At 36.5% G+C, this 72089-nt stretch overlaps 1 protein-coding gene and 1 long non-coding RNA gene across 2 annotated transcripts; both read right to left on the minus strand.

Moving 5' to 3' along the window:
- Positions 1–12130: 12130 nt before the first annotated feature.
- LOC145721442 (uncharacterized) lies at positions 12131–41615 on the minus strand. Its single transcript, XR_014145118.1, has 6 exons — positions 41494–41615; positions 40172–40405; positions 25293–25442; positions 25009–25077; positions 14925–15108; positions 12131–12438 (listed from the first exon to the last, which is right to left on the minus strand). It is a non-coding gene; the product is annotated as an uncharacterized LOC145721442 (long non-coding RNA).
- On the minus strand, positions 35973–36329 carry LOC102735331 (large ribosomal subunit protein eL38). The gene has a single exon (XM_081822084.1). The coding sequence runs from the start codon at positions 36247–36249 to the stop codon at positions 36037–36039; it is 213 nt and encodes a 70-aa protein (XP_081678210.1). The 5' UTR covers positions 36250–36329; the 3' UTR covers positions 35973–36036.
- Positions 41616–72089: the final 30474 nt, after the last annotated feature.

The following is a 72089-nucleotide window of genomic DNA, read 5'->3' on the forward strand; positions in this document are numbered from 1 at the left end:
GAGTTTGGAGAAGGACAGTGACAAGGAAAGACTTCCCTTCCTAGTATGCCCAGACTGCTAGGGGTAGAATTTTGGGGAATGATATGCCATTAAGTGCATTGGTTTAATATTCCAGGAGATTCTCTCTCTCTCTCTGTCTAATATATTGCAGAGAAGGTCAGTGTGGAAGTAGAACGAGGGAAGCACGTAAAGAGATGCAGCTGGAGCAGTCATCAGGTTCCAGATCACAAAGGCCTCATAAACCCAGGTTAAGTGATCTTAGTCAATGAAATGGAAACAATTAAAGGAGGAAAAGAAAATGCTATAGCTGTAAACAACAACAAAAAGGGTTGTAAAATCCAAATCCAGTGGCTTGTACTTACAAGTGTTTTTAGAAAATGATTTTAGGGAAGCAGAAAAAGATAAAAAAAAAAAAAGATAAAGTAAAAAAGCACAACAAGGAGAGATCACTATTTTTGCCTTAGATTTTGAAATTAGATTCTCCCCCAGCTTAGCCTAACTTTGTTAAGCTCCTAGCTAGTTCCGTGGACTATCTCTAGCTGTAGAAGATTTGGAAACCCAAGGGATGACTCTTGGGACCCCTTTAAGCTCCAGACCCTCTAAGATGATTTTCAGGTGGATTGCAAGAGGAAGCACCCCAAGTATTGTAGGACTGAGGTCATTAGTTTAATGGAGTGAAGCACGCTGGGATGGGAATAAACCGGATCAGTGTGAGCCATTAAGGGGAGAAGGAGCTACTCAATTGTTGCTCTGCAGCAACCATGCCGTGGTGTTCATTGCCACATCTTCTGTTTTGTAAAGTACTGATGACTAATTAAAATTTCCTCTGGTCTTTGCCTCTGTTTATAGCACAGCTACCTCCGATCATTTGTGTGGTTTGAATCCTAAAACCATGTAAGCTATAGGCTGATAGTTGATAAAGTTTCTATTTTTAATAACTCCAGAACACTAGTTTATTAATTCTGAATTGAGAATATAAAATGTTAAGTGGAGCAGATATTTGCATTGACCTCAACAGTTTGCCTTTCTCTGCAAGCAACCTAAATGGGAAGCCAACTAATCATGATGGTTGCTGAAATCAGATTTGGAATTTAATTTGCCTCTATCCCCATGGTAGGCCTAGGCCTTGGATGCTCTGCTTGTTTCTTTGCTGCTAAGACTCTTCTCTTTCTGTCAGTGTGATGCCTTGTCCTCTGATTAACTGTTGGCTCTGGCCAATGGGGAGCTTTGACAGGAGTTCTGAAGGAAGAAGGGAAGTAGGGTCATGGTATTTATTCCCTTGGTTTCCCCAGGGAGTATCTATATCATACAGTTGTTGAGAATTTAAATAATGTAAACTCAGTACAGTCCCTGGAACATGTAAGCTCTCAACAACACTTCTTTTAGTTTTCTTTATAAGAATGGTTAATGCAGTTTAAGTCAAACTTTCTTGTCTCTTCTGTGGGATGTGGGTCTTTTCAAGGCAATCTGCTTTCCTCAGCTCCCTTTTTGAATTTTGGTGCTCTATCCTTCCCATCTTCCTTTAAGTCTAAGGGGAAGGTTGATTTCAGTTTTACTGCTTCTAATTCCTGATTTCTGCACTATCCCTTGAGGTTCCCTATCCCCACTCAGATCATGAAATTGAATTTCTTTTTAAATAAACTCTCTTAGAATTATCTTAATGTGAGTGTGCCATCCACTTCCTGTTGGAACCCTGACTGTTCACTGTTTGAAGCCATTGATGTCTCTGGCTTAGACTACTGCCTTTATTCAGTCCCATTTCAGGCAAAGCCAGCTTCATATGTAGTTCTGAATATTCCCTGTCCCTTCGGAATATCTCGCACAATCCACTACCATCAGTTTAGCTTCTGTTTATATCTTCTATTTAACTCTTTTTCAATGAAAACTTTATCTATATCTTCACCTGTCCTTGTCTTTCTCCAGTCACAGGTGGAGCTGGAACCCTACTCTTTTTTTTTTCTTGTTCTTTTTTTTTTATTTACTTAAAAAAATTTTTTATTAACATATAATGTATTATTTGTTTCAGGGGTACAGATCTATGATTCATCAGTCTTACACAATTCACAGCACTCACCATAGCACATACCCTCCCCAGTGTCCATCATGCAACCACCCTATCCCTCCCACCCCCCTCCCCTCTAGCAACCCTCAGTTTGTTTCCTGAGATTAAGAGTCTCTTATGGTTTGTCTCCCTCTCTGGTTTCATCTTGTTTCATTTTTCCCTCCCTTCCCCTATGATCCTCCATCTTGTTTCTCAAATTCCTCATATCAGTGAGATCATATGATAATTGTCTTTCTCTGATTGACTTATTTCGCTTAGCATAATATCCTCTAGTTCCATCCATGTCGTTGCAAATGGCAAGATTTCATTTTTTATGACTGCATAATATTCCATTGTATATATATACACCACATCTTCTTTATCCATTCATCTGTTTTTTTTTTTAAAGATTTTATTTATTTATTCATGAGAGACAGAGAGAGAGAAAGAGAGAGAGGCAGAGGCAGAGGGAGAAGCAGGCTCCCTGCTAAGCAGGGAGCCTGACGCGGGACTCGATCCCAGGACCCCAGGATCATGACCTGAGCCGAAGGCAGACGCTTAACCATCTGAGCCACCCAGGTGCCCCATTCATCTGTTGATGGACATCTTGGCTCTTTCCATAGCTTGGCTATTGTGGACATTGCTGCTATAAACATTGAGATGCACGTAACCCTTCGGATCACTACATTTGTATCTTTGGGGTACATACCCAGTAGTGCAATTGCTGGGTCATAGGGTAGCTCTATTTTCAACTTTTTGAGGAACTTCCATACCGTCATCCAGAGTGGCTGTACCAGCTTGCATTCCCACCAACAGCGTAGGAGGTGGAACCCTACTCTTAAGCAAAGCCTACCCCCTTACTTAAGTGGTTGATTCAGGCTCTCCCCTCCCCCGAATCCTTTGAAATGTCTTCCATCTTGCAAAATGCAATCAGTGGTTAACTCTGCACCCATCTCACTTCATCTCCTAGGAGCATATGAATCAGTTGGTTAATTCTTCCTTCTTGAAACACTTTTATTTCTTACCTTCCTTTTCAGGATACTTATTGGTTTTCTCCTCCTTCATAGCCTGCTTCTTTCCAGTCTCCTTTGATGGCTTCTCATCATCCTTTCTTCAAATATTGGGAGGCTCCAAGGCTCTATCCTTACCTATCTATTTTATATAGACTCTTCCTCTGGATAATTTTGTCCATTGTCTTGACTGTAAATAGTATCTATATGGAGAAAATTGCCACATTCATCTCCTGAGACTTGAACCCTTCTTTGAACTCTAGACACCTATACTAAGGTCATTAGTTTAATGGAGATGTTTCATACTTATCTCAAACTTAACAAGTCCAAAATAGAACTCTTCATTTACCTCTCCCCTTAATTTAATTTAAATCTTTCTCATTTTTTATTGTGTACATTTAAGGCTGTAATATTTCCTATAAATACTACTATAGTTAAATTCATTATTGTTAAGTAATAATTCATTATTTTCTCTTCCAAATATTTTTAAATTTCCTTTACGAATTCTTTTGGGTTCATGAATTGTATAGAAGTATATTTTGAATAATTTCAAATATGAGTCTTTTGGAATTACATTTTTGTTAGTCACTTCCAATTTTATTGCATTTATTGAGAAGGTGGTCTTTATGATATCCAATCTTTATTTGAAATTTGCCTTGTGGCTTAGTACATGGTACATTTTTATTGCTATTTAATGTCTGCTTAGGAGAGAGGGAGGTAGGGAGGGAGGGAGAGAGAAAGAGTATAGTTTTGTAGTGCAGATTGTGGGAGAACCCTGAAAAGCATTTGTTTCTGCTGGGAGCCCCAGGAATATATAAAAAGTCTGAATTCATTTTATGTTAATTTCTTGGCTTTGATGTTCTGGACACCAGAAACCTACATGGATAGGCCTGTTGTTTTGCTATCTCAAAAGAAATTTCTTGGTTGTTGGCTCACTCAGAACTCAGGAGGAATCAAACAAGTTTCATCATTATCTTCCTGTGCTGCTGGCTGGATTTTTTCTAGTCCACCCTTTAATTGAGCTTATAACACTTTGAGGTGCCTGGGTTTATGACAGCATCTCAGTTGCAACTCCCCACATCACATAGGCCAGATGCATTCTTTTCTCCTTGCTCATGTGTCAATCCTAAATTAGTTTAGTAAGATTTTTAATTAATTAAAATGTATTTTATTAATTTTTTTGACAAATATAATTGCATATATTTAAAGCATGCAATGCAGTTATTGGACATACATATACATTTGTGGAATGATTATCAAGATCAAGATAATTAATACATTCCTCACTTCACATAGTTAACTCTTTCTTTTGGGTATGGGTAAGAATGCTTAAGATCTACTCTCAGCAACTTTCAAGTATACAATACTGTATTATTAACTATTGTCACCATGCTGTACATTAGATCTTCAGAACTTACAACTGAAAATTTATATCCCTTGACCTACATCACTCCCCATCCACTGGCCTCTATTCTCTGTTTCTATGACATTGGCCTTATTTGTTTTTTAGATTCTACATATAATTGACACCATTCAATATTTGTCTTTCTCTGTTTGGCTTATTTCACTGAGCATAATGTCCTCCAGTTTCATCCATAGCATCACAGGTGGCAGGATTTCCTTCTTTATTTTTATGGCTGAATAATATATACACACATACAATGGAATATTAGTATTTTCTATAATATATAATATGTAAGCCACATTTTCTTTATTCATTCATCTATCAAAAGACATTTGGCTATTGTGGATAATGCTGAAATGAACATGAGTGTGCAGGTATCTCTTAGAGATATTGTTTTTAGTTCTTTCATATATATACACCCAGGAATGGGATTGCTAGTTCATATCGTAGTTAAATATTGAATTTTTTGAGGAATCTCCATTTTGTTTTTCATAATGGCTATACCAATTTACATTCCTACCAACAATGCAAAAGGGTTCCCTTTTCTCCACATCCTTGTGAATATTGTTATCTTTTGTCTTTTTTATAATAGCCATCCTAACAGGTGTGAGATGATCTCATTATGATTTTGATTGGCATTTCTCTGACAATTAGTGATGTTGATCATCTTTTCAAATACCTATTGGTCATTTGTATGTTTTCTTTGGAAAAATGTCTATTCAGGTCCTTTGCCCATTTTTATATTGCATTATTTGCTCTTTTGCTGTTGAGTTGTATGAATTCTTTATATAATTTAAATATTAATTCCTTACTTGGCACGAGCCAAGCTACTCATGCTGTTTGACAAGGTCCAAGTATGGGGGACGATCCTGAAAACAGGAGACTCCACAGCTGGCTCCTGCTATTCTCTTTCATTTTGTTTATGGCAATCTTTATAATTGTGGGAATATTTCTGGGGTTTCATGATAAAGTGACTAAGCAATCATAATGAAACTAATTCCACGAAGAATTAGTTTCTATAGAACAAAATAACAAGACGGTCACGCTCTGTCTAGCACCTTTCTCTTTGCGTACTGTTTTTTAGTTTTAGCGAAAGTCAATAAGCGGAAATCAATAAAGGTCATGTTAATCATTACAAAGGAAAAATGAAAGAAGGCTATGTCTGTAATCCAAAAAATGATCTAAGATTATCTCAATCAGTTGTGAAAAAACATAATCACATGTTACGAAAGTATGGAAAAACAAACATATCCTAACATATAAATAAAGTTCCTCCGAGGCTGTCAGGAGGAGATGCTTGCAACCTGATCCTGTGTCTGTGTCTCATTCACCGAGGCCGTCCTTTCCTACGAGAGACCCACCCCGGCTGGAGCTGGACTCCGGCACTTACCAGATTTTTGGTGTCTAAATATTTTCTCCCTTTCTGTAGGTTGCCTTTTCAGTTCATTGACTGTTTCCTTTGTCATGAAGAAGCTCTTTAATTTGATCTAGTCCCACTTGTCTATTGCCCATGCTTTTGGTGTCTTATCTAAGAAATTATTGCCAAGAGCAATGCTAAGGACTTTTTCTCCTACATTTTTTTTTTTTTTGGAGTTCTATGGTTTCAGATTGTATATTTAAGTCTTTCACCCATTTCAAGTTAATTTTTGTGAGTGGTATAAGATAGGGTTGCTGTTTCATTTGTTTGCATGTGGATATCCAGATTTCCTAGCATCATTTATCCAACTATCCCTTCCCAATTGTTTGTTTCTGGTGCCCTTGTCAAAATTAATTTACTGTATATGTGTGAGTTTCATTCTAGTCAACCTCTTTTCTAAGTTCCAACCTCCTGTTATAATTGATTATTCACCATTTCCATCTGAATATCCCATAAGCATCTCAAACCTGTCCAGTCTAAATTCATTACTTTTACTTACTTCCTTCTTTCTATTTTAATTATCAATATCTTTGTCAAATTAGACAGAAATAAGTTTTGGCCATTAAGGTTGATAACTGTCTTTAAATAAGAGACCTTGGCAATACCAAATATATTCTTACGTATATGAGAATTACAAACTAAGTAATGAGCTTCATATATACTTTATCTCTCAATAATGTTTTTAATGTCTGTGTTTCTTGAGTTGAGTTGCTTTGTCCCATGTCAAGTCATGATAAACAACTGTTCAAAATTTAAAGGCAAAAATATCAAGATTTAGTGAAATCACAATCTATTTATTTCCATACTTTCTAGGAGGGGTATTAAATAAGCTATGATGTGTAAGACTTTTACAAGTATAACATTCTATCCTGGTAAAATAGCTGTAAATAGTTACAGATAACAGAGAAGATGTTATTGTCCTTTAAAGGAAGCTGTTTGATAAGTGCTCTGAGCTGATCCTACATGACCTATATTCTAGCCACCCAGATTACTGGTTCCTCAAGCAATCCATGAACTTTCACTTATCTGGGTCTTTGTTAATGCTTTCCCATACCTCCTTGTACATAAAAATTTTACTCACTCTTCAAAACTCAGGTCAAATGCTGTCACCAGTCTGAAGCTATGTTCCCCTGAATCAGAATTAATTATTCCTTTCTTTATGCTACCAAAGCACTTTTTTTTTTTTTGAGGACTCCTTTTATTGTGGTGAAAAAGTACATAACATAAATTTACCCTCTTAACAATTTTAAGTGTAGGTTATAGTATTGTTAACTGTATGCTCATTGTTGTACAGAGATCTCTAGAACTTTTTCATTTTGCATGATTGAATTTCTATACTCACTGAACAACCCCCCATTTCCCCCTCTTCCTAGTCCTTGGTGACCACCATTATACTTTCCGTTTCTATGAATTTGATTACTTTAGATAACTCATATAAGTAGAATCATGAAATGTATATCTTTATGTGGTTGGCTTATTTCACTTAGCATAATGTCCTCTAAGTTCATTCATCTTTTGCATATGATAGGATTTCCTTCTTTTTTTTTTTTTTTTTTAAAGATTTTATTTATTTATTTGACAGAGAGAGACACAGCGAGAGAGGGAACACAAGCAGGGGGAGTGGGAGAGGGAGAAGCAGGCTCCCCGCAGAGCAGGGAGCCCGATGTGGGACTTGATCCCAGGACCCTGGGATCATGACCTGAGCCGAAGGCAGTCGCTTAACCAACTGAGCCACCCAGGCGCCCGGATTTCCTTCTTTTTAAGTATGAATAATATACATTATATTCTACATTTTCTATATCCATTCATGCATTGGTGACATTTAGGTTGCTTACATATCTTGGCTGTTGTGAATAATGCTGCAATGAACATGGGTGTGCAAATGTCTATTAGATATTTTGTTTTGAAATCTTTTGGATAAATACCCAGGAGTGGGATTGCTGGATTGTAAGACAGTTCTATTTTGAATCTTTAAAAAAATATTTTATTTATTTATTTATTTAGAGAGTGAGGGGAAGAGGGGGAAAGGGGGAGGGAGAGAGACAAGCAGACTCTGTGCTCACCATGGAACCTGACATGGGGCTCTATCCTACAACCTTGAGATCATGACCTGAGCTGAAACCAAGAGTGGGCTGTTTGACTGAGCCACCCAGGCACCCTCTATTTTTAATTTTTGAGGATACTCCATACTGTTTTTTCCATAGTAGCTGCATCATTTTATAATCCTAGCAACAGCATACAAGGGTTATAATTTCCCCCATCTTTACCAACACTTTATATATATTTATAGTGGCATTCTAATAGTATGAGGTAATATCTCATGCCAAATTCTGTCTTGCACTTTAGTTAGTTGTTTACATGTCTGTTTCTTCACTAACCATAGAGTAAGCATTGCCTATTAATAGTAACCTCATAGTGCCTAGTTCATAATAGGTGCTCAAGGCATACTTAATAGTTTAATTCTTGTTAGTAGGTAAATAATATTCTACTTCTTATTGATTATACCTCTGCCAGTATGTATAGAAAGAGTTGATCTAACACCAACCATATCCTCTACTTTTTTAAAGAAAAGAACATGAACTATGTTTCAATATTATTCCTTTTCCCATGGAATTTGATTGACTCAGTGGTGTAGTTATTCTATTACTATTCCAAAATGAATATTTTTTTTAAAAGAAATAAACATCATTATATTGTTTTGTAAGTAAGGGCTTTATTTTAAGTTAAAGTGTTATATGCTATAAATTAATACCTAAATGCTTACTTATATGTAATATGTTTATCTGTAATAACATATATAGGAGAAAGTGTTTTGCATATGATAAATTGGACCTAACAACCAATGACAACTCATAGTAAGTGAACAAACTTCTCAAAAACAACTGGAACTACATGATTTATTGAACACAATGGGATGAAAATAAGACTTTTTACCTTTTCTCCTTTAGTGTTGTACTCAAAGGTCCTCAACATTTTCTATTACAGTTTGCTAAAGTGTGCTAATATATCTCTACATTTTATTTGCAATGTTATTTTATCTTTCTCTTGGACATCTGCTCATACTTCATCCTTTTGAGAATTTTTTAAAGGCTGTTTCCCCCTAAGATTGCCTGCTATAGCTGATGACTGAAAAGATATGTACAAAATAAAAAATAGGAGAAGGACAGCAGGGCTATTACCTATGGTCCAGTCACATTAGCTTAGATCAGAAGTGCTTATTCTGGTTTTTTTTTTTTTTTTTTTTTTTACATCTTATGTCACCTGGTCTTTGGAATCTGACTTTAGGCAAACTAAGAAAACACAAGTTCAGTGGATAGTTAAAATGTCACAGTTAAATTTCTTAGGACTTGAATTGAGTCACATCTGGAGGGACAAGCTTGAGTACCAAGTGCCAGTACTAGTGGGAAAAAAGCACAAAACTTTACACATTGTGAGAATTCCATAACAAAAAGGACAACCATTTTAATGTATGATTAAAATTCAATATTTGTAAAAATGATTACAAAAATAAAACCTCAACAAAAAGAAGGCCTTGATGGATAATAAGCAATTCTAACACAACATTTGTGTTGACCTTTATTAAGTAAAATATGTTGGTAGTTGTGCTCGACATGATGGAAGGGGTTGGCTTGTACTGCCTCGCCTCTTATTCTTCCCAATCTTGAGTATCCAGCAAGCTAGGATGTCCCCAGGCTTTGCTAGTCTCTGCAAGCAATGAGGTCACATTAACATAAATACCTGCATTTTGCTCCTTGGTGGTGTTCACCTGTGTAACTCAGGGGCCTCAACTTTTTCCTGCTCCCATTCAAAACCTCCCTTTTATTTCTAGGATTCTCTAGGAGAGTTCTCCTGAGACCTGAAAAACAAGACCATTAATCTGCTCTTGTCTCTTTGAAGTCTGCTGGTTGTGAGTCACCCACTGTCACTTGCTGGTGCTGTGCTGAGTGTCTCGGTCCCTTCTGTTGCCCTTTCCCCAACTGTTCCACATTTCATCACTTGGGCTTTACTCAGCCTGTGTAAGTCACAAATTTCAGCGAGTTTCTCCTAAACACAGCCTCTCCAGCTCCCATCTTCAACCTTTAGCTGTTCTTCAATCTCCACCTTCTATATTCTACCCACTGCCCTTTACATCTGTATGAGCATGTGCATGTGCATAAACACACACACACACACACACACACCCCTCACGTTCTTCACACAGTTCAGGCACTCAAAAGCCAAACCTCTCTAGCCAAAAGACAAGAGTCCTTCCTCATTTCAACCCAAGCAAATAGGTTTGGAGGAAGAAGAGGAGGGTACGCTCCATGTATTTGCAGTCATTTGCCTGGGTTCCAGCATGAATATCCAACCCGATTTTCATGATATGATAGAAAGGGGAAATCAGAGTGAAAGGGGTTGAAGAGGACCAGTGGGGTGTAAAGTAAGAAAATAAGAAGAGAAGAGCTCAGCTTTTGGGGTTTCTTGGAAGGTACAAGGAAATGAAAGCAGCATACAGTACTGGTGAAGAGTACAGACTGCTGGGTTTCAGATCCAGCTCTACCACTTATGGGACTTGGAACAGTTACTAAAATCTTCTGCACTTAATTTCTCTCATCTCCAAATTGAGAATAATAATAGTATCCACCCCACAGGGTTATGGTAAGGATTGAAGTAATTAATATACGCAAAGTACTACTAAGTGCTATATAAATATTGGCTATTGTTTTTTTTTTTTTTTTAAAGATTTTATTTATTTATTTGACAGAGAGAGACACAGCGAGAGAGGGAACACAAGCAGGGGGAGTGGGAGAGGGAGAAGCAGGCCTCCCGCAGAGCAGGGAGCCCGATGCGGGGCTCGATCCCAGGACCCCCTGGGATCATGACCTGAGCCGAAGGCAGACGCTTAACCGACTGAGCCACCCAGGCGCCCCTGGCTATTGTTATTTATTATTATTATTTGCCACTGAGCCTATAAATTAATCCTAGATTCTGTATCTTTGCCTTAGTCAGGAGTTGAATTAATCTACACGAATCTGTCGGTTCTGAAGTTAAAATCCACGTCTCTGGATCCAGAGACACTTGTGTTCAGCAGGCCATTAAAACAACCCACTCACTTATGCTGTTCTTATGGCTTCTCTGAACTCCTGGGCTCCAGATAATTCCTGTGTTTCTGCTTCTCCAAGCCTGCTACCTCTGTCTTCCTTAACCAAATCGGCCTTCTGACTCTGTCATCATGAGTAACTTCTAGACATCTTTTGCTTAGCTGGATTTGTAGTCTTGGCCTCTCTGAGTCAGCCCTCTCCTGGTGTCAGCTGTACTCTGCCATGACAGCATCAGATATTCGGAGACTAGAAACAGATGGATTATGATGAACATGATATATTGTGCCCTCACTCATCTTGGCAACAGGTGGCTGCTCAGCCAGCTGGGGTCTTTTTGAGGACACTCTCCCAGGCCTCCCTCTGACCATTTGCACTCCAGTCCAGATGGTGACATGGCTCCCCAGAGTCCTGAATCAACTTAATGGGAGATGGCAGGGTTATGCTGATTTTGCCTAGGGTCTAATATAGGCATAGAGGTTTTTTTAAAATTTTACTTTCTAATTCAGGAAAAAGGAACAAGCCTTATGTGAAAGTCATGTTCACAATGTGGTTTCAAATTCTGTCATAGGAAGTCTAAATTTACGTGATTAAATTAGCATTCATAAATGCCAAGGGCCAGAAAGCAAATTAATTTGTTTTTATCATTGGAGAAGAATAAAGATGACTTTGGGTAATCTAAGGTATTAGGTTATTTACTTTGTCTATCTGATTTCCCTTTGTAAAGATTCCTGCTACATCAAAATCATGGCAAACATACTTGTTATTATATATTGGGTACAGGTTCGCCTTGGTAAGAGATGGAGGCAAGTTGCTTTCACTTAAGGTTAAAACTACTTTACATTATATTCTGGAACTAACCTACTTTCAAACAAATTATGGCTTAGAAGAACAGTACATATTTGCTTAAAGTTATCTCTGCTTATACAGTGTTTTCCAATGCATTTATGCAAGTGTTGATTAAATCCTTCATGTTGCTTGAATGCTTTATGATCATGAATTGTTGGTTAAGGAAATCAAGGAAAAACGTTCCAAGACCAAGGCATAGACATTTTTGAGGTTTAAAAAGAATAAAAATAGTATGGCATTATTTAAGACTGGTTGAGAAATTTATAATAACTGCAAAGGATGTAGTTTGTGGACTTTTCCTAGTTAATTTAAAAATCTTAAGTATCGAAAATTTTAATCTTAATATTTAAACATGAACTTTGGAATGTCTAGAAGCAGAAAGGTTCTCAGTTCTAAAAGATAAGTTTAAATATATATGTATTTTTCTGATAGAGTAGCATACTTATTATAGATGTATGCTAATCTATGACATTCTGACATACATCTGTGAACCATTAATCTATGACATAAAAGCTTCGGTAACATTCTTCTCAGTAACACGGCTCCTTATTGAAACATGACAGAATTCTGATGTGGCCTCCGTTGTTTCCTTGTCCATCATCAGCATTGCATGTGCCTGCTATTTTCCATGTCTAACCCTGGAGATTAAATTCAGTGAACAGGAAATAAAAGTTAGGGAAGAGAGGAAAACCAATGAAGGGCAGAGAAATCAGAGCAACAGCAATAATACTGCCAACATAATCTTCAGTATTTTGAGGATCATATTTTTAAAAAGGTAAAATCATGATTTTCATACAAATATAAAATGAACAGTGTCAAAGATTTTATTTAACTCATAGTTAATGAGGAAACCAGTAAGATGTTGCAGCTGGTTAAAAGGGGAATTTATATTCTCTGTGGGGCAAATCTATTTGCATTTGAATGAAGAGAAACCGTTTGCATAACTATGGATGAGAAACTTTTTCATTACTATCAGTTTTCTAAATAGGTTAGTCAAAGGGGGAGATAACCCTAGTTAGTGATTGAGCTAAGCAGAACCCCAATTTCTTTCTTTCTTCTCCTTTTCAACCATTTAGAAGTCATTCACAATTTTTCCTGATATTTGTATACATGATACTTAGGAACTGAATTGTGTTCTCCCAAATTCATATGTTGAAGCCCTAACCCCCAATGTGACTATATTTTGAGATAAGACCTTAAAGAGGCAATTAAAGTTAAAGGTCGTAAGGACGGGGTCCAAATCCACTATGACTAGTATCCCTATAAGAAGAGGAAGAGACACCAGGTTAACTTGCATATGCAACAAAGACCATGTGAAGACACAGCAAACTGGCCATCAGCAAGCCAAGGAAAGAGGTCTTAGGAGACTGTAAACCCACCAACACCTTGACCTTGGACTTCTAGCTTCCAGAACTGTGAGAAAATACATTTTTGTTGTCTTAACCCCCCAGTCTGTGGTATTTTGTTATGGCAACCATAGGAAATGAACACAATTCCTGAATCCTACTATAACATGAGTAGAGGAAACATTTCAAAGAGAGTACTGTTTTATTCCCAAATTAATGAAATTATGGAAACTTAGCAGCTGGCTGACCATAATGCCTATCCATTGATGCCATCTCCCTGCTAGCTCCCACTTCTGTGGCATTTGAACCCCCGCTTAAAAGGGATTGTGAATGTCAGGTGAATATCATGAAGGAAAAAGCCTCTCTCTACTTGCTGCTTCCAGAGACAGTTTTGTCTGCCCGCCCAGCACCCTCCTCTTTTGTTCTCCATTTCTCTCCAATTCATCTCCCAGCTTCTTCTCCCTCTAGAAACTTATCCCTTCCCCAGGAATGAAGCAGAGGACAGGCACCAAGGTCTATAGGTTATATCATAATACTAAGTTGTATTGGATTTTATGTTAATTTGGTTTCTGTTTAAAAAAAAAAAGGCAAACACAATCTTGTTAGCTGCTATTCACTACCCAGTGAACCTTGCAGGTCCACTTCTGAAACAGACCTGAGAACAGCCCTACCCCCAGGCAACTTCCAATCATAACTGTTCTGAAAACATTATCAGCACAATCTCAAACTCTTACTGTTATTCGTTTTTTAATTTGAAGTATAATTGACATATAATAACCTTTTAGTTTCAGGTGTACATCATAGTGACTCAATATTTTTATACATTACGATATGATCCCCACAATTGATCTAGTCACCAAATCTATCACCATACAAAGTTATTACAGTATTATTGACTATATTCCCTATGCTGTACATTTCATCCTCATTACTTATTCTATAACTGGAAGTTTGTACCTCTCCGTCCTTTTCACGTGTTTTGCCCATCCCCTGTCCCCCCACCCCCGCTGGTAACCAATAGTTTGTTTCCTGTATCTATGAGTCTGTTTCTATTCTGTTTTGTTTGTTCATTTATTTTGTTTTGTTTTGTTTTTAGATTCCACACATAAGTGAAATCATGCAATATTTACCTTTCTCTGTCTGACATATTTCATGCAGCATAATGCCCTCCAGGTCCATTTTATTTTTATTCTTAAAGACTTCACATCTCTTTTGGTACCTGCCTCAAGGTATCAGCATCCTTAGGCCTTTGCCTCTAGGCTCCTTTTTTTTCTCTTCAACTCCTTTCTTATAAAACAAGAAATTTGAAAGCTTCTGAGGGGTATTTCTGAACCTGTAATGCTTTTTGCCTGGAAAGTTTCCACTATAGAAATTTCACTAACACTTAAAAAATCATCGTAATGGGAATGGCAGAGTAAGGAGATCAGTAGACCCTAAGCAATTTAAGTGGTGAAAATTATAAAAAAAAATATTTAAAGTCTCTGGAAATTTTCCTGAGGGTATACAGCAAATGGAGAATCGTTCAGAAAAATCTACTAAATCTTTTGGTAGGAACACCAGAGTCTATGGTATTTCAGCCACAACGCACTCCATCACCTCCCCCATGTTATGAAAATCTACCTGGTGTAGGGAAGGAAATGGGAGCTCTCTTCTTCCCCAGCTCCCATCCTGGGGCTATAATTGCATCCTAGGAGGGGCAGGCTGCCAGTATTTCTCTCCCCTCCCTCCCCACCAGCTTCAATTCCAGTTAGCCATCAGGAGGACCAGGCTGACCTTACCCCATCTCGCCCCCATTCATAGGGTAGAAACACTGTCTCAGGTGTGGCAGGCCTTGAATCCTGGGAGCATAATCTTCTCCTCCCCAGTTGTCTCATCTGGTATAGGTTCCGCACCAGAAGGGGCAAGCTGAGGAGACCAGAGGCAACCACTCTCAGCTGCATTGCTATGGTGCTGGAGTTCTGCCTAGGGAGAAAGGCAGACCGTTAGGATGAAAAGCTCCACCAGTTGAGGGGACTTACTTTATATGTAACAGATGGAAAAATATATATCATGCAAACATGATAAGAGAGCTGAAATGGTTATGCTAATATAAGACAATGCAGACTTTAAAACAAAAAATGTTTCTAGAGATAAATAGGGATATTTTATGATGATAAAAGGGTCAATCCATCAGGGAGATATAATGATTATAAACATATATTCATCAAACATTTGCTAATATTAACTTCATGATCCAAGAACAACATTTCTAAAAGATTCAGAGGTATTAACAGTAAACATTAATTCTGACAATTGTTGAGCACTAATATGGGCCAGGAATTGTGACAGCCTTTGGAGACCCAAGTATATAGACCTCTAATCCTGAAGAATTTAGTAGACATAGGCATTAAAAAATTATTAATTTGCTAATGTAATAGGATGAGGGTTCTTATAGAGTATTTAAAGAAAGCATTTCAGTAAAAAGGATTAATTTAGCACAATAATAAAAACAAAACAAATTCACTCTATTAATAAAGTCTTAAAATCTTTAAAAAAAAAACAAAACAAAAAAGGGCGCCTGGGTGGCTCAGTTGGTTGGGCGACTGCCTTCGGCTCAGGTCATGATCCTGGAGTCCCTGGATCGAGTCCCGCATCGGGCTCCCTGCTCGGCAGGGAGTCTGCTTCTCCCTCTGACCCTCCCCCCTCTCATGTGCTCTCTCTCATTCTCTCTCTCTCAAATAAATAAATAAAATCTTTAAAAAACAAAACAAAACAAAAAAAACCAAATAAAGTCTTACAAAATTCTTTTACATCATTATTTTATTTGATCCTAACAACTACTTGCTTTTATACAGCTGAAGAAATAGAAGTTCACAAAAGTCTGAAAAACTGTTATGTAAATATGTTTACAATTATTGAAGGAAAAAAAGTTGCCCACAGAACTATGTGCATTATGTGATCACATTAAAAATTAAATAAAATATACATACAGAGAATAGGTTTTGGAAGCATATAAATCAGAGTGCTAAAAGTAGTTATTTAGGGATAAATAGGATTGTGGATATTTTTTATTTTATTCCTTTTTATTGTATATATTTTCTGCTTTTTCTTTAATGAACATGTACTGCTTTGGGCATATTAAATTCACAAAACAATAAAGTTGAACCTCTATCTGGGACAATTAACAAAAATGAACTCAAAATGGATCATAGACTTAAACGTAAGACCTAAAACTATATAACTCTTAGAAGACTTTGGAATAAATCTTAAGACCTTAGGTTAGGCAAAGCCTTTTTTCTATAATGCTAAAAGTGAAAACAAAAGTAACGGAAGAAAAAATAGGTTGAACTTCACCAAAATTAAAACACTATGGTGTAAATAACAATAAGAAAGTAAAAACACAGTCCACACAATGGCGGAAAATAGCATAAAGATCTCTTACAACTCAGTAATAAAACAAAAACCCCATTATATAATGGGCAAAGGGTTAAGACATTTTTCCCAGGAAGCTATACAAATAGTCAGTCAGCACATGAAAGGTATTCAACTCATTAGTCATTAAGGAAATGCAAATAAAACCCCTGATGTCATACCTCTACATACCCACTAGGATGGTTATTATAAACAACAAAAAACCAATAACAAGTGTTAGTGACGAGGTGGAGAAATTGGTATTCTTATACATTGCTGGCGAATGTAAAACAGCACAGCTGCTTTAGAAAACAGTTTGGCAGATTCTTCAAAATGTTAAACAGTTATAGAATCCAGTAGTTGCACTCCTAGATACATACTCATTAGAAATGAAAACACACATCCACACAAAAACTCGGACATGAATGTTCATAGCAGCATTATTCATAAAAGCCAAAAAATGTCAGCAACTCAAATGGCCATCACCTGATGAATGGATAAATGAAATGTGGTCTATCCATACAATGGGAAGTTTTTTGGCAATAAAAAGGAAGTACTGATACATGTACACTATGGATGGATCTTGTAAAAGTTACTCCAAGTGAAAGAAGCCAGTCACAGAAGATTATGTATTATAGGAGTCTGTTTATATGAAATGTACAGAATAGGAAATCTATAGAGATAGCCAATAGATTCTTGGTTGCCTGGAGATGGGGGTGGAAGGAGCAGGAAACATTGAGGATGACTGTTAATGGGTATAGGGTTGCTTTTAGGGGAGGCAAAGAGGCTTTAAAATTAGATTGTTGCAAAATCCTGTGACTATACTAAAAAAAAACATTGTATTGTACACTTGAAATGGGTACAATTATATGGTATGTGAATTATATCTCAATCCAGTTTTAAAAAGTACCATATCTTTAGAGTGCATTACGGTTAGCAAAGATACTTTCCTAGACATTTCTCCTAAACATCACAGTAACCTTTGTTGCTATTTCTTTTTTCTTTTTCTTTTTTTTTTTTATTATTTATTTGACAGAGAGAGACACAGCGAGAGAGGGAATACAAGCAGGGGGAGTGGGAGAGGGAGAAGCAGGCTTCCCGCAGAGCAGGGAGCCCGATGCAGGGCTCGATCCCAGGACCTGGAATCATGACCTGAGCCGAAGGCAGACGCTTAACGACTGAGCCACCCAGGCGCCTCTGTTGCTATTTCTTAATAATTTTATTATTTTTTTTTTTTTTAAGTTTTTTTTTTTTTTTTTTTTTATTTGAGAGAGAGAGAATGAGAGACAGAGAGCAGGAGAGGGAGGAGGGTCAGAGGGAGAAGCAGACTCTCCGCTGAGCAGGGAGCCTGATGTGGGACTCGATCCCAGGACTCCAGGATCATGACCTGAGCCGAAGGCAGTCGCTTAACCAACTGAGCCACCCAGGCGCCCAATTTCTTAATAATTTTTAAAGGTATTATTTTCAATGAGTTTTTGAAGAGAGGGAACTGAGTTTCAAAGAGTGACTTGTTCAAGGCCATGTTAGCAGAGCTAGGAGGCGGATACTAGATCTGACTCTAAGTCTCCTGCTCTTTCCACTTACCATGCTACTGGTTATATTACACCCGCAACTATCAAATTTCAATATGATTTTTGTAGTTACCTAAAAGTTGTACCTGGATGGGCACCACAATTTTGTAAAACCCAAAACAGAATCGTTTAGAATTATTTGCGTGTGACACTGTAACATTGAATTTGTTTAAACTTCTGTGAGCCAGTTGAAAGGATTACATTTGAATGGAATAAAACAACTGATTTTATCATGAGATTGCCCACATTAATTGCCTAGCTAGGAACTGAGGAGAAAAAAATTTATATAAGTAATAGTCTTTAGATCTCCTTTACTTTTTTTTTTAAAGATTTTATTTATTTAATTATTGAGAGAGAGAGAGAGAGAGAGAGACCAGGGGGAGGGGCAGAGGGAAAGGGAGAGAGAGAATCTCAAGCACATTCCCTGCTGAGCACAGAGCCAGATATGGGGCTTGAGCCCATGATGCTGAGACCATGACCTGAACCAAAATCAAGAGTCAGCTGGTCAACCGACTGAGCCACCTAGGCACTCCAGATCTCCTTTACTTTTATATGCATATTTACTATGCTAAAATTCCAAAATCAAAGACAAATTGAAAACTGAATGAAAACAATAACAGCTCTCTTAATCCTTGGTCACTCATACGTAACTAGACATTTATATTTTTAGTAAGTTAAAACTTTGTACGTTTCACTCACTGTAGATCCAGAACAAATAAATGGCTTTGATACTTTTAATATGGTTTGTGGGAAAGTGCCTGAGACATGGGCAAGGGTTAATACACTTAATAATCTGACTAATACTTTTTTTGGAGGGGTCACGCAGGTCTCCTGCTTTCTGCTGTAGCTCTCTCTACGGAGCACTGCATTCTGAATGCTGAAGCACAACACTTGCTGGAATGTAAAATAAAACCATTAGTTCTCTTTGACCCTATTCCGGGATAATTTGACTAGAAATTAATAACTGTCAACTGGAGATATTTTGCTGGCCCTAAGGCAAAATGATGTGTGACTCCTCCTTCAGGTTACTCACAGCACATACCACATTTACATTCAAAGATTATGTTACTGACTGGAGTGGGGAAAAGGATTTTAATTTGCAAAACAATTATTGCATTTTCTGAGGTCATGAATTTGGTTTTCTAGATGTTTCAGATGTTTTAAAGTGCTGCCTCCCTCAACTGCTGAGTAACAAGCAAAGCTAATGATACGGTTTCTGTGCCTTTGTAATACCATGTTCACTGTTTTACATTTGAACTGGATTTTTATAAAACATTTTAAACAAAATTATCCCATGACTACAATATAAAACAATAACAAGAAACAAAAAAAAAAATCAATGGCAAATAACATTTACCTATTTTTCTTGAATGAGCTGTCATTTTCTTGAAATAAAAAAAATAGATCCTACAAGACAAATTTTAAATTGTGGTTGAAATTTATTTCACTATACTTTTCTTCCTCTCACATATTTTCTCTTTGTCCTATCCCTGGCCAAAGAACCAAACACTCTTTTTCTTTCTTCATGCACATTCTCCTGTGCTGCTAATTCGTGGCAACAATTGTCCTGAATCTCTAAAAGCTTTGTGGGCATTGTTACTGGAAGAGGGGTATCTTTTCATTTTTTAATCCACCAAACTCTCATTTGTTGAGCGCCTTCTTTGTGTTAGGAGCCTCCCCTACGTGACCTCACTTATCTCCCAACACTTTGAGGTGCTATTTTCATCTTTACATGAGAAAAAATGAGGCTCAGAGAGGTCTGATAACTGCCAAAGGTCACCGAGCTAGTGATGGGAAGCATTGGAGCCAGCTTTGGTCCCTAAATTCATTGTGTACTTTTCTGCTGCCCTAGTCGACAGGTCTCTGCCCATCTTCAACTGTCCTCATAAAATTGTCATGACAATCGGATAGTCTGGGATCCCGCAGCTAAATTCTCAGGGCCCATGAAGATTTAGATTAATGTCAGCTCAAGGCAGCTTTGTTTTGTGTCTTCATCAGGACTTTAAAAGGACAGGACTTCATCAGGACTTTAAAAAATGAATTCCAGCAGTGCCCTGGAATTCATTTGGATGGTGACAGTGACACCTGAGTTTCTTGGGGGCCTCAGGGATGGTTGGACACTGACAATCTGGAAGCTAAGCAGCTACCTTTGAACACAGAGGAGGATCGTGGTTGTGCTCATAGTAGACGTGTGTATCTCTCCCTCCAATTGCACGGTAGCCAGAAGGAGAAATTCGGAGGGGTTGCAGCTGTAGGTAGGAAAAAAAAGTTTGGGCATTGCAGCAAGACATAGCTGAGTTTGCATCTCATCTCTGCTGTTATTTCCAAATGAAATGAGGCAAGTTAGTTCATAGGAGTCTCTTTCCTCATTTGTAAAATGTGGATGGCAGACCTTAGCTCTCTGAATTGTCATGGGGATGAAATTAGGTTATAAAAAGGAGTAGGTAGTAGGCACTCAACAAATGTCAGTTGGCCTAATACTTCCCAGAGATCCAGTGAGGAGGGACAGCCACGGAAAGAGTGCTTGGGTAGATTTTGTACTTGATTCTATGAGACTTCCAGGCTGGTGGCTTGGGACTCAGGTGTAGCTACTAACGCATGACAGCTCTGTGGTGCTTTATCATGTGCCACACATTCTTTCATTATTTCACTTGATTCTTATAAAATCTTTGTGGTAGGGGCATGACTAGCAATTTATACATCTACTATTTAAATTCCATTTAATACAGATGAGGGGACTGACGCTCGGAGAGGTCATATAACTTCGAAAAAATCAGAGAATTGTTAGGGAGAGACGCTAGGAAAAAAGCCAGGTCTTTCTTCATCGGTGTCTTCATTAGGGGTCTGTCTTGAGAGGTGGGGACATGGTTGTGCTGCAAGGTTTATGGCATTCAGATCGACTTGAAACCATGGTTCCTACTTCTCTCATTCCCCTCTGAAACATGTCTTAAATAAGAAAGCATGCCTTCTAATGGGCAACATAGAATACATTTTAGTGATATTTTTGTAAGCTTGACAATTTATGCTGATTGATTTGTTGTGTCCCCAAAACAAGTATCATTTCTATATTTTCAATTACCATTTGCATTTCTTCTAAGATTTTATACCAGTCTAGTCATCTAATGAATTAAATTTGCATTTATTTCACTTCAGAAAGGTGAGAGAATTTCCTATTATAAATAATTTAACTGAAAAAATTTACATAAATTGAATTCTTGGCATTTCATTTTAATGGTATTGGCCATGGAAAGTAAACAGCAACCTAACTTGATAGCTTTTTTTTTTTTTTTTTTTGCATTTTGTCATTGAAAAGATTTTAAGGTAATGTCAGTTTTTTTGTTTTTTTTTTAAGTAAGATTGTATTAAGGGAATTGTTCACATGAGCAATTATAGTTTTCTGATTTCATTACACATACCATAAATGATTTCTTTTGGTGTGCACTGCTACCTTAAGTAAAGAAAAATAGGAAGAGGATAATTTTTACTGATAAGAAACAGTTAAAAAAAAAAAGTTCAAATGAAGGTGTAGGGAAGGTAGTCATATACACAGTATTTCTACTATTTCCCTGCTCAGGAAATCAGGCCTGGTAATGAACTTAGATTGTTCCGTTCAATTTCAGCTAGTAGCCATAATGAATCAAATTACTCTATAATCTCATTAATACTAAATAGCTCTCTTTCTAGCTTTTGGTTTCCTAAATAACTATTCATCCACATCTTGGTTAAGGACTTTCCCTAGTGCCTTTAGTAATTAATGGATGGTAGCATTCTTCAATAGCTACTTGAAAAGCCAAAGATCATTTACTGCATTTGGAAAAATCCAGTGGATGTCTGACAGGACATGAGTTACTTGCATCTGTCAATCTCTTATGTGGTCATCAATGTACATACAACATGTCAGTTAGATGATCTCTGTAGGAGGAAGTAAGCCTTGTTAATCCCTATGAAAACCAGAAATCGCTATTCCATCATTCCAACTTAATGGCTGATTTTTATGCTGGAAGAACAGTGCATATACATTTAAAGTACCAAGATCTCTGCAGATTCAACAGAATGCTAAGTGAAACAGAGATGCTTTCGTTGCACAATATAATGAATCAGAAACATGAGAAACATAAAAATTTTAAAAACATAAGCCTAAATGTCAGATTGCAGAACAACAGCAACTCAACTTTTTTTTACTATGTTTGATGGGAAAATGTTAGAACAAACTATTGGACTTAATCTTGCAGAGGTCCAGAATCGGATATACTCATTCCTCATTTGTTTCTGCATATTATTAGAATAAAATTTAAAATCCATTTTAAATTTTAATTTCCTTTGTCTACAACAAAGAATGTGTATATGATTATGAGTCGTGATGTAGCTCAGTTCATGATTTAGCAATGGCAAAAAAGTAGGCTACTTACATCAGTAACCCTGATTTTTAATTTCCTTCATAGATAAGTAATGAAATGATATTACATATCTATTCAAATAAAGATTCCAAGGTGAGCTATAAGCAATATAGGTACAGGAAAAAAAAATGTGAAGTTACTTTCTACGTGATCATGATTTTATGTCAATGAGATTTTAAAAGCAAATAATGGAAAATTTTACACTGTGGTTTCTGGATTAGGTGTAATAAATTTGGTCAAACAAGTTTGATTGAAATTTGGCTTTTATGGCTATAGATAGTTATCAGTTCTAGCCAAAGGAAATGCAAAGTTGGGAGTGCTATCACTTTGATACTCTTCTTCTAGCATAAAATACTAAACATAATGGCCTGTCTCAGATTACAGATTACTCCTTTTTATTACATTCTCATAATGCCTTGTTTGTCAATCTCTAATCGAACAGCTCCCTGTATTAGCTTCCTAGGGCTGCTGTAACAAATTACCACTAACTGGGTGGTTCAAGATGACAGAGATTTATTCTCTCACAGTTCTGGAAGCCAGAAGTCTGAAATCGAGGTGGCAGCAGGATTTGTTCCTTCTGGAGGCTCTCAGAGAGAACAAATTCCAAGCTTCTCTCCTAGCTTCTGGTGGCTGCTGGCGATCCTTGGTGTTTCTTGGTTTACAGCTGCATAACTCTGATCTCTGGCTCTGATTTCACATGGCCTTTCCATTTGTGTCTGTGGGTCCTCAAATACCCCTCTGCATTTTTCTTATAAGGACTCTCATCATTGGATTTAGGGTCTAGGATGACCTCATCCTGAAACCCATAATGTAATTATATCTGCAAAGACTTTTTCCCAAATAAGGTCACAGTCACAGGTACTAGGGGCTAGGACTTGGACATATCTTTTTGAGACCCCCCTATTCAACCTACACACTCCCTAGTGCCCTAGTTCCATGAATTGGTTCAAGTCTGACCTAAGTTTCCCAGATGGCAGAGAAATAAGAGAATCAGTGATAATGAAGTTAATTCTTCATAAAGTCAAATGAATTAAATATAATGATCTTTTGTTCCAAGATTACTCTTTCCTAGTTTCTTCTTATTCAAATGTGATGATAATAATAGATAATAATAATAAATGGAGGTTCTTTGGGGGAAGGGAGAGGGCACGTTTTGGTAAAGACCATACTAATGTAATAAAGCTCCTAATCTGATTTCTCTATTAGGACTTTTACTTGCCAGTAGCCCAAACTCCAACTATGTCTGAAAATACAGCTGTTGGGTGCTCTGGAGTCATTCATCCAACGTACATTTTTTGAATATTTATTTTGTACCCATTACTGTCCAGCTATAAAAAAGACATTAAATGCCCATATTCTCATGAAGCTCACATTGTAATGACTCACATTTTTTAACCTGGCCATCAAGGGGTAAGAATCATTCTAATCAGCTACAGTGAAAGTCATTTTCAGAGAAGGATCCCAATTGGCTCAGCTTGGGTTATGTGCCTTGCCCACCCTTGAACCAATTACTGTGACTGTGAGCAAGGTACTCTGATCAACCCAGCTTGGGTCACATGCCCAGCACTGAGGTCCACATGATAGGCCTATTGCTAGCAGGAGGGAATAGCACCTGTATAAACAAAATCAAAAGATATTTATGACCTTCTGCTACTGGGACACTGAGCATTGCTAGAGGAAATCACAAAACTGTTTTTGTGCACTACAAATTCATGGCATTCAGTCTCAGGTCTTTACTGATAGTCCATGGTCCTTTTGTTCATCTTGGTGTTGATTTTGTGCATTTTTTCACTGGCAACCTGTTGAGACGTTGTGTTTGATGCTGGGGAAATAAAGATAAAGAGTGCATAGACCTTACTCATAAATAACTTGTGGGCAAGAATGACTTTAAACATTTAATTAAAATATAACATGGTTATCTACCCTCAACAGGGTATGGGAAAAGCGCCATTTGCAGAGATGAAGAAATAACTAACCAACCCTAGAATAGGTTGAGATTCGCAAAGAAAAAGAGAAGTATGGAGTGGGCCTTCCAGGCATAGATAATAAATGGCACGTAAAAAGGCATGGGCGTTTCAAAGGGCACCACATGTCTGCAGATCAGTTTAGGGTAGCTAAGAAAAGGGTGTGTGGTGGGGAGAGTGCAAAATGTGGCCAGAGGCTTCAGAGTGGAAGTTTTGCATGACTTGGATGGCATCTTTTAGCAAGCCTCTTAAAGGTCTCTGCAGCCTCCAGATTCTCCTCTTTTCCACCCTGAGAGTTGTCATCAGGTTATTCTTCTTGAAGTTTGCTTTGGTCATGTCATCTTCCTGCTAAAAAGCTGACATAGAAGTAGCAAGGATACTTGAGTTTTTGGTGGGAGGGACAGCCACAGAAGAGAAATTGTTGCTTTCTGACCAATAAAAACAGATTCTGCCTCAGGTGCCAACTGGAAAGCTTCTTTCCTTCAAGAGGCTGCTGATAACCTACAACAAGTTCTGTCCACACAGTGAAGGGCAACTCACCTTTGACGGGTCTTGGATGACAGGGTTTTCTGTACTGCCTCAGACTCCTCACCAAGTCAGTGTAGTGACCTGAGAAACAAATTGGTAGAAGCAATGTAGGATCTCATCAAATTGAAATATTCTTTTTCTTTTTTTAAGATTTATTTATTTATTTATTTTAGAGGGAGAGAGAGAGACAGAGACAGAGAACATGATCACAGAGGGGAGGGGCAGAGGGAGAGGGAGAAAGAATCTCAAGCAGACTCCCCACCGAGCATGGAGCCTGACACGGGCTTCAAACTCACCACCTTGAGACCATGACCTGAGCCGAAATCAAGAGTCAGATGCTTAACTGACTGAGCCACCCAGGTACTCTTGAAATATTCTTATAATCTTCTTTTGTGGCATTAACAATTTCAAATATAATTAATCCACGTGGGAGGATCTGAGTTTAGCTGTAAAATCACAAAAGAGGCCAGATTATACAATATAGTCTCCTGAATTTGGTGATGATGTCATGGAAACTCAGCATTCAGAGGACATCTGGAGGTTTATTTTTCCTGGTTTTGCAACCCAAGTTTAACAACTCTGAATTTTGTGGAAACTGGGATACTCTAGCTGGTAAAGCTTATTCAAAGTTGACTTAAATGCTCAAAGAAGTTAAAGCAGGCAGAGAGGAGCATCTTTTCCGAAAACTGTTCAGGGACAGCTTGAAATGTTGGGCTCTGATCCTTGTCTGTATTAATCTAGGTTATAGTCTGTCTAGTTGGACTAGATAAAAAATTGTTCAACTTTTTTTTCTCAAAGGATGAATCATTTTTAGCCTCAAATTATAGATGTATTAGTTTAATATCTGTCTGTCTTTTTAGTCTGCATATTCAGTCATATGAACTCAGTGTAATATAGATATAAAATATCTTACTTTTTCTCCAATAATTGAGTTCAAACATCCTCAGTTGAATGGCCTTTTTCATCCCTTACCTAGGATTGGACAAGTTCCATTGTTTTCTAGTCCTTTGCAGGTTTACAAAGTTCAGTTTAAAGGTTCTATCTCACATCTAGCTCAAAGCACTACCTATCTTCCAACTCACCCTTGACCAGGGAGGGAGGCTTGCTAGGGAATGGGGGAAACCTATCCTTTGCTTTCCCCTCTTTTTTGGGGCCACTGTGTATCCTTAGGGTGTTGAGGTCTGGCAAGAAAAATGAGAGAAGATATTAAATAGCACTACTCAATAGTACTGCTATGATCCTTTCATAGTTGATGACTTCTGTATAACAGGCACCCAAATCCTGGCTTCCCTATAGGATGTATGTGTTTGTTCTTCAAGGGCCCCATGGGATAGTCTCCACTGCATCATCCCTGACAGGGGAGATGGGCTCCTGCAAGACTTCTTCCCATCAGCTTTGGATCCCAATGGTGCACCCTATAACCTTCCTTCCATTGCTTGGCTTGGGCTCCTTTGTCTGTCGGATATCCCATTGGTTATCTTCTGTGGTGTTCCCTCCCACCCCAAGCTGAATGATTCTTAAATGGAAGTGTGCAGACTAGCCCACTAACCCCTCTCCCCAATTTCACACTATTTTACTTTAATTTTACTCTAATTCCTTCCCCGTGTCCACCTAGGCAACCTCATATGCTACATCAGTGGATATCCAAACAAGAATTGAGATGGTAGTTTATTTTCTTTGCAGGCACTTCCCTTACAAGTGGCTTTCATCTCTATCGTACTCAAAGCCCCTTTGGTAATAAATACTTTGTATACTCTCTTTTTTTTAAATCATGAAATAAAATTCAGAGATAATAAAATATCATAAAAGAAAATATTTTAACCTTTAAAGAACATAATTTAAGAAGAAGAAGAAGAATTTAACACTATAAAATAAAGGAAAAAGAAAAAGGATGTAATTTATAATAAAATAATAGATAATATATATTAACATGTAAGTGCTCAGGCATGATTGTACTGGAAAACATAATGAAGTAGTCCGATGCTTACAGTTACTTATGGTGAATACTTGGATTTAAGATAAAGGAGCCAGAAGTCAATCTGTATATAGGAAAGAAAATTAAAGGGCAGAGAGCAGGTGGACCCTAATTAAAACTAATGGAATGATAAGTAATAATAACCTGGCTTATACGTAAATGGTAAGGAAAAAAGGAAAGAACCTTAGCCAAGGCAGGGATAACGATGCCATGGCAAATTACAAACTGTCAAAATGGAGAAAATTAAGCATTAGCAAATGATCAAATAACACAGAAAATATACTTCCGGACTTGAAATACCACCACATGGGCAAGCATATATTCAGTAGTTTAATGTCTGGCAAGACATATGAAAGATATGAAGGTGTAAAGCAAATCTTCATTGGGTGGGATTCGCCTGGGCATTAAGCATGTCTGGCACCCCTGCCTCTTTCCCATCAAATGCCTGTAGTGCCCCACAAACACAGTAATTACAAAACCAAAACCAAAACCTCTCAAATTTCCAAAATGCTCCCTAAGGGATGGTTCCTCCCTTGTGGAACAAGGTTTAAAAACATTTCTTTTACAACATTAAACCAGACCATCTCATTGGTGCATCCCATTTATGAACTGTTTTTTTTTTTTTTTTTTTTTTGCCACATTAAGCTTTAACATGATGTCACTGGTCTACCCTGAAACTCAACACTGCATTTTCTACAAATGTTGTATTGGGGATGTTATTTATATCACAAAGGGTCTTCTGTGCAAATTAACGGGATATATTTATTTCTGATCCAATATTGGGATACTCCAGCTTCTCCTGAGTACTATTCACCTTGAGTCATGTATCTAACCATGTTTCTTTGTGTCAGGCAAATGAAAGCTTAGCTTTCTGTCTTGTATCCAGCGAGTTGGCAGAATGGCATAGAATACCTTGTATATACTAGCTTCATTCTTGATTTCTATTTTATTTTCTGCTTTCTTTCCCCTTTTGCTTTTGTCATTTCATGTGTTTATTTATTTTTTTTTATATTTTTTTCCCTGTTGGGACAAAATAACTCAAAACTTCCAGTTTTAAGTTTGCAGACTGAACACATGCCCTAATCTCCTCTTCCTTGCACCAAACGCTTGCATCAATATATAAAACTATATACTGTTCATAACTGTGGTTGCAAATTAGGGTTCCTGTGGTGGCCCAGGACCTATGAGGAGAGAAAGGGATTAAAAAACCTGGGGTCTTTGTAGGTGATATCTACCCAAGAAAGCACCATAGGATGTAGAGCCCAGGGATAAGGGGCATGGTACCATGGGAAGGACAGCTGCTCAGATTGATCTTTCAATATCTCAGTATCATCTCATATTCCATACCAATTTGCTCACATCACCAATTGGACTTTGGTAATGCAAAATATTATTTTTGCTTGGAACTTGGTATTGAAGCATCAGGGTCACATGGTTCCCCAGTGGAGGGTTGTGCAGAGATTACTGTTCAGATGTAGTAATAAGATCTGTGTTCTAAGGAAAGAGCGGTGTTCTCTGTAGGTTTTCATCACACTGATGGTTCCCCTGAATTGCCATTATGAGCTGCTCAAAGATAGCAATCAATAAACTATACTTCAGTAACAACAAAATTAACTGCTGACATACAGCTTCATACTAATGAGTATTTTGCAGCATATGTATCCTATAAGCCACCTTAAAATATTAAAGTGGGTTATAAAGAATCTCAATGGTGTGATTATTAGTCATATCTCTCCACTAATGCAACTGCATATCATGGTTACATTTTAATCATCTTCCTCCCTCTTCTTTTTAAAATCCTTATTAGCAACTCAGCATTTCATCATTTAAATTAAATGTTTATTCTAACTAGTTTATTTATTAACATTGAGTATAAGTAATTTTAGGTTTACTCTGAAATTAATAATTTGCACTGAGCTTAAGTCAACTTTCCTATTCTTGAAGCATTGGTAAGTCCTGATTCTGCAAGATGTTCTGCAGAGAAATACACCTCTTCCTAGTGAATAATAATATAATAGTATGCTGTCTGTCATATACTAAAATGATGCAATTGACCAACTGTCAGGAAATGTTCTCTGAAATCTTTTGTAGTTATCATGCTGGATTACTCTGCTGGCTGTTGTTAGGGATGCAGTCTTGTTGTAGAAAGAGTTTTCTCTCTATGAAGTTAATTGGCTCAGGTAGGAATGAATGTGCAACTTTAGCCTCATAGCATCATACCTTCTAACCAAGTGAATTGCTTAAATAATATTTATTATTATTATGTATAATAACATTTTGTTTATTAAAAGCCTGATGCCAACTGCTTTCTGCATAGTGTTAATTTGTCTCCAACTGTCTTGGGAATTAGGGAAGAGCCAGCGAAGAGATAGAAGAAAGCTGGAAAACAGAAATGGGTGATGGGATGAAGTATAAATTAGCTTCAAATATAGGCATTGAAATTCATTCAGAAGATTTTCTTCCTGGTTTGAAAAAAATGTTGTGTTGCTTTCCTTGTATGAAAGGTAAGTGATTAAGCACTTAATGTGGTGATATTTGAAAACACAACTGTATTGCTTCTTCGGTTTATAAGAAGCATGCCATTCCTCCTCGGTAGCTGGGAGGTAAGTTATTGTCTCCCTAGAGAGATCAGGAACATGAATGGTTTCTTTTGTGGTCTTCGGGTTTGGAGATTGGCTGTCTGATTGTCCAGTACTTCATGATGTGCCACAAAAAAAGGGATCAGAGAAAGAAAGACTGGGTTGTTGTTGTTGCTGTTGTTGTTGCTCTGTGTTGTATTCTGTATTGTGTTCTGTATTCTGCTGTTTTGTATTGTTTTGTTTGGGGAGGGGCAGAGAAATGAAAGCTTAGCCTTTCAGAAGGCAGGAAAATTCCTCAGAGAAGAGGCCAAAGGCTGACTGCCCTTTTGGGTGGTGGACACCAGGTCTCACCAGAAAGCAGAGCCTAGGAGGTGCCATAACTCATAAATGACATCTGTATGGGTGTCAGGGAGGGCTGTGCACTAAGGATGGTCATATGGGGGACCACAGCTGAAGTGGGCAGTGATGACATGGATACTAGCTGTAGAGTGGTCCACCTTTGCACGTGGATGAGCATGATGAACATCTCAACTGTGACCAAAATCTCTCCTCCTCTATTTCCTTGGGATTCTGTAAGCTCAGGGGAGCTCGGGATTCTGCAATCCTCCTAAGGGAGGGAAGGGAGCCATTTAAAATGACTGACATTGCTGACCATAGCAATTGTGGGTCCAGAGGTAGACTTGATTTGACATAATAAGCAAAGGTGACATTTTCTTGCACTTTGGTTATATTAGCACACACACCTTACCCTTTTTCACTGCAGAGAGTTTCTAAAGGGATTAGTATTATTCCTCGCTGTTCAGAGGAGGAATAACAGAACTTTATTTTCTTTAAACTCCTGTACATACAAAATTGTAGAAACAGTCTTTTTATTTTGTGGAAACTCTTTAAAATAGGTCCAACTGATTTTTAACTGCTGTGTATTTGAACTGACAGTTATGTTAATAAACATTGTATTAATAAAATAGAAACTACTTCTAATTAGTAGAAATTCAAGTTACAATCTTTAACTTATCATGTAAAATAAATAGACTATAAACCTCATTGCTGATTTGTGAATTTCCAGGGACCAACTAGTAATTGTTTGACTTACTGTTGTAAAGAATGTACCCAAGTGACAAATAGAATTATCATTTAAATATGCTGAGGCTGACATAATTGAATATGTTGTGGAGTTGGTATAAACTATTTACAAGTACTCTAAAATGGATGACAAACATAACCTCTGATTGAATTGGCACATGATTCAGAAACTACAGATTTTTCTTGTGATTCTATCAGGGAATAATTAGCTGAAAGGATGAGCTTGGTGCCTAAGATTAATGGTAACATCAATAAGCTATTTGAACTCAATAGGCTAAAAATGAACACATGGAACACAGCAATTAAGCACAGTTGGTTTAAATAAAGCACCCTTACTTGCCAGGAAAATTACCCACTGTGTTTATGTTTCCATTGGGAAATATTTCTTGGGATCGGGGCAACCAAAGCATTTCAAAAACAATAGGAACAATAAGCAAGTTAAAAATACTTCAGAAAGAAAGAAAGAGAAAGAAGGAAGCCTTCTGGCTATTACTATCTTAAATTCTTAGTAGAATAACAGAGTGGATATTAAGAAAGAATTATATATGTATGAAGAGAGTAGTGGAAGCCTGGGAGACAAACAGCATGGGCTTATACAGAACCCATTATAGCAGACATATTCAATTTCATCCCTTTGATCAAATTACAAAGTGGATGAAGGGAACTCAGTAGATATAATATATCTGGACTTCACTAAATCATTTGTTTTATGCCTTTTGAAAGCTTACTTAAAATTGTAATTAAAATTAGCTTAACTAGTTACAATGACACATTGCCTAAAATAAACTCATAAATAAAAAAAGAGAGATCAGATTTAGCAGCTCCATCTATGAGTTGAGAAAGAGGGAAATGAAAAGCTCCAGAATGGGCACTGGAGAAACAATTGGTCCCTAAAGACAGTGAGAACCATGAAGAGAGCAGAGAGGTGAGATGCTAAAATGTGTTATAGAATGGAATGGACTTTTCAGATACTAGAACTCAATGTTCATTTTGTGGCATCTGGAAAAAATGGGTATTTTCACAATATAAGAAATGACAGAGATTCTGTGTGTAGCCATGCTAGCAAGAGGATCTTCTAGTCTACCACCACCTGATAGTTTTGTTCCTAGAAAACCTTAGTTATCAAAAGTTGTTTCGCAAAAACTGTTGTGTCGGTGCGAAAAAGGGCCTCAGGTCCTAAAGAGTCTGAAAACTGCAAAAATAAAATCCTATTTTCCCTAGAAGGTTTAATAAATATTGCCTTAGAGCCCATCTAGGTTTTAGTCATTAATAATAGTCTTTGTATGCTCATTATCATTAACCCTACCATTAGCACAGTGCTTCCATATATTCATATCATCCTTATTACCCCTATTATGATAAAGAAAGCAGCCGTTGTAACAGTTGCTTCATTTTTTTTCCTTATATGAATGCGTTGGCACCCAGACATGATCCTGCTATAACAGATAATCTCTGTTTGCAAAATATGTTTTGCAATTTATCAATCACATCATATCCAATTCAGAATATGGAAATTCACACTGTCACATAAAAGCTGTATATAGAAGTATATTGTTTAACAACACACCCCAAATGTGTGTCATTCAGGGTAACTGGCTATAATTTTCAGTAAATTCCACTAGATGGTGAAATCCTATGACACTGTAGTATACTGACATTCAAACAAATTCCAGAGCTCCCCACTCAGAGCCCTAAGCTTTTCCCTAGAGTGTCTGATTGCAAAAGCTCTCAGAACACCCTAGCAGAAAGATCCACTGACCTTGTCAGGGCAGGGAGTTGCATTTTCCTTCTACTCTCCTTGCTATAAAATTCCCCCCAATTCCCCCCAACCCCCAACGTATGCTTATAAAAGTTGGCTGTGCTTTATAAACTGCCAAAGCTTATAAACCAGAAAATATGGTAATGTGTTAAACAGATATGTAGACTTTCCTCTCCAGTAGCACAAAATTCTTTTTAAGGCAAACATACTGTTACTATGAATCATGATTCTGTTTTCATCTCTCTATAGAAATGTAATTGAAAAATAACACACTGGGGTTATTTTAGGACTAAGAATTAACATAAATTGTGAAAAGAAAATGAGTAACAGAAATGATATTGTCATTTTTGGAATTTGGACATTTATCAACACTTAGAAGTTAGAATTCTGTTGTTCCCGAAGAATTAATTCACATACAAGGCAGCATTTTAGAAGATTAAAAGTTTTAACTGTCTTTGAGAAAAAAAAATAAAAGTCCGTGAAAATATTATGTATATGTCTATTTGACAACCCAGAACAAACATGAAAATTAAGAAGAAAAACGTGAAAACACAAAGTAAAATAAAACAAAATATTTCATGTTTCACTAAGTCATTAAGATGCCCACAATCTGTGAGATCAAGTTTTTAATGGCTTTTTAACATTTTTTACTTTTTTCCCCCCACTCAAATCAGACAGTTGCAACAGTCTAATGTGAATAGTCAACTTCCAGGGTCGTAGAGGTGGAATATATTATTCAGTATTTACAAAATTTACTTGCCCAAGGAAAGCCTTCCTGGGGTCCTTGGGTGGCTCCATCAGTTTAGCGTCCAACTCTTGGTTTGGGCTCATGTCATGATCTCAGGGTCGTGAGATTGAGCCCCAAGTTGGGCTCTGCACTTGGTGTGAAGCCTGCTTAAGATTCTCTCTCCCTCTCCCTCTGCCTCTCCCCCCCAAAAAAGAAAGCCTCCCTTTTGGAGGAACATCAAGTATGAAGAGAGTTCTGTTGTTTACAACAGTCTGGGAAACCAACCCATGTTCCCAACTAGAGCTAAGGGTGGCCCATGATGCCATTCCTGCCTTAGACACTTTTGTGTTATCAAACCAGATGGGTGGTTTTCTTAAAGTCCAGACAGTGCCGAACATAGAGTCTCTAGGGAAACCAACTTGTTAAGGTCTGATGATCGTTACTTCTGAAAAACCTGTAAGTTTTCTTGGGCCACAACACCTTGTGTGTAGGATATGTTTAGCTTAGGGGCACCTGGTTGGCTCAGTCCACTGAGCGTCCGATTCTTGGTTTTGGCTCAGGTCATGATCTTGCGGTTGTGAGTTTGAGCCCCATGTTGGGCTCTGTGCTCAGTACAGAGTCTCTTCAGATTCTCTCTCCCTCTCACTCACTCTCTCTCTCAAATAAATAAATAAAATCTTAAAAAAAAAAAAGGATATGTTTAGCTTAGATTTGGTCACTTCCTTAGTGAACACACTGCTCAAAATTAAGGTGGTAGATTACATCTGACTTGGGATGCACCCCTTATATTAAAGAGTTAAATGGTATGGAAATTGGAATGAGGCTATGGAGTGATGGCAGGGATTTATGATCATGTAATCAGAAGTGGAGTTGAATTTTAGTGTCATAGAAGACCTTTATTTTGTGTAGGTAAGCTAATTAATGTGTTTGTTAGTTATGTCAAGGTAGACCTCACGACCTGGCCTAAGTAGGAGCCATTATTGGAAAGAAAGAACCTCTGTTCTTCTACTGAGGAATAAAAAGAGTTTGTGAGCTGTCACTGGCTACCTGGTAGGCCCTTATCTTAAAATGTACCTGGGATTTCGTTTTATTCATGTATGGTAAGGCCAACAGATCAGGAGATGATTGCCATTAAAAGGATAGTTTGTTACAGTTCCCAAGAAGAGACAGGATGCCATGCTGAGCAAGGCCACATGAATAAGCACCAGGACCAATAAGAAGCAGGGGGAGAGCATGGACAAAAGTCTTTATTGTGGGTTTCCAAGTAAGGAATGAGTGAGGCAGGATAAGCAACTGAACAGGTTTTGGATTAGTATGAATAATTTGGTGGACTCTGGGCTCTGGGGCTGGTCTCTAGTTGTCTAGTACCTGGCCCTAGGATGATTAGGGCAGAGGAATATTGCCTCCTGGTGTGTAAAAGCAAGACAGCAGAGACAGTTCTGAGTTTGGGTTCTGAATTGGCTAATGAGAGATGTTCCTCCTGGACAGTAATTCACTATCTCTAAGAATTGGCTGGCCCTGGAGGGGCAATCTCTCCCCGGATGTGAGGGCCCAGATACCAGAGCTTCAAGAATATAGAAAATAAAGAAATATAGTTAATACAGGATTCTGAAATGAGAAGAGTCTAGATAGTAAAAAATTTCAGAACTTAGCCCCAGTATCCGCTTTGCTATTATTCTAACATACCACGCAAGCTTCTGTCTCAGGGCCTTTGCATTTGCTATTCCCTTTACCTAAGCTCTCTTTCCAAACTTCTCTCTATGGCTTCCTCCCTTATCTCCTTTGCATCTTTACCTAAATAACACTGGTAGAATAAATCTTTCCCCGACCACTTTACATAAAGTTGCACCCTTCTCAACAGTCCCTCTACCTTCCCTGCTTTATTCTTCCTGATCACACGACTCTATACTCACATATATTTTATTGTTTGTTATTATTAGTTTATTATTTTGTTCATTTTACTGTTTATTGTTTATTAAACTCTCTAAAAGCAGTATTTTAGGAAAATATTTTGTTCACTGCTGCATCTCCATTATCTTGAACACTGCCTGTACATAGTAGGTACTTAATAAATATTAGTTGAATGAATGAATTAATGAATGGGCAGTGATGTTCAACATGCAACCAAAAGCTGCTTTCTGTTCTCCTGAAACCTCCAGTAATACCCTGCTGGACACACAACCTTGGGTAATGGTGCTTTGGACAATGAACTGGGAATAATGTCCAATTGGGGATTAAAGGGTACAGCGAGAAAATGGTACCACTAGGAAGAGAAACCATGGATAGGGATCAAGAAATAGGCAAGAGTAAGAATTCAGAGTAAAACTGAAGAGTGACAGGTAATCCAGAAGAACTGTAGGCAACTCCGCTCCAGTTCTCAGGGGGCCAAAAGAGGGTTGGCTTTCCTGAGGTATGTGGCAGGGGCAATCAAATCATTCTATCTGAATATTCAACAAATAAAGTGACTCTGATGGCTGGAGTGATGGAATACCTATGGCATTACAATGGCATTACAATGACATTGGGAGACAGTCTTAGGTAAAAGAACAATGTATTTAATAATAAGAAGCAAATCTGACTTTCTAAGATAAGTGCAATTCATACAAGAACGAAAGCACACTGAGTTTTGTCAAAGAGTGAGGAGACAAGGTCAATCTTAGTGTCATTCTTGGTTCTTCCTTGATGATCTCCGTGCATTTCACTGATATATAAGAAACACAAAACCTCAGCATAAAATTGCATCATCTGTGAGTCAACAGTGCAAGGACATGTACCATAACACAGCAGCCTCTAGATAAATAAAAACACTGCTATTGTTTCTAAGTGCTTGGCCAAGTTATTCTCTTTCATGCATTTTCTTTTTTTTTTTTTTAAGAATTTTTAAAACTTTAATACAGTTCAAATCAGTGGGCCAGGTTCACTTCAGCTCCTTCACTGCCAAACCTGGGGGCAGGGACTGCTTCAGTTTCTCTGCCTTCTCCTTGTCCGTGATGACCAAGGTGTAAAGGTATCTGCTGCACCGCACTTTAAACTTCACATTATCCTTATTTTTCTTGATCTTGACGGATTTGGCGTCCTTTCGCCTGGCCGTGAGCAGAAAGTCCTTGATTTCCTCGATTTTGCGAGGCATGGCTACGGGGGGCGCAGGGGAGCGCGAGGGCGGCACAGCAAGCGCCAAGAAAGGAGGAGGGAAAAAAGCTTTCAGGCATTTTCAAGATTCCACTTTGCAGATATTTTTTCCCAGTCAATGCAATACTTGTTTTGTTTTGTCACCTAATTTTTCAATCACCTACTTCTAGCTGCTAATAAAAGAAATGAATAATATCCCGAGCGTATGCACAATTCTGTGTTTGTATTACCAATGGCAGGAACTACTTGTATATAATAATAGTAGACCATTTCTCTAAAGTGAGGATAATTTAAGTTATTTTTATTTGTGGTATGACAAGTCTACTGTATACCTACGGAAGCAGAAAACACTGAATTTTATTGTAAAGCTTGCTGATGAGATGCAGTATGCTTCAAACACATTTTGGTATAAGTGAATAAAAGAAAATTTTTTTTCTGTAAGTGATACAGAGAAAATATTTAAATGTTGAATAAAGCCATGTAATTTTTATGTTCACCACTTTGTCAAGAAGATATCTTTTCAGCAACATCGTGTTATCAAAGATGCAAACCTTAAATCAACAGCTGCTAGACCTCCAGCAAGTTATGAATTTTTCCTGATTTATAGCAATCATTCTTTTTATTTCTTTTCTCATCAGTCAAGCAGGGAAATTAAGGTTATTTTCATGTAAAAGGTAACACACATTGTGGCTTAGCGTTGCACATAATCCACATCTCTTACCTTTTAAATTAAATTGCTGTTGAATTGAATGATCCGAGGGCACTTTTTGATTAATACCAGAAATATTGTTAGTAAATAGAAGGTAGAGACAGCATTATTTACATAAAAATAAAGAGAAGAGAACACAGACATAATAATAGGAATCATTTTTATGATTTTCATGATTTGTATTAGACTGATATATCCAAACAAAATGAAGATAAACGCTGAAGAGATTTGTGTTAGTACAGGAGAGAAATGCTACTTTTATTTTTGTTGGTTTTAGGTGTTCTTTAACAAAAATCAACTTGGCCTCAAGTAGATTAGAGGTTACCTTTTGGTGAATTGTGGTAAAAAATACTTTGAAGTTACAATCCATTTCTTAACAAGCTAAAAGTGACCTTGTAGTTCCTAAAATTGTTTGCCTAAATTAAAAGTAGCTAGCATTTGTTAAGCAATTATAATGCATTGTTTATTGCGTTCCAATGTTTTCTATAGAGCCCCTACTATAATAGTGGTAACTCTGCAGAGCTAAATACTGTGACAGTCTCCAGTTACTGATGAGGGAATTGGATTGGGAACAAGGTCTTAAATTGTTGAACAAGAATTTAAATCCAGGCTGTTTGACTCATCAGAAGGAAGTCTCAACAGACAGAACTCTTAACATTATGTAACACAGACTCCTGATTACAGAGAAGAATCTCTCTGGAGAATTCAAGCATCCTCTGGTAGCAGCAACCAATATAGAAATCGTCATGTTCTTGATAGGGTTATTTTGCTGATACATTTATGGGTTAATGAGGTTTATTTTGTTTGTCTCATGTACACTATGGCAATGGCTACTATGTGCCAGGCACTGTAGCACTTTATAAACATTAACTGAATGAGAAATAGGTAGTATTATTACTATTACTAAGTACTATTATGAGATGGGTACTATTATCCCATTTCATGAATGAGAAAACCAAGGCATAGTTTAAATAACTTTCACAAGGAAATATAGCTAATAAATTATATAGGTTTGACATAAAGAATTTGAAAACATTTTTCTTTTTTGAGAGAGAGAGAGAGAGTGAGAACACGAGTGGGGGGTGGGGCAGAGGGAGAGGGAGATAGAATCTTTTTTTTTTTTTTTAAGATTTTATTTATTTATTTGACGGAGAGGGAGAGAGAGAGAGCACACAAGCAGGGGGAGCAACAGAGGGAGAGGGAGAAGCAGGCTCCCGCTGAGCAAGGAGTCCGATGTGGGGCTTTGTCCCAGGACCCTGGGATTGTGACCTGGGCTGAAGGCAGCAGCTTAACTGACTGAGCCACCTAAGCGCCCCAGAGGGATGTAGAATTTTAAGCAGACTCCATGCCCATCGTGGAACCCAATGTGTGTCTCAATCTCATGACCCTGAGATCATGACCTGAGCCAAAATCAAGAGTCAGATGCTTAACGGACTGAGTCACCCAGGCGCCCCTTGACATAAAGAATTTGGCCTAATAGTCCACACCCTTAACCACACTACACTAAGGCTGCCAGTCTATATCATCAACTATTGCCTACTCAGCGGCTTACGAGCATATGCTTTTCTTGCCCACAGATCTTTAGGTTAACCACCTGTGGTTTGTCTGATCTACCAAGGGCTCAGCTGGATGACTCCACTTCCAACTGTGGGTCAAATGGCCTTTGCCCCAGGCTGTGGGTTGGGTTCAGGCTGTGGGCCTTGGGCTGAAGGGCTGCAGCTATCCAGGGCATGTTCTTCTCAGATGGTCCAGTAGGGTGCTGCAGCCAAGTCCCAAACTACACAAGCATATTTAAGGCCTCTACTCACATCACATCTGCTAACATGCCATTGGCCGGAATGCAACATCAGTATGGCAACAAGTATATCCTTCCCACAGCAGGAGGAAGTGGGGAGTGAATGTTTTCTGAATAGCAATCTAAATGATCTCTCCCTACCCTGGTTACCACCCAACCAGGTTTAGGAGTAGGGGTGTGTATTAGTTGAGATTACTTTAGCTACTAAATGAGATAAGTCCCCAAATGTCAATTGTTTAACATAGTAATATTTATTTCTCATGCACATGGCATTTGGGCTGTGTTTCACTTGTTCATTTATGGGATCAACTAGCTTCTAACCTAGCATGCTGCCTCTGTGTTCCTCTATGATCTTGGAGACCTCTTTGTTCAGCCAGCAGACACAGAAGAAGAATGGTGGGTTGGGCACGACAGCTTGTTAGGGACCAAATCTGGAAGTTGCATTCATTACTTCTTCACATCCTTTTGGCTAGAATTTAGTCACACGGCAGCTCCTAACTCCAAGAAAGGCTGGAGATAAAATAGAATTGTGAACTCAGAAAGAAGGATAAATGGACTTGGTGAGAGCATCTAGCCAGTCTTTGTCATGGAGGGCGACGTCCTTTGTAAGCAAAGGTGTTCACGTGAGTGTACAAAAAAGCATGGGTATTTGAGCTTGTGCTTCATGGTACCACAATATAGCCTGAACCAGGAAGAGTTGGATATATTTAGTCTCTTTCTAAAATGAAGATAAAATCTTAGTATAAAATGATAGCCTTATGATAATGGAACTGAGACAGTCTTGGCATTTTGGGGAGCTGAGCGGGCAGAGCGGCCATCTCTACTGATTCTTACCTCTATCTTGTCCTGTAAAAATGAGCCTGGGGTGTGAAAGCCCAGAGTTTATGCCAGAATCAAGCAGTCAATGTGTACAAATGGGAAGTTTTGAAGTCCCTAAGCAGCGTATGAGTCTTTTGAGGAATATATTTTGTGATGGCATGATTTTCCTGAAGCCATTTAGAACTGACATTTCTCTTTGGTTTTATGAAAGTGTACTGCAGTTTTGTAGGGTTTCAGAAGTTTCAGAGACATCTTCCCAATTAATCTTCACTGTTTTTTGAGGACCATGACCAGTTAAAACTCTACATCATTGCTTAACCTCCTGATTTTTCTTTTCTTTCTGTGTATTTTTACAAATAAAATTACTCATAAGAGACAGGTGGAAGATGAAAGATTAAATCTATTTTTCTATGGTGCCAAATCGAACTCAATTTTGAGGCACAGCTATAGGTATCCTATGAGAACAAGTATTCAATTAAAGATGTTACTCATGATACGACTCACCAATTACTAATACAATTATTACAATACTCGCTGCAATGAGTAGTTCAATTGCATTACAGCAAAATTACGGTGAAATGCAAAATTGGTATTTCTTACCTTTTCATTTTCAGGGATTTGAAGCACCTCAGTCACATCTTGTAGCTGTCAGTTTTCAATCATTATTTATGTCAGATGTATTATTGACTGATAAAAGCTAGATTTTCCTGGCTCCCTTTAAAACACTTAGGAGAGTTGTTTTTGTATCCTGCATTTGTGACAAGTACTTTTTGTGTCAAAAACATATTATGTCACAGTATAAGTCACTGCTGCAGTCTCTGCATGCGTGCTTTTCTAAAAGGAGATAAAAACTGTTAGATTCCTTTAAAATGAAAAACCCATAAAACAAAACAAAATGAAAAAAAATAGTTTGTTTACACATCATCCACAACATTTTAGTTTCAATTTATAGCATTTGCTTTCCATGAGTTTTATGGCAGGTTTAATTGGTAATGTGGATGAAGCATTTTTGTGTCAACAATGTAATAATAATGACAACTCTAATTATGAAAATTCATGGTTTGCCTGGTTTTGTTATTTTCCTGGGAATTTTTATATCTTGTACCTTAACAAAAGAAATCTTGCAGTGTTGTCAAAACTTAGGTTTTTTTTTTTTGATTTGGTGTTTGGTTTAGGTGGCCCTGAAAAATGCTCCTTTATTTTCTGTTTCTTTCCTCTTTTAAGTAAAATTGTTGGTTCATGGGAAAGAACTGTTCTCTAATGTTAAAGCAGCTGGTGCCTCGATATTCATATTTTTAAGCTGAAGTAGCACAGTGAGATCATTGTGGATAGGGAAGAAGGAAATAAATCAGCTTGTGAGATATTATCATTCACTTTACATCGTGAAAAACAAATACAGCTGTCATATTCTAACATTTACCATAGATAAATTGAAAGTATGTATCACTATTTAACACAGTGAAAAAGAGAGACTATCAATGACTATGGGATGTACAGTATTTTGGTAATGTGTCTTATTAAAGCAAAATAAATTGGCCACTAGATGGTAAAATTGCAAAGAGCTTATCAAAGTGCTGAATCAGAGATTCAGTGTATAGAGAAAAGTCTTATGCATTTAGAAGTGAACACCATATTGTGTTTATTAATCTCTGGAATAGGTTATAGCGTTATGCAGCATTTTATTTATTTTTTAATTTATTTTAAGAAAGACTATTTATTTATTTGTCAGAGAGAGAGCGCACAAGCAGGGGGAGCGGCAGGCAGAGAGAGAAGCAGGCGATGCGGGACCTGAGCTGAAAGCAGATGCTTAACTGACTGAGTTAAGTTAACTTGTTAACTGAGCCACCCAAGCATCCCATTATACAGCATTTTAAAAATATAAAAAGATATTGAAGTGGACTTTTTATATTTTGCTTTCTCACCTCTCATTTCTTTTGGTAAAAGGACTTGGTTTCTTCTGAGGAAGTAGTTCTCTTTCCCTCTTTTCTGTTCACATGAGAAGAGTTGTTGCCATTTTGTGATAGGAACCTGCAGTTTTTGGGCGCCTGGGTGGCTCAGTTGGTTAAGCGACTGCCTTCAGCTCAGGTCATGATCCTGGAGTCCCTGGATCGAGTCCCGCATCGGGCTCCCTGCTCGGCGGGGAGTCTGCTTCTCCCTCTGACCCTCCCCCCTCTGATGTGCTCTCTCTCTCCTCTCATCCTCTCTCTCAAATAAAAAAAAAAAAAAAAATCTTTACAAAAAAAAGGAACCTGCAGTTTTTGATCACAGTGACTGTTAGTGGGTGGAATAGGGGAGGGGTGCAATGTAGCATTTCCTGCTCTTTCCAAACTGGATGTGATTCAAGATGGGACCAATAGAAGTCAGTCCTTCCTGGTTTTTTTTTTTTTTAACTGCAGCTGGGAGAATTTCCAGTCAGTCAGCAATAGGAGAGAGTAAGGCCAAAATACAGCAAGAACAGAGAAGAGAGGAGAGAATTTTGTCTGCGTTTGAATTCTTGTGTCTAGGCTCAATAAATCCCAGAAGCTGTGTGCTAAGTTTTTGTCCTTCATTTCTCTGAGACTCCACAGTATCTTTCTAATCAATGCCTTCCCCACTTTTTTACTTCAGAAGTTCAGGTTAAATTTCTGTCACGTTCAACTAAAGGAATAAAGGAATCGTGGCATTACTTATTCAATATAATTATCTACATTTATTTGAATCAGGAAAATATTTAAGTGAAAACTCCAGCATCTCTTAAGACTAGGATAATGAATTTTATTTAGATAATAGGGCATGTTGGATAATGTGGCTTAAAGAAATGTTTTATAGAGTATTTATTTTTCAAGGTCCCCAAAGATAAATTTGTATTTTATTTTACTTTGATACCTAGTGAGAAAACAAGTTTCTAGGCACTCATTTGTGTGTTCATTTATTAATAAATATTTATTGAGAACCGCAATATACTAGACACTGTTTTAGATGCTGGAGACACAATATTGAAAAAAAAATAGGCAACATGTTTGCCTTCATGGAGCTTACATAGCTAGTGCAGAATGCAGATAGCAAACACAATAAATAAGGAAGAAATATGGTAAAGCAGGAGGTGAAAAGAACCATAAAGGAAAAAAAACAAAACCCCAGGGCCACCTGGGTGGCTTGACTTAGTCGGTTGAGTGTCTGCCTTAGTCTCAGGTCATGATCCCAGGGTCCTGGGATGGCTCCCTGCTCAGTGAGGAGTCTGCTTCTTCCTCTGCCCCTCCCCTCCACACGTGCTCTCTCCTTCTCTCTCTAAAAAATAAATAAAATCTTAAGAAAACCCCCATAAAACAAGGAGAGGTTAAGTGTGCTGTGGTGGGTCTATAATTTTAAATCAGATGTTAGAGAGTCCTCAAGGAGAAGTTGAGATAGAGCAGACTTGAAAGAGATGAAGCAGTGAGCCATGAATAGGGTGACCATATAACTTATCATCCAAATAGGGACACTTTTAAGATTGTGCCTGTCATTCTGGATAGCAGGCACAAATGAGGACTCTCTCAGACAAACATGGCATATGGTCATCCTGGCTATGTGGGGATCTGGAAGCAGAGACTCCTAGGTAGAGAAAGAACAAGTGCAAGGGTCCTGTGGCAGGAGTGTGCAGGGCTGGTTTAACGCCCAGCAAGGAGGCACCCTGGCTAGAGCCAGATGAACGAGAGAGAGAGAGCAGGAGGGAGAGAAGAAACCCAAGCATCTCATTAGGGGCCCTGAAGGCCATGGTAAAGACCTTGGCATTCACTTTGAGTAAAATGAAGAGTCATCTGATAGTTTTCTAACAGGAGTGACATGATGTAATTTGTGTTTTAAAAGGATAATAGGGTGTAGGTAGTCAAGAATAGAAGTAGGGATTTCACTTAGAGGCTATTGGAACAAGCCAGATGAGAAAAGATGGTGTATGGCACTGAGCACTGGGCCACTGGGCAGTGGTAGCAGCAGTGGTGAGAAAGTGGTTGGATCTTTGATGTATTTTTGAGGTAAAACCTAAAGTATTTGCAGATGGATTTGAAGGTACAGTGTGAGAAAGAGAGATGCATCAGGGATGATTCCAGGATGGTTGGCTGGAGTAACAGAAGATTGCACTTGCTCTGTCCTGGGATGGGAAAGATACTAAAAAGAGCAGGTTTAGGGGAAAAAATGAATTAACTATTGGACATGGTAAGTCTTAGAAGTCTATCAAATAGACAAAGTAATTTCCCCAAATAAAATCAAGACACTGTCATCAGAGAGAGAGAGAAAAATGTGTTGAACAGGTCAAGTCTGAGGACTTCTTGTAATAACTGTCTGGAAAAAGAAATGAAGTTTTCTGTCATGACTTATTTTTAGTGAGCCTAAGCTAGGATCCTAGTAGTATTTTGTTTCTAAGTTCTCCAAATCTGCTCCTTCAATAATTTAGTGTAGGGTCTTGCCATACTTTTCAGAAACTTTGTTTTTTTGAAGATTGGAATTACTTTTGCATATGTTCTGTACTCCAAAATTTCTTGCAGTGCTTTGGGGAGTACTTAATTGTAACTCTCATAAAATCTCTATGTTCTTTTAAAACCTTCTCACCTGGAGCTTCTGTTTTCTTAAAGTTTCTTTTATGCTATTTTTCATTTTAAAACCACTTATTTGTTCTGTTTTATTTTAAAAGTATTAAGTGTGCATTGAAGAATATTCAGCAAATACATGTGCACAGCAAAAAAGAAAAGGAAAATCTTACACATAGAAATAACAACTCTTAACATTTCAGTGTATATCCTTCCCATGTTATTTCTATGCACATACACGTGTGTGTGTGTGTGTGTGTGTGTGTCTATCTTTGTATCTATCTGCCTATCTCTCTGTCTGTTTTGGTGTATATAAGGTCATCTCCTTGACAGATAAAATGTAGGCATAATAACAATTAAATAGTCCCATGTTCTCACTGACATCTGTTAACCTTATACCATCTGCCCTTCACAGAGGGCTTATTGCTTCCTTAATTTTGCTCCAAACAACTAAAAAAAAAAATCAAGTTTATTTTTGCATTATTTTTCATACGTCTCAATTCAATCTAGAATTTATCCATTACCACAATTTTTAAGAGATCTAAGCTAATCTCTTATATCTATTTGTCCTTCATTGTATGCTTATAATGATCATTGCTGGTTGTGTATATTGAACACATATTTTTTCCCTTTCTTTTTCCTAAAAGGATTCCTGTATGGTTGAATTATCTCAATCCTTACCCAACACTCCCCTTATACATGCAGTCATGTGCCTAATCCACTTGTTTTTTTTTTATTTTTTAAATTAATGTACAATTCACTTTGTGTGTGTATGCATTAAGTACTAAAGATTTTAACACATATATGGAGAGGTGGTAATACCACTACAGTCAGAATTGAGAAGAGTTCCATCACCTCAAAAAACTTCATTGTGCTATCCCTTTGTAGTTACAGCCTCACACTTATCCATACCCCCTGGAAATCACTGATCTAGTCTCTGTTAATATCATTTTATCTTTTTGAGAGTGTCTTATAAATGTAATCTTAAAGTGTGCAAGCTTTTGAGACTGGCTTCCTTCATTCACCATAATGTTTTTGAAATTCATCCAAGTTGTGTGTGTGGCAATACTTTGTTCCTTTTTATGCCGAGTAGTACTTATTATAATTATGAACCACAGTTTGTTTATTGACTCACCTGTTGAAGGACATCTGGATTGTTTCCAATTTTTGGTGATCATTTATAGAGCTGTAGTAAACATTTGTGTACAAGTATTTTTGTGAACATAGTTTTCATTTCCCTAGGGTAAATACTAAGGAGTAGGACTGATAGTCATATAGTAAGTATATATTTAACATAAGAAATCACCAAACCATTTTCCAGAGTGACTGGATCATGCATTGCCATCAGCAATTTATGACTACCCATTGTTCTGCATCTTTGTCTGCTCATGGTATTGTCTGTCAATCTTTTTAATTTTAGCTATTCTTATAGGTATGTACTGGTATCTCATTGTGGTTTTAATTTCCATTTCTCCAATGACTGATGGTGCTGATCATATTGCATGTGCTTTTGTAACTTACATATGTCCTCTTTGGTGAAGTGTCTTTTCAAGTTCTTTGTCCATTTCTTAATTGGGTTATTTTACCATTGTGTTGTAATAGTTCTTTCTATATACTGGATACAAGTCCTTTGTTAGATATATAATTTAAAAATATTTTCTCTCAGTCTGTAGCTTGTCTTTTTATTATTTTAACAATGTCTTTCATAGAGCAATTTTTAAAAATTTTAGTGGTTTATCAATTTTTATGTTTTATGGATTTATACCCATGTGTTATACTTAAAACCACTTTGCTTGGGCGCCTGGGTGGCTCAGTCATTTAGCGTCTGCCTTCGGCTCAGGTCCTGATCCCAGAGTCCTGGGATCGAGCCCCGCATCGGGCTTCCTGCTCGGCGGGAAGCCTGCTTCTCCCTCTCCCACTCCCCCTGCTTGTGTTCTCCTCTCTCTGTGTACCTCTCTGTCAAATAAATAAAATCTTTCAAAACAAAACAAAACAAAAAACAACACTTTGCTTAATCTCAGGTCATGAGGAATTTCTCCTGTGTTTTGTTCTGAAAATTTTATAGTTCTGTATTTTATATTTATATCTATGATCCATTTTGAGTTAATTTTTGTTGTAAATGTGTGATTTAGGTCAAAGTTCTTTTCTCTCTCTCTCTTTTTTTGGATGGATGTTCAATTGTTCCAACACCATTTTTTGGAAAGTCTATTCCTTCTCCATTGAATTGGTTTTCCACCTTTGTAAAAAATAAATTGGTCATATTTATTTGATTCTATTTCTGTACTCTCTGTTCTGTTGTATCGATCTATGTGTCTTTCCCTTTGCCAATATCATCGTCTTGACAACTGCAGTTTTATAGTAATTATTAAAAGTGAATAGTGTGATTTCTCATACTTTATTCTTCTTTTTCAAAATTGTCTGGTTATTCTAGCTCCTTTAGACTTTTCATATTTCTATATATATGACTCTTAGAATCAGTTTGTCTATATCCAGTAAACATTCTGCTGGATTTTGAGTGGAATGCTTGCTTTGAATCTGTAGATTGATTTGGGGAGAATTGACATCTTTACTATGTCAAGTCTTCCAATCCCAAAATGTTGAATGTCTTGTTATTAATTCAGGTTTTCTTTGATTTCTTTAATTAGTGTTTTATAGCTTTCAGGATGCAGATTCAGTACATGTTTTGTTAAATTTATACCTAATTACTTCTTGTTTTGGAGTTATTTTAAATAGTATTACTTTTGAAATTTTGATTCTCAGTGGTTATTGCTAGTGTACAGAAATATGTGTATATATTTTTGTACTAACCTTATATCCTGTGATCTTGCTAAACAAAAGAACTTTTTTTGTGTGTAGATTTCTTGGGATTTTTCTACAGAAGCAATTATGTCATCTGTAAATAGGGCCAATCTTATGCCTTTCTTTCCCACTTGTATACCTTTCTCTTCTCCCTTCCTCCTTATCTCCCTTCCCCTCTTCCCCTTCCCTCCCTTCTTTTCCCTTCTCTTTCCCTCCCTCCCTCCTTCCCTTCCTTCCCTGGCTAGGAGTGATAAAAGTGGATGTCCTTGCCTTATTCTCAGACTTAGGGAGAAAACATTCAGGTTTTTCACCATGCAATATGATGTTAGTGATAAGGTTTTTGTAGATACTCTTTACCAGGTTGAAGTAATCCCTATCTGCTAAATCTAGTTTGTTATGGATCTTTATCATGAATGGATGTTGAATTTTTTCAAATGTTTTTCTGCATAAATTGATATAATCATATGATTTTTTCTTTTTATACTGTCAATATGATGGATTACATGGGTTGATTTTTGAGTATTGTACTAGCCTTACATTCTTGAGATAAATTCCACTTGGCAGTGTTTTACTATTTGTTTTTTATACTGTTACAATTGATCTACTGATTTTTTTTGAGGATTTTTCATCTATGTTCATGAAGAATATTGGTCTATAGTTTTTTGGTATTGTCTTTTCTAGTTTTGGTATCAGGGTAATACTCGCCTCATAAAATGAGTTGGAAAGTATTACTTCCTCTAGTATTTTCTAGAAGAGTTTAGAATTGGTGGTATTATTTCTTCTTTAAATGTTTGGTATAATTGACTGATGAAACCATATGGGTTAAAGATTGTTTTCTTACAAGGTGTTTAACTATGAATTCAATTTCTTAAATAATCATAGGACTACTTAAGTTGTTATTATGCATAAAAATGTTCATAGTATTCCCTTATATTTTCCATGTCTGGAGTGTTATCTGCTTTATCATTCCTGATATTTCTGAAATATCATTTCTGATTTTTCTCATTCCTTATAATTGATATCTCCTCTCTCTTTTTTTAAGTCAGTCTTTGTAGAATTATGTCAATTTTATTGATCTTTTCAAAGAACTTGCTTTTGATTTGGTTGTCTCTCTTATTTTTCTGTTATCAAAGTCATTGATATTTGCTTTTATTATTTCCTTTCTTCTGCTTGCATTGATTGGCTTTACTTTAAGTTTTGTTTTTAGTTTATTAAGTTAGAAGGTAGATTATTGATTTAAAGCCTTTCTGCTTTTCTAATATGAGAATTTGATGCTATAAATTTCCCTCTAAACACTGCTTAGGAGCATCCCAAATTTTTTGATATGTTGATTTTTTCATGAAGGTAAAAATATTTTCTCTTTTCAACTGAGAATTTCTCTTTGAATTGTGAATTACATAGAAGTATATTGTTTAATTTCCAAGTGTTTGTGGATTTTCCCATTGTCTTTTATTGATTTCTTCTTTAATTCCATTATGATCAGAAAAGTACTTTGTAAGATTTTAATTCTTTAACATTTGTTAAGGTTTTGTTGTTATTATCCTGGATATGGTCTATCTTGGTGATATTCCATGTCTAATTGAAAATGATGTGTCCTGATGTCATTGAGTAGAGTGTTCTAGAAGTGCTGACTAATCTAGTTTTTGATGGTATTTTTCAGTTCTTACATATTCTTTTTGATTTATAGTCTACTAATTCTATCAATTTCTGAGAGATGAGTGTTGAACTTTTCATCTGTAATTGTGGATTTGTCTAATTTTCCTTTCAATTCTGTCATTTTTATTCATGTATTTTTAATCTCTCTTGTTATATATATGCATTTTTTGTTATATCTTAATTAGTCATTCTACTCTTTTTATCATTATATAATGTTTCTCCTTTATCTTGTTAATTTATTCTACTCTGACGTTTAATTTGTCTGATATTAACATAGTGTTACCGCTTTTTTGACTAGTGTTTGCATAGTATATTTTATGTTTCTGTCCTTTAAAAACTTTTAATGTACCTATAGCATTATATTTGATGTGAATTTCTTATGGGCAGCACATAGTTGAATCAGACATTTTTTAAGTCCATTCTGACAATCTCTGTCTTTTAGTTTACACATTTAGGCCATTAACATTTAATATAATTATTGATCTATTTGGTTAGAGGTATATACCATTTTTTTCCCATTAGTTTTCCCTGTTTTCTATTCCTCTGTTTCCCCATTCCTGCCTTGGTTATCTGAACATTGTTTTAGGATACCATTTTAATTTTAAATATATATCCTTGTTTACATTTTCTTCTTTAGTGATTTAGGCATTATAATATGTCTACTTAACTTTTTTTCGGTTTATTTAAAATCAATACTTAAGTAGTTCGAGCAGAATGTATACATTTTACCACACAGAATAGGTGGCTTTATCTTACCCATTTGTGATATAATTTCATATATACCTCATTATTGAAACCTATGTTTTTTCAACTATCAATCATATTTTAAAGAACTCAAGAAGCAAGTAATATATTATATTTACCAATATATTTACTATTTCAGTGCTCTTTCTTTATTAATTATATTCCAAATTTACTTATCATTTCCCTTCTGTCTGAAGAATTGCTAAAGTAATTCTTTTACAGCAGGTCTAGTGGCAATGAATTCTCTTAATTTTTCTTCACCTGAGAATGTCTTTGTTTCATCTTCATTTCTGATATTTTCATTGGGTATACAATTCTGGGTTGACAGGTATTTTCTTCTAGCACTTTACAGGTGTTGTTCTAGGTGCCTGAGTGGCTCAGTCGTTAAGCGTCTGCCTTCGGCTTGGGTCATGATCCCAGGGTCTTGGGATCGAGCCCTACATCAGGCTCCCTGCTCAGCCGGGAGCCTGCTTCTCCCTCTCCCATTGTTTTCCCTCTCTAGCTGTCTCTCTCTCTCTCTGTCAAATAAATAAAATCTTAAAAAAAAAAAAAAAGTGTTTTTCTATTTCCTTCTAGTCTTTATGGTTTTTGATGAGAAATCCACAGTCATTCTAATGATTGTTCTACTGTAAATGTGTCACTTTTCTCTGACTTCTTTCAAGATTCTCTTCTTTAGTTTTCAGTAGTATGAATGCGATGTGCATGAATATGGATATGAAGATACTAATGGCTTTTCTCCTGTTTGGGTTTCACAAGTTTCTGGAATTTATAAGTTCATACCTTTTGTTAAACAGGAAGTTTTTAGCCATTAGTTTTTCAAATATTATGTTCAGCACTATACACTTTTTTTCTTCTGGAATTTTGATGAAATGAATATTCACCTTTTGGTATTGTCTCACAGATCTCTGAGGCCCTGTTCAGGTTTTCAAATTTTTTTCTCTCCATGGCCCAGATGGGATGATTCTATTAGTTTGTCCTTAAGTTCACTGAATCTTGCTTCTGTCATATCCTTTCAGCTACTGAGAATATCCAATGAGTTGTAAATTTTAGTTATTGTATTTTTTAGTTCTAAGGATTTTATTTTGGTCTTCTTTACATTTTCTATTTCATTGCTGAGACTTACTGTCTTTCCATTCATTCATTAGTTGTTGAACATTTTTGTACTAGCTACCTGTCTTTGTAAGACAGTTTCAAAATTTGTGTCATCTCAGTATTGGCATCTATTGATATGTCTTCCCATGTGGGTTGAGATTTTTCTGGTTCTTTATATGTTGAGTAATTTTGGATTTAACTTAGGCATTTTGAATATGAGGTTATGACACTTTGGGTTTTATTTAAATATTATGGACATTGTTGATATTTTTGTTTAGCAGCCAATTGACCTGTTGGAGTTCAAGCCATTAATTCCAGTCAGCTTTCTATGAGCTGTGGTTTTAATACCTGTTTGATTTCAAAACCTTTGCTGAGCTAGGCAGATTTGTCCCACATCCAGTGGCCAGTCTGGGAGCTGGTAGGGTTTTGTCTCTCAGTTCAGTTATCAAAGTATTTAATATACTCTTTAGGATTAGATCCATGTATGTGCAGCTCCAGGATGAGCCCAAGAATTCATAAATAACCTTAGAGTGGGGTCCCTGGGTGGCTCAGTCATTAAGCATCTGCCTTCGGCTCAGGTCATGATCCCAGGGTCCTGGGATCGAGCCCCGCATTGGGCTCCCTGTTTAGTGGGAAGCCTGCTTCTCCCTCTCCCACTCTCCCTGCTTGTGTTCCCTCTCTTGTTGTGTCTCTCTCTGTCAGATAAATAAATAAATAAATAAATAAATAAATAAATAAATAAATAAATAAAATCTTAAAAAAAAAAAAACAACCTTATAATGTTTCTTTCTTGAGCTCCTCCCTCTCCACTAGCTCCTCAGTAGTTTATGGTTCCTATGGCTCCCTTTTATGGTCCTCTGGCTGGAAAGCTGAGGTTTTATCACCCTGCTCTGTCACACAGTTCTTGCACCTGCACCCAGCTTCAGGACAAACTGAAACTTGCACCAACTTTTCAGAGAGTTTCCTCTGTAGTCTTCTATTTTCATCAAGATACACAGAGAGAAAAAACAACAGAAGTCTTGCCACATTCTTGGGACCACAGCTCCTTTGGTCAGAGAGGAAAGTTTCTCTTCCTTGGAGTTTTAGGTGCTTGTGTGCTCCTGCTGAAATGATGGTTCCTGCCAGTAGACTTCTGTGCTCCTTGAGATTGGACTAGAGGGCTTCTTCTTGAGATCTCTTTATCCACACCACTGTGTACATCTGGCTTTTTGGCCTACCTTGAATCCAGGCTGTGGGATACTGGAGGAAAAAAAAAGAAATAGACTCACTATTGATTCAGGGGTGATTTGAATCCCTATCTTCTTCCCAAATCTGTATGCTGATGTTCACTTTTAAGAGTCCTCAAATATCACTTCCATTTATATTTTCCTGGTTTAATTACTATAGATATATTAGAAAATGCTTACTTCATCTTATCCAGAATCGGAACTCCCCATATCCACTTCTAGACAGTGACTAGTTAAAGAATAGCATTTAACTCAACTTTGGCCAATGAGATATGAAATGAATCCTATGGGGAGGGTGGGTCTCTTGGCAAACTTTTCTTACTAAAAGAGACACACAAGAAGAAATGCTTCATTTTGCTTCTGAATGCTGTTGTATCAAGATGTGACATGAGACTACTGCTGCCATTTTCTACCAGCCTTGAGATAAAGGCAACACACAGATAATGATGTAAAAACATGGAAAGAGCCTGGGTCTTTGATGACATGATTGCATTTGCCGCACTTCAGGACTTCCTCTAATAGCTGTAACATACTTTCCTCTAAGCTTGTTTGAAGTTTGGGGTGTGAGGCTTTTACTTGTTGCCCAAAGTATCTTAAAGTACAGTATTATTCTTTCTATAATTCATTCACTTTTTTTTTTAATTTGAACTTTTCTGTTTCCTTTGTAGTCATCTATTTTTTTAAACCTGTGCTGTCCAACAAGATAGCCACCAGTCACATGTGGCTATTGAACACTTAAAATGTGGCTATTTTGAATTGAGACTGTGCTATGAAGTGCAAAATATACACCAGACTTAGTTTTCTTTTAAAAGAAAGTAAAGTATCTCGTTAATTTTTATATTAATTACGTGTCAAAAAGATAATACTTTGGAGACTTAAAAAGTAAATATACTACTAAAATAAACTTGTTTCTTTTAACTTTTTAAAATGTGGCTACTAGAAAATTTAAAATTACATATGTGACTTGCATTATATTTCTAGCGAAGAGCACCAAATCCCAGACTCATATATCCAACTGCTATTCAACAGTTCTACACGGAAGTCTAATAAGCACCTCAAACTTAGTATGTCTAAAATCAAATTCCTCAATTTCTCTCCAAATATGCTTATTCTGTAGTCTTTCTCATCTTAGTAAATGACAACTCAATCCTTCAAGTTACTTGGGTCAAAACTTCGAATTTATTTTTAGTTCCTTCTTTCACATCTCACATCTATTGTTCCTAAATTCAAAAACCATCCATGATCCAAACCCATCCATTGCACTGTCTTCTATATTTCTACTTGAATTCATGCTGCCATAATCTATTGCCTGTATTATTGAAACTGTCTCTATTTTAAATAGGAACCAGAATGGTCCTTCTGAGAAGTAAGATTATGTTACTTCTCTGTTCACAATCCTCCAATGGTGTACCTTCTCTCAGAGTGAAAGTTCAAATCAGAGCCCTGCCACCTCTCCGAACTTATCACCTCCAACTCTCTCCCTCATTCACTTCACTCCAGCCATGTGGACTTCATGCTGATCTCACACTTGTTCAGTGAACTCCTGCAGGGCTTTGTACTTATTGATCCATCTGCCTGAAATGCCTTTCCTTCCAGATATCCATAGGGCTTGTTCTTACTTCGTGTTTCTCCCCCAAAGCGTGTGAGGTTTTACCATCTACCTCCAGTGTGTACCCTGTCTCCCTTATCTGTCTTATTTTTTCTCCATAGTACTTATTACCATCATATATTATTTATTTTCTATCTTCCCCCACAGGATGAACTCCATCAGGGCAGGGATTTTGTCTACTGGATTCGCTCTAGAATCTTCAGCATCTAGAACAGTGGCTGGCACAGGGAAGACACACCATATCATCATTTATTCCTTTCTCATTAAAGATCATTCAGATTTACTTTTCACAGTTTACCCTTGTTATCTTATGAATTTTGATATACTTTTATTCCATACTCAAATTTTAAATTAAAAAAAGAGAAAGAAGTAATAACTTTAGAATAGTTTCACCTATTGTTTCATTTTCTTTCTGAGGGTTGAAAATATTAGCAGCTGCAATTTAAAACCTCACTGACAATTTATTTAAGAGGAAAGTAAGACTTCCAGCAAACTGTCCAGGTAGTTAATTTCATAATTAATATCTTCTCCTCTCTCTCTGCCTGTTTTATAATCTATATTATTGGGGAATATTTATTTCCTATTCCTGGTTTTTTTCATATAGGGAGCTAAAGTAGTAAACTATGGGTCTCTCTCCTCCATTTACTCACTTTGTCCCTGAGAGGGCTTGGACTGGAAAATTTGGCAAGAGCAAATGGGAATGTTTATTTCAGCTTTCCCCTATTTCACTTAGGAGGGAGCATGTCCACAGAAAGGTTAAATTTTCCTTTGCTCATCCTTGTTGTAAGCTGATGTAAGCCTCCTTAAAATTGCCTGTGAATAACTGGCCTCATTTTCCTAATTCAGGGATAACATTAGAAGCGATGGTGGGAAAGAGAAATGCTGTTTATTGGGGCTTCTTTAAGATTTACAATCTGCATAAAAAATCATCATCAAATTCTAAGTGGCTTTGTTGTCTGTGGTATATTTTAATAATAGTATCATTTAAATTCATGATTTCTGGGATATTTTTCTAACTGCTTCTCAGTATGCTACCACAATCAGGTGTATAAGGGATGAATGACGTACAGTCCTACCCTGCCTTCCTTCAAATATCTCTATTTGGAATACATTATAGTTTTCCATCATTTCACATCATTTACTTAGCTGTAGTATTCAGGATGAGGCTCTATTTATCACCTATGTTATTAGATTTACTTATTATCGTGCTCGCTTTGGCAGCACATATGCTAAGATTTACTTATTATCTATTGTTTGTACATTGGTATATAAATGTGAGACTATGATGTTATTGATCCTTTTCTTAGTGAGTTTCTCATGTGACTTATTGGACCCTTGCCATCATTTTATGTCATCCTGATATACTCTGTAACTGATTTTCAAATGGGGGCACACATTAACTCTGGAGATAAATGAGCTTTTCCAAGGGATATGGTATTAGAATTGGGCAATTTAATAGAAATGCATTGTGGATTCTACAGCAAGTGATGCATTTAACAACACTATTTTTTTTTTTAAAGATTTTATTTATTATTTATTTGAGACAGAGAGAATGAGAGAGACAGAGAGCACATGAGAGGGGGGAGGGTCAGAGGGAGAAGCAGGCTCCCTGCCGAGCAGGGAGCCTGATGCGGGACTCGATCCTAGGACTCCAGGATCATGACCTGAGCCGAAGGCAGTCGCTTAACCAACTGAGCCACCCAGGCGCCCTAACAACACTATTTTTAAGTCCAGCTCCTAATGGTGGTCTAATATGTCTCTTTTTTTTGGCTGTTAATTTTCACTGACCCCTCATTATTGATAAAATTAGTAATCATCCATGGACACATTAACTCATTGAAAAATAAAGAGCACCTTAATTTCAGTAAGGGATGAATTGTCAGTATAATTTTACTTTTATGTTTACTAATTCTAATAATTTTAAATATATTTATGTTTTGATTGATTATGTACTAAAAGCTATTTTAATGATAATTCAGTCCAGAAGAAAGGCTGTCATACTTAATGGTCTCATAAAATTTTTGGAAATTAAAATTTTAATTTATATACATATTTTATTAAGAATATGACAAGTTGATCAATAAAAGTCTTTTAAGCATAACAATATACTGCTTTAAGATTAAATTCTTTGGGACTGGGAAATGAAAATGTACATTCAGATAGAAAAAGAAATGATATAAGAATGACAAAGGAGAGCTTTTCATGTATTCTTTGAATTATTATGGCATTTAGATGCATTTGACTCACATTAAATATGATGGAACAATTCTATTTAAAAATGTCATTATTTAAAATACACAAGAAATTATATCCTTTGCAACCATTTATACACATAATAACACTTTTAGACCTTAACCCCAAAATGTGAAAGGGATATTAATAATTAAAAAAATTATTTCATAGAGTGCAGGAGAAACTGATGCTTTAATTAAAGTAAAAATTGTCAAATTTTATCTGGATATTTCTTTTTCCCAACTCATCCTATTCAATGTAAATTCCCCTTGAAAAAGTCAGGTAGTGTGTGGGTCGATATCTCACTAATTGGGCGACATGAATACATTCCTAATTCACTATGTTTAGAAATCCAAATCTTATTCTTTGAGTTTACATCTAGATCTATATCTATATCCATCTCCAGCTACTCACTTCCTACATACTACTTTTTCCTCCCATACTCCGACATTCAGAGAGAAAAACACAATGAAAGCACTCCACTATTCCACAGTCCTAACTGCTACAAATCCTTGTTTTCTCTCTAAGACTTCAGTCTCTCTAGAAGATTCCCAAGTCTCTTCTGTGGGAATTTTCCCTTCTCTGACCCTTACAAAAAGCAGCAGGGTATTCCTTTCTCTTTAAAAAAAGTCCACTTTTATGGATTTGGGTATATTCATATATCTAGGAATACATGTATATATCCTTATATTTATTTATATATTTATATATTCAATGCCTTTTCCCATATTACATGAACCAATGTAGGAAATTATTTAAATTTTTTTCTGTCTTTAAATCCATACACACACACACACACACACACATTTAGTTGAGGTATTTTTATAATTGGGGCATAGTATATATTTTTTTGATCCACCTTATTGTTCTTAACTACAACAAAATACAAAGTACCATGCTATATTTAACCCTTTTCATTTTGATGGCCATGTAAGAGGTTTTCAGTGCTTAGTCTGTCACAAATAATATTGCAAAGAGCATTCTTGTGACTATATCTCTGTGTTCACGTTTGATTATTTTTCAAGAATAGATTCTTGTGAGATTACTTGGTCAAAGTAATGTTATCTTTTAATGGATATTATCCTCCAAAAACTGTGCCATTTTTGCATCCAAATAACAGTTGAAGAAATATGTGTTTATACCTTCCCAAAAATGCATATAATCAACTTTTATAATGTTTTGCCAATCAAATAGCAAAGAATGATTTCTTGTGAATATTTAAATTTGCCTTTCTCTGACTTCTGGTGCATTACTTTGGGAGAAGAGGCATGTACTTAATTTGAGTTTCAGTAATACTAAGTTGCTGTCCTTTTTCCCTTAGGCCATATTTATCTGCTCAGTATTATTTGGATATAGCTTTTGATTCCCCTATGACTCTTAAAAAATTTTTTCCAGTTTTCTGTTTTGGATCATTTCCTCTTTTCTATTTTTGTCTTCATCTTTTTTGCTAAAGTGTATAGAATAGTCTTCCTCAAGCTTGCTTGCTTTCACCTCAAGCAGCTGACTTGCTTAACATAAATAGCTAGGTATTGCTTCTGGCAAGAACACAAACCCAGGACACTCCCTGAAGGGCCAAAGGAATAATCACCTCACCTTCCATTCCATTCCTCCTGCTTTTGGTTAGTTTCTAACACTTTGTTATTAAGTGTTAGAAAAGTTATTTTCTTCTTTATATTAAGGTGGTGCTTTTGAAACTTTCCTACAAATTGCTTCTATAAGCAGAGAACAGTGAACTTTAATGATTTGTTCTCTTATTCTAAACCTTTGAGTAAAATAGAAAGTACCGGAACATTTGTTGTTTTATTGTCAATTCTTTTACTCTCAGACAAAGAATATCTTGTTTCAAAAGCACTCTATTAAGTGGGACGAAGAACAAAATCATGATTGACTCAATTCAATATATCAAAATGTATATACTACATGCTGAAAGTTCTATTCAGTAATTATATAGGAGTTTGGGGAAAAGTTTTGTCATTTAACATTGTAGACCTCCTGAAAGGGTCTCAGAGACCTCACTTTAAAACCATTAATTAATTAATTAATTTTAAAAAGATTTTATTTATTTATTTCACAGAGAGAGACACAGTGAGAGAGGGAACACAAGCAGAGGGAGTGGGAGAGGGAGAAGCAGGCTTCCCGCTGAGCAGGGAGCCCGATGTGGGGCTTGATCCCAGGACTCTGGGATCATGACATGAGCCGAAGGCAGATGCTTAATGACTGAGCCACCCAGGCGCCCCAAAACCATTAATTTCGAACAATGGCTCTCCATCTGCCTGAACATGAGAATCATTTGGGTTACCTTGAGTCTCAGCCCCAGAGATTTTGATTCAATTAGATTGGGTAGGCCTGGCCATTGGTATTTTATCAAAACTTCCTAGGTTATTTTCACATGCAGCCAGAGTTCAAGATCACTGCTATAGAACATAGCATGGTGTCTTTCTCATTGTAGACAATCTATTTAGGGATTGTATTGAAAACTATATAAGCACAGAAACATTTAAAAGACAAAATTACATAACACAATATTAGGCCATATTGTATAGACCAGGGTTATTTTATGTGGAGAATGGGCCAGAGCAATTTTAAGAATCACTTTTTTGGAATTGCAGACATTGGAATGATGTCTTGGAACCTCATTTTCATTAGGTACAGACCACTGGTTATCTATCTGTGTGTATTTGTATGTGTATAGATGTGTGTGTGTGTGTGTGTGTATGTGTGTATACATATATATATATACACACATGTATATATATAAAACTAATGGAATTAGATATTTAAATCAAAGAGTGAAATGCTTATTCATATGTGTTTTCACATTACTTATATAAAAATGACTTAATATTACAAAATGCTTTTCCTAAGTCATTATAAAACTCCCTCTGATGTCTCCTGAGGCCAATCCATTTCAGAGCATAAATCATTAGAAATATATTAAGGTATGAGGGAAGAAGATGGAGAGCAAGAGCAGGTTTAGAATATACTGATTGTGTAGTAGTTTTCCCAACTCTTGAGTATGAGAGGAGGTAGAATTTTTACTGAGCTCTCTCTCCTTTGGTCACTTTTCCTTGTAAGGTAGACCTATTGAGATCTTTCTGAGAATAAAAGGAGAAGCAGGGACAGAGTACTTGATAAGAACATGATTAGGGGGGAAATTCTTATGGTTAGTGCTTTTACCTTGGTACATGTGAAATGTGATATTTTTGCTAAGAAACTAAGCAGTTTATATATTTGAAACCCTCATTAATAAATATTACTGTTCTGATTTATTACATTGATAGTAATTTTTGGGGTTTTAAAATAAAACACTGAACCACTAATAAATTCAATTTAAATAAGTTTAATATTAATGAAGACAGAGGGAGGCGAGTTCTGGCTTTTATTATTATTTTTAAATCAAAAGAGAATTAGGATATATTATTGACCTAAACATAAAAAATAAAACTATAAAACCTCCAGACAAAAATATAGGAAAAAATCTCCATGGCCTTAGGGCAGGCAAAAATTTCAGAAAAAAGACACTAAAAGCACCAATAATAAAATTTAAAAAAATGATAAATTGGATATTATTAAAATTGAAACTTATGATCTTCAAAGGACATTCTTAAGAAAAATGAAATATTAAGCCATGGATTGGGAGATAATATTCACAATTTGTGTACCTGACAAAGGATTTCATCCAGAATACATGAACTCAGTAAGACAAACAATTCAATTAAAAAATGAGAAAAGACTTGAGCAGCCACTTCATAAAAGAAGATATATAAAGATTAATAAGCACATAGAAAGATTTTCAACATTATTCATCATCAGGAAAATGCAACTTAGAACCACATGATATTCCACTACATACCTACTAAAAGAGCTAAAATTAAAAAGACTAAACAAGTATTAGCAAGAATGTGGCACAACTGTAATTCTCATATGTTGTTGGTAGGAATGTGAAATAGTCTGGGAGTTCCTTATTAAGTTAAATATATACCTACCATTTGTTCCTAGGAGCCACTGCCCTCATAGGTATTTACCCAAGAGATATAAAAGCATATGACCCTATATAAAGACATGTACATGATTATTCATAGTAGTTGTATTTGTAATAGTCTGATACTAAAAACAATCTAAATGGCTATCAACATGTGAATGGGTAACTATATATATATAGTTATATATACATATATATGTATATATATATATGCAGTATAACTATATATATATACAATAGAATGAAAATAAACAAATACTAATACACACAATTGCATAGATAAATATCAGAAACATTATGTTGAGTCAAATAAGCCAGATACAAAAGAATATACACTCTCTGCTTCCGTTTCAGTAAAATTCTGGAATAGGTAAAACTAATCCATAGTGATAGAACACAAAATAATGGTTGTCTGGGGCTGAGAGGTGGAGAAAGAGGCTAAGGGATCAACTTGGGGTGATGGAAACGTTCCATAATTTAATTATGATGGTTACAGAGAGGTGAATTAATTTTCCAACATGCGTCAGCTTACACTTAAAATGAATGCTGTTTTATTGCATATAAATAAGGCTTCGTTTAAAATCAACACAGTAGTATAGGTAATAAGTGTTAGAAAAGTTCAGGGATGAGAGAGATCATTAGATGCTGGCAGGTTAGAATGTAGAAATGTCAGGCCTGGCTAAACTCTGTGAAAGGCAGCTGAAGATGGTGGGAAGATCACACTGGAGTGGGAGTCTGATAATCCAGCTTTGAGGACACTTCCTCCCATCTAAACTTTGCTTTTATAGATTGTAAGGGGCTGAAAGGTGTTTCTCTGTTATGCTAAAGATCACAGAGTAATCAGGAACTGGATAAAATGAGAATTCATTGTGTTGTGGTGAGAAAGCAACTTACAATTTTTTTCTAATAAGTTACAAACAGACTCAGGATACTCAAAGAATGTCTGACACTAAGCTGCTTAGAAAGGTATCAGAGGCTTCTCGGTCTAAGAAAGGCTTCAGAGTGGATCCGAAGAGATTTTTTTTTTTCTTTTGGACAGAGACAAAACCAGAGGTAGTCTAAAAGATTAATGTTAAAGCTAACAATGTATGCTCCTGTTTTTACTTTTCACTTTTGCCCAAAATGGTGTATAACTTTTAATGTAAGTTATAGATTTAAAATTGTTTGATTTTGATTGCTTCTTTTCAAAAGTATAAGATTGCTTGAATTATCTGTTCTTCACAGGAAAGCCTTCTCTCTTGTTCACTCTCCCTCTGTGTTACTATAATTTATTTATTTAACTTTTTAACTTGAGATAATTGAGATTCACATGCAGTTATACAGAAACAATTCAGAAAGATCTTGTATATTCATCACCCAGCGTCCCCCAATGATAACATCTTGGATAACTATAGTATAATAACAGAACTGGAAAACTGACATTGAATACAATTCATTGACCTTATTCAGGTTTCACCAGTTTAACAGACACTCATTTGAGAGTGTGTCTGTGTGTTATGTGTGTGGTGTGTGTGTACTTAATTCTATGTAATTTTGTCACATGTGTAGATTCATGTGACCATCACAAGTCACATGATCCCATCACCACAAAGATCCCTTATATAATTACACCCACTCTCCTCCCACTCACTCTTACTGCTGTGTATAACTCCTAGAAACCTCTAAGAAGTTCTTCATTTATATAATTTTATCATTTAATGAAAGTTACAGAAATGGAATCATATAGTATATAACCTCTTCGGAATAATTTATTTTCACTCAGCATAATTCCCTGAGATTCATCCTAGCTGTTGCCTATATGAATAGGTCATTCTTTTTATTGCTGAGTTCTAGTTCCATAGTATGGATGTACCAGTTTGTTTGATTATTCACTCAGGACATTTGGATTGTTTCATATTTTTGGCTACTATGAATAACATTGTTATGAACACTCAAATACAGGTTTTTGTGCAAACATAAATTTCCATTTCTCTGAGATAAATGCTGGAGAGTAAAATTACTGTGCAAGGTAACCACATGTTTAATTTTTTTTTAAACTGCTAACTGTTTTCCAGTATAAAACAACAATTTTATATTACCATTAGCTATGTATGAGTGATCCAATTTCTCTACATCCTTGAAAGCATTTGGTGGTGTCACTATTTTTTTTTTATTTTAGCCATTCTGATAGGTATGTAGTGATAGCTAATTGTGGTTTAATTCACATCTACTTAATGGAATTGCATTAGGCCTACAGATAAACTTGGAGAGAACTGATATCTTTAGTATGTTGAGTCTTCCCGTCTATGAACATGGTATGTCTATTTAGATTATTGACTTCTTTTCTCAGCATTTGCATTTTTCAGGATACACAGTCTGCATGTATTGTAAAGTTTATACCTAAGTATTTCATTTTCTTTGGAGCGATTATAAATGTGTTTTAATTTTAGTTTTCATATGTTGTTACTATATAGAAATGATATTGATTTCTGTGTGTATATCTTTTATCCTGTGATTTTGCCAAAATCATTTTTTAGGTTCTAGGAGTTTTGTTTTTGTAGAATCCTTGATATTTTTAAAATAGACAATCATGTCATCTGCAAACAGATAGTTTTATTTATTCCTCTCCAATTTATATGCCTTTTCTTTCCTTTTCTTGCCTTATTGCAGTGGCTAGAACTTCTAGTACTATGTTGAATAGGAGAGGTGAGAAATGAATCTTCGCTTTGTTCCCTGACTTAGGGGAAAGTATTCATCTTTTATCATTAAGAATGATTTCTATAGGGCTTTTTTTTTTTTTTAAGATGTTCTTTATCAAGTTGAGGTAGATATTGTCTATCGCTAACTTGGTTACGGTTTTTAAATTATGAATGAGTATTGGGTTTTGTCAAATGCTTTTTATGCATTAATTGATATAATCATACCAATTCCTCCACCTCATTCTGTAAGTTGAGGGCTTATGGTGATGAAGTTTGCTATGAAAATGGAGTCTTGGTGGAAAGCCCAGTGTCAGTCATGGCTAGGAAGAATTAGGAAGAATGCTGGAAGAAAAGAAAGTCCAAAGAATGGATTCATAATAGTACAGAAATTTTGTACTATGCATTAAAGTTGAGGGGGGTGGTCAGTGGAATTAAATGTGAATTCTTAATAAGTGACAGTATAGAAAAGGATATATGTATATTTGAGTTCTGGAACAAAGAGGAATGTATTACCTATTGAGATACAAGAGCCACTATTTTCTGGGATTCACTGTGCCTTAAGAATATAATACCTTCATTTCAATAACTAATATTAAACAATAATATTTCTTCAACTTTTCAGGACCTACAATCTATTAAATCTACCTCATTTTCACTGTCTTTAACTCTCATATCCTTATTTTCCTGCTTCTTCAGTCTTGATTCCACTGTACATATTTACAGTTGCTTCCTTGCTGATACCCTTTATCTTCCATTCCCCACTCTCCCTCCATTGTACTTGTCTGAACCTTAATCCTATTAAATCCAACTCTCAACTGCTATGGACCTGCATCCACATGGCATAGAATGGCTCCAGAAAAAGTTTAAATTTGTGTCTACTAACATCATGTGGGCACTTAGGCCCAATAATCTTAAAGCCCAACATTTCCATTTTCTATTTACTCATCCTTTTAGATTATTATAGAATATATTTTACCTTTTTCCTCAAACCTCAGTACCTTCTTACCCACTCAGTTGGTGACCTTGCTTCTAATTTCACTGAGAAAATAGAGACAATTGGGGGAGAATATTCACAAGCACCCACTACCACATGTACCCACTTAACCATCTTCCTTTGGGTTCCTACAGATGAATTATCTGTCCTCAAACCAAGGCCCACCCCTTTACTTCTAGAACCCATCCTCTCTCACCCATTCTAGAACATAATTCCAACAACTCTTCCCATTCTCTCATGCATCAAAGTTTTCTCTCTGACTGGATCATTCCCATCAGCATATAAATCTGTTATAATTAACTCCAATCTACCCCCCTGCCCCAAACTACCAACCCATCTCTTAATCCTACAGCTTCTTCTGGATAATATCCATTTTTCTACCACCCTTTACAGAAAAAACATTAGAAGTATTTGCTTGTATGCTCCAGTTACTACTGCTCTCTTCCCATTCATTCTTGAACCCTCTCCAATTAGGCTTTTGCCTCCAACAATCTACTGAGCCTGATCATGTGAGGGTCACTAATGGCCTCCACATTGCCAAATATAATGATCAATTCTTTGACCACATATTCTTAACTATCAGCAATATATACACAAAAATCTTGGTCTTCCTCTCACACCTGATTCTAAGCCTTTGCTAACTCAATAAATGTCAACCCTATCCAGCTAGTTGCTCAAATCAAAATTTGGCATCAACCTTGAGGTTTCTCACTCATACTCCAAGTACAATTAGCAAACCAAATCTCTTCTTACCACTTCTACTGCTACCACCCTAGTCCAAACCACAGTCATCTTTTGCATGGACTATTTCAATTGTCTCAAAACTGTTCTTTCTCTTTTATCCTTATGTGAATGCTCATCAAATCCATCACAAGGATTTCTCTAGAACTCACAACAGATTATGTCATTCCTTCAACTCAAAACTCTCCAGTGGCTTTTCATCACACTCAAAATAAAGGCAAAGTTCTTATAAAAGCCTACAAAATGTTATACAATATTGACTCCACATTATCTTTCTGATCTCATTCTTTTTTCTAACTTACTCTCCTCCAGCCCCACAGGTCTTCTTGCCATGTCTCAAACACACCAGTCACATTCCTGTCTCGGGGCCTTTGCTCTTGCTCTTCTCATTCCCTAATGATATACACACCTCACTTCTTACAGGTCTTTGTTCAAATGTGAGGACTTCTTTGTCATCTTTAATATTGTAACCTCTATTCCTGGATCTATCACTCTCTATATCCCTTCTCTTATTGTCATTTATTTTACTTAAAATTTTTTTCATTGTCTGTCTCCCATATTAGAATGCAAGCTCCATGAGGTCAGGTATTTTAATCCATTTTGTTCACTATGCCAAGAATAGTACCTGCTGCACTCTTGCTTCTTAATAAATATTAGCCAAATAAGGAATTAATAAGTACATAAATAAATTAGGGGGATGATAATCTTGGGACAAGTTTCAGAAAAGAAACCTTATGATTTAACACTTACATTAGTGGTCATGCTGAAGAGAGATCAATGTAAGTTGGGGAACACATCCCAGTTCCCTCCTTGTGGTACTCATAATACCTAAGGAAAGCTGTAGTCCTTTGAGAAGTGTGGGGGCAGACCCTAGGCTAGAAGAACATAGACCCAGGATTCTCCTCAGAACAGAGATCTAACTGAATGAGAGGGGCTACTGGATGAAATCAAGCAACAGCACTCATACCAGCTATGTGTGAACACTGTATCACATGAAATGAGCAATAAACGTGGTATGCAGTTTAAGTTGCAATACTTCTTGACTACGGATCTCAAAGGGAATGAAGATGTTAGCAATGGTTTTCATGATTCCACAAATAGTGCTGCTTAGCTGCTTAGCTGCTTTGTTTTTGTCATCATCATCAAATCAGAGTGACTATAGGAGGAAAGCACTAGGCTTTTTAGTAGTATATTTCCTAAGTTTTTGTGAGGCAGGTTTTGGCAAGAGAACTAAACTATCTCTGCAAATATAACTTGAGGCTGTTGTTTCTTAGATGTTTCTGGTATTCTGTGAGTTTTGCTTAACATCTTAGACCATCTCTTTTTGTCTTCTTTCTACCTCTCCTGTCATTATTACAGAATGGTGGCTATTTTTATTGTAGTTAAGGTAATTTGAATTTAGATCTTTTGAGAGTTCTTCTAACAATTTCCAATATTCCTGGCAAGTGCTGTTTAGAGTGGCAGACTGTTTCATAGCCCTGACTTAATGTAGGGGAAGATAGGTTAGACGGTAAAAAATAAATAAATATAAATATAAAAAATAGAGTTAAGAAAGGGGGTATGCTTCCAGTCCTGATTTCCTTTCTTTTTATATCTTAAGTGAGGGGTTTGAGTACTTTAGACTACAGGGCAAGAACAGTTGCTAGAGGCTCACTTCTGTTAATTTTAAGAACAATTTTACATTCCTGGTCCAGGGAAGAAAGGAAGAACAGGCGTGAGAGACTGCTGGCTGGATGAAGAATGGTAGATGTGTAATGGTGCTAGTCTCTTCTGACTTACCAGCTGCTACTTTGTCAATGGGGTGAGGCAAGGTATTTTATGTTTAGGATGTGTTCTTCTAGTAGGATGAATGCTGCTTCCAAAATAAATAAATGAAGGAAGAGAGGGAAGAAGAAGAGGAAAAGAAAGAAAAAGATAAAAGCAGTTGCAAAAGGTATTCTCAAAATATCTTTTGCTGTGTTTAAAATGTGTGCATGGAATATATCAAAGGAAAAATGTGAATGAGCAAAACCGGGGTCTTTGGGATGCTGGGAGAGTAGATAAAACCCAAAAAGCATTGTGAAAAAATTGGTTGGTTGACATCATATAATTAATTCATCTTCTCTGACTTGTTATTGATGCTGTTATTACTGTTTTTCAACCAATGTTCCTTTCCTGGCTTGTGTAACTTTGGAGCTGCACATTGGGAGGTTAAAAAAGTACTAATGATCCTGGACTTTTTTTTGACTTTTTACTTTCAAATAATTTCAGACTCTCAGAAGAGCTGCATGAATAGCATGGCAAACTTAATACCTTCTTCCAGACCCCTAGCTCAAATTTTGCTGGTTGTTCTAATAATATCTTTATACAGAAAGGTCCAGTTCAGGACTACGCATTGTACTCAATTGTCCTGTCTCTCCAGCCTCCTTCAGTCTGGAAGAGTTCCTCAGTCTCTACTTTACTTTCATGACTTTGACATTTTTGAAGGTCAGTTATTTTATAGAAGTTTTCTAAAGTTCTGTTTGTCTGACATTTCTTCCTGATTATAGCTAGGTTGTGAATTTTTTCCTAGCTGAAGTATGAAAGAAGTGATGTTGTGTTCTTCTCATTGCATCCTATCAAGTGGCACGTGTTACTGATTTGGCCCCATGACTGGTAATGTTAACTTTGGACATTTGATTCAGATGGTGTCTGTTAGACTTTCCTACTATAAAGTTAATTTTTTCTTTCCTTTTGTACTTAATACACTGTTTGTGGAGTGATACATCATGACTGTGTAAGAGCCTGTTCCTCATCCTACTTTCATTCACTACTTGTAGCATTCATTGATGCGTCTTGCCTGAATTCCTCCTGTATTTATTTATTAATTGGAATTCCAATCTTAAAAAGTTTTCTTTTCTTTCTGTTTATCTATTATTGTATCAGTGTAGAGTCATATTTTTCAATGGATTGTAATCCGTTACTGTTATTTTAAAATTTTTAATGTTCAAAGTGTTCTAGATTTAGTAAGTGGGAGTTTCTTCAAGGTGTCTCCTGTGTTATTTGGTTGTGTCTCCTGTGTTATTTGGTTATGTCCCCATGATTCTTTGGAGAACGTCCTTATTTTCTGGCACAGTAATATGTTCAAAGCTCATCTTATTCTTTCCCTGATCCTCCCTTAGAATTTGCAGTGAGCCCTGGAAAAATGTATTTAGAAACCAAGACTTGGGCATTAGGTTTGCTCATTGCTACTTAGGTGCTATTACTCTGAGGTTCTCTTAATGAATACACACACACACACACACACACACACACACACTTAAATATCTTTATCTCTCTCTATATTTACAAAACCGTAAGTTTATATCTACTCTACCAATTCTAATCCAATGATCCAACATCACAGGGTTCATCTGAACCTTTTCCCCCTTCCATATTTGTATCTTCTTTCTCCAGCACTAAAAATCCCGACTCCCTGTGTGTGTAGCTAATTGTCCAATCCTGCTGGGCCTCTGACCTGTGCGGAATCTCACCCTGTATGAGCCCTGAATTCTACCTGTTGCAAAGGCAGGCAGGCATTACCATTATTTTTAACTGGACTTTTTGCATTGGTGGCTATTTTGGCATCATAGAAACATGGTAGTGAATTGGTAGCAGTGTTGTTATAACAGTGGAGTCACAATATATTGGTATTTTATTTACTCAACTTTTTTTTTTTTTTTAAAGATTTTATTTAGTTATTTGACAGAGACACAGCGAGAGAGGGAACACAAGCAGGGGGAGTGGGAGAGGGAGAAGCAGGCTTAAAAATACTGAAAATATTGTATTATTGTACATACTTTACATTTACATCTATATGTGTATATTGCTATAAAAGAATGGATGCACAGAACTATGGTTTACTGCCTTTTGACCCCAGTTTTAGGGGATTTTCAAGGGCAAATTTGACCATAGGGGCTTTTCACTTTATATGACAATTTCAGAATCTAACTCCTATGTAAAGTATGACTCCACCATGTGGCCTAAATTGTCTCAAAATCTTCTTCCAGAATACATCACTTTGGTTTCCAAAACTGAAGCTGAGAAGATCAGATACTGATTCTAGATTGTATATACTTATTTAGAGAAAATGATACCGTTTTTGTTTGTTAGTTCATTCCCTCAAAAATGTGGATAAAGATGCTTTCAATAAATGCTCTGATGCCATGTTTCTAGGCCAGAACTAGGGTCTTGGGCATGGAAAAACCCAATGGGTGGCTCACTAGAGGAATTCATAGTAGGCCATGCTGAAGGGTACCCTCACTAGGCGTGGAGGCCAAGGAGTGTTCCAAAGAGAGGAAGGAGGACGAAGACTGAAACTAGAGAAAGAAGGGGCCAAGAAGCTGATGACGATACTACCGAATGGAGTATTCATTCATTCAACATATGCTTACTAATTTTTCAGTATATCCCAAAGACTTTGCTTGCTTTACAGATACATAAATGAATATATATGTTTCCTGCCCTGAAGAAGCTTTTATTCTAACAGAAGAGAGTCACTCCAACAGTTATAATATAGGATATCTCAGAAGTCTTGCTGTAGTTTTTAGATTTGTGAATTTTGATAGCTGTTGCTAAACTGCTTTCCATAAGGTTAATAAGAGTTGGAAAGTCACTTCTAAATACTTCTTTAACAACCCATTTCACACAATTTGTCATGTACTGGAAAGGTAAAATTCAAGAAGGATTTAGATAAGAATTTGCAACCTACTTAGGATATCCCCCCTCCCCCTTCTTGAGTTGTTAAATAAGTAAAGAAAGTAGATAATGGCTTTTTGAGAGAACAAACAAACAAACAAAAAACAAAACACAAAAACCAAAAACCAATGCCTTTATTGGTTGTATTTTTCTAGATCTTGATGGTACTGGATTGGATTCCAAAGGATGTGAAGAATTATCTTTACATTAAAGCATTGTTAACTTGTTATTTTGTTGACTGTTCATTATCTTAACATTTGTGAATGGCTATTGGGCAAATGAAGGGTATTCTGTTTTGTTTTTAAGAGGTTGTCTGGACTTTATAAAATCGAGTGGTAATTTCATAAGACACTTCTCCTCAGGAGATAACATGACTGGCAGAAACCTATTTTGAGGATTAGGAAAAAATTACAGATTACTCTTAAGTCGTTATCAATAAATAAGCAGTGATGTCTGTGGCATTGACCTTCAACAAAATTTGATTTTTATAAATCTGCTCTTTTATCTTTATTTTTAGTTACTTGTTTATTAGTGAGCCTTCTCTTATAGTCACTTCTCTTTGCTGACATACTTTCAGTTCTATAGAGTTTTTGGGCAAAATATATTAGAAAAGCAAGTAAATCACCATGATGTTCTATATATTACCTCTGCAAAGAATTCCTTGGGCAAGAGCTCTAGACTAATAAATGAGAGCATGTGGATAATTTAGAATGGTTTTCTTTTTAGAACCAATTGCCTGGGAATTGAAAAATTCAAAGTGCTTTTTCATGGCGTTATTGTTTGAATTAATTTAAAGAAAAAAAAGAGCACTTCATTTAGACCTGTTTCTGTGTCTCCTCAATTTGCTCTCCCGAGAAAGAACCGGGGAATGTTGCACTTTGGGAAAAATTTAATTAAGTCAGTTCACAATGGAACATCAGAAGATAAAGTTCCTGAGGCCGATCCTTTTTGGAATTGTGGAAACAGACAGGAAGGGAAGATCTGCAGCCAGCCCTGTGTCTGCAGAGCAGAAACTCCCCTCTCAGGTAAGCAAGAGCAGAAAGGCTGGTGAAGTGAGTCTAAGGTCAAGATCACAATTCATTCTCTTGTTTTAATGCAGTTTCAACTCGCTAAAATGTATGAGGTGTGTCATGAGCATTAACATTTTGAGCCTTAGGCAATCAGATCTGGGGGCTCATTCTGTTCAATTCATAATGTGGATTATATTTCATAATGTTGCTAGGACTTGATTATTTGCACAGCCTAGAAGGTATAGCTCCTGCTCTGAACATTTAAAAGAGAACTGCTATAGAGCTCTGACCATTGAACAGATAATTACTAGAGGTAAATCTCATAGAATTAAAGAAATGATCCTATAATCACGGTTTTAGAATTATATATTTGGATGACTATCATGCCAGCAGTTTAATTTGACTATCATGGCAAGCACTGAAAATGGAGAGGCACAGAGAAGTACTTGTGTGCTTTATAACACTGCAGGTTAGCACAGTGACAAATGAAACACCTATTCAGACCATATAGAAACGTATATACTTTTCTCATCTATTTCTATCTCTGTCTTTACAGATAGATATAGATGAATAAAGACATGCACACACCCAAAAAAGACATAATGACCACAGAAGGTGTTTGTAAACATTACTGTTAACTTCTGGACATAATTGATTTTAAACACATCCTTTACTTTAAATAGCTTTGATTTTTCTGTCTAGAAGACAAAAGAGAACGTTAGTAGCTATCACTTACTAAGTTTACCTAGTTGAATGTTAGCGCTTCTAAAAACGAGTCGATATTCATTACTTTTCCACGTTGGAAGATTAAAGGAATACATGATCCTTTGAAACTGAAACTGAAATTCTCAGAAATGTCAAGAAAATATTTTGCCCCGTCTCACTTTAAGAGGAACTGCTTAGAGATCATAAAAGCCTTTTGATATTAAAGGGAATGGCTGTTGGTATATAATGTAACCCAATTAATCAGGATCTGCTTAATTTGGAATCTGTAACAGAGTAGATGTGAAATGTGTTTTGTTGCTTTGTAACTGATTTAAAAAACGCATATGGGGGTGACTGGGTGGCTCAGTCAGTTAAGCATCTGCCTTCGGCTCAGGTCATGATGCCAGGGTCCTGGGATCGAGTCCTGCGTTGGGTTCCCTGCTCAGTGGGGAGTCTGCTTCTCCCTCTCCCTCTGCTGCTCCCCCTGCTTGTATGTGCTCTTTTTCTGTCAAATAAATAAATAAGATCTTGAAAAAAATTTAAAAAACCCCACATGTTTAATATGAATATAATAAAAATGAGAAGAGGCTAAAATTCATTCCTAGAGTTATGCTGTATGATGAATGGCGGTCTTGCTTATTTGAATATAGTGCAGCCCCTCCACGGCCAACACACGTGTCTAAGGAGTGTTCTGGGATGGCACTGCACAGCAGTTCATTCAGTTTAAAGTGAAGGAAGACACACCTTTATTATTAAAGCTAATGTTGAAGCAGGAGTGGAAAAATGGTCACAACTTTTCTTGGTCTCCAGAGAAGAAAGCCCTTTCCCTAGTTTTTTGGTTTTGTTTCTTAGGATAAATTCTAAGAACAAGGACATGTTTAATGATAGTCATATAAAGGTTAAATGGAGGACTATATATTGAATGTTGCCATTCTAAGGCACCTTTTAATTTGCTCCTGTGCCATATCCATGGGAAACTGATTATGTGTCAGAATGTCATGGAAAAATTCAGAAATATCAAAGGGTGTAAAAATGAACAATTAAAATGCATTTCCTGAATTGGAAAGCACAATATACGACTTTTAGAGACAAAGCATAAGACTTGCTCAAGTTAAAAAATGACTAGGGAGTTAAATTCCAAAGTTTTTGCAGCCTTATTTGATACTATTTAGCTACTTTGGCTCTATAATAAGATTTTAGCAAGCCTATAAAAATACTTGAATTTTTTTTTTGTTGGTGGTGTGCTTCCAGGATAGGTAACTGATCGCTTATGATATTCAGGTCATAGATCAAATCTGATGCTTTATTGCACAGTTCGGGGAAATTACTTTTTGAATAACACCTAGTACAACCTTTAACTCTTGTTAGGGCAGGAGGAGTTCAGATACGGAATTTACACTTTCAGAGTGACCAGACTACACGATTTTCACTTGCTCTGAAATGACTCCATAAATGCAATTTCAAAATGTATTTCTTCATCATACCACAAAAAACTTAGCAAAAATTCTAACATGCTTAGCTGTTTCAAAGAGGAAAAGCTATTCTTTTTTGTTTGGTTAATCAAAAGATTATTATAGCATCTCTAGTATATGGAGAATGTTAGAGAACATAGAACACATTTCCTGTGTGTCTCCAATAAAAGAGACATTTCAACATATTGTACTTTTTCCTTATTCCCTTATAACTTCAGCAAAATTAAAAAGTAAACTTGAGTCAGGTAACTCAATGCAAATTAAATATGATGCTAGAAATAAGCTGCATACTACGAGTCTAAAGCAGATATGGAAAATTCTTCTAAAACAGGATTAAGCAGT

Source organism: Leptonychotes weddellii, chromosome 5 (assembly GCF_054177405.1).
Source record: "Leptonychotes weddellii isolate Sample4059 chromosome 5, ASM5417740v2, whole genome shotgun sequence".
NCBI lineage: Eukaryota > Metazoa > Chordata > Mammalia > Carnivora > Phocidae > Leptonychotes > Leptonychotes weddellii.

Coding starts and splice junctions, on each gene's coding strand:
- LOC102735331 (XM_081822084.1), bottom strand. CDS start 36,249: ATGCCTCGCAAAATCGAGGAAATCAAGGACTTTCTGCTCACGGCCAGG.